This window comes from Gossypium raimondii, chromosome 8 (assembly GCF_025698545.1).
Source record: "Gossypium raimondii isolate GPD5lz chromosome 8, ASM2569854v1, whole genome shotgun sequence".
NCBI lineage: Eukaryota > Viridiplantae > Streptophyta > Magnoliopsida > Malvales > Malvaceae > Gossypium > Gossypium raimondii.
The window spans coordinates 21,206,627-21,278,715 of record NC_068572.1 but is presented as its reverse complement, the minus strand read 5'-3'; the positions used below and the strand labels follow the sequence as shown (position 1 = coordinate 21,278,715).

Here is a 72,089-nt window from a genome sequence, read left to right as displayed (position 1 = left end):
ATCATGGTTTAATTACCATTTAAGTCCCTTTTCCTTTATTCAATTAACCATTTAATCACTCAAATTAAATAGTGATTAAATTTTACATCTTTACAATTTAGTCCTTTTAATTAATTAACTATCGAAACGTTAAACTTTTTCAACAAAACTTTAATACCACCTTAATGACACTCTGTAAATATTTAAAAAATATTTATTGCTCGATTTATAGAAACGAGGTCCCGATACCTTATTTTCTAAAACCACTTAACCTTATGGTCAAACAACTTAAACTTAATAAATTGTTTATATAACATCTATTATCATATCAAAAACCTTTTAAAAACCATATTTTACTCGTAAATATTAAATATAATATTTACAAACTTACTCGTCGAATTTGGTGGCCTCGAAATTATTGTTTCTGACACCACTCAAAAACGGGTTGTTATACATATGAACATGTCTCAAGCCACATATTTACAAAGTACTAAAAGTGACCAAAAGACACAAACATACCAAAACATTACGAGTCCAAACAAACGCATATGCCCAAGAGGGCATAAACATACCAAGTTGACTAAGTAACATAATAAAAAAAAACTCAATTTATAAAGAAGCCCTATACATGTCATCTATAACCTTGAACTTATATACCAAATATCTACCAAAAAAAGGTTTGGATAGTGTGATCATGCTCCGATGTGATTCCAACCAGTCGAGCTTTTCGACTACTTACAGAAACAAAGAAAAACAACTGCGTAAGCAACTAATGCTTAGTAAGCCCATATAATAGAACTTAAACTTACCATATACATTAGATAAAACAAGTAAAGATAGATTCATTTCATTGTGAGCCAAAATGCCTTTCCTATACACAACAACTCATAGAGATTGTTGGTGAAATATAGCACTTATAAACTTCACTAAAACATGATATAAAACATATCAAAGTTTCAACTTCCTCAACCATATTCATCATATACTATGCACTTACATTTATATTAAATTTCACACTTCATCTTCATATATTTCATTTCTATAATAGCATAACTAATAATATATATTTATGTTTCAAACTTAATTATCCGTTGAACCAAATGAAATAACATCGGTTAATTAAAAATACTCATTTCACCATTTAATTCTCTAAACACACTACAACCATAATTAGAAAACATATTTATATACATACGATACATATAATCACATCAAGCTATTAACGTTCATTATTAAACCATACTAATCAAAACGTTCATCTCATATTCAAACTTATAATAAATTTCACACCAAAACATGTTACCTGAAAAGTGGCTAGTTGAAGAATGAAATATCGATCTTTTCATTCCTAACCTTTTCGACCTTTTCATTGATATTTTCTTCAAATATCGTCATTTTCAACCTTTTCATTTGATATCTTTTTTTAATATCGTCCTTTTCAATATTTTCATTTGATATCTTTTTCGGATATCGTCCTTTTCAACCTTTTCATGTGATATATTTTTTGGATATCGTTCTTTTCAACCTTTTCATTTGATATCTTTTTCGAATATCGTCCTTTTCAACCTTTTCATTTGATATCTTTTTCAAATATCGTCCTTTTCAATATTTTCATTTGTTATCCTTTTTGGATAACTTCCTTTTCAACCTTTTCATAGATTTGAGAATACCGACTGTAATGTCATGGTGTCTTTCAACCATGGTCTTTTCCTTTTCGAATATAATAGCATTATGTATTTTAATCACGGTCCTTTCCTTTTCTCAAATCAAAACAATCTTAATTATCAATACATAAATATTAATGTAAAGATATCAATTAATCTTATAAATTCGAATGTAATATTTTAAAATGAAATATGAACTTACCTCGACTAAAACGACTGCAAAAACAAAGCCCATGACTAATTTGATACTTTTGTTTTTCCTCGATTCAAATCTGATTGTTGCATTTCATGATCTAAATAATAATATTTCATTCAGTTAATACAATTCTAGCACTTAAATATTTTGCTTCATACAATTAAGTTCTTCCATCATCATTTTACAAAATTTCCCTAACATTTTATCTTTTATGCAATTTAGTCCCTAAATCTTAAACTTGTAAATTCACTAAATTTAACCCTTATTCATGCTGCCCAAATACTCTTGGACCTACTACAGCCCATATTTGTCATGTTTTACAACAACTTCATGAAGTTTTGTCATGTAGACAATTTAATCCCTAAACATTTAAATTACTAAAAATCATTTAACAAAAAGCTTAAGTTAAACCATCACCTACATGAATACATCAACTAAGAACAAAAACATACTTAAATCATTCATGGAAAGTCCCTACAATTTTAACAGTTTTACAAATTAACCCCCTGACTAGCTAGATTAAACTAATACGATAACAAAAACATAAAAACAGTAAAAATGAACCTCAAAAATGCAAGCATACAAAGGGAGAAGTTTTGCCGAACCTCCTTGACTCAACAACGGTGTCTTTCAGCTTGTGGAAGAAGAACATAAAAATAAAATTCTTCATTTTGTTTTTATAATAATTTAACTTAACTTTTTTTAATTAACTAATAAAAAACATATTTTAACATAATAAAACAGTATCCACCGTACCTCCCTTTTAAATATGGCATATTTGCAACATAAACGCCTTTACCTTTCTTAAATTAATCAATGAACTAATAGAAACTAACTTTTTCAGCTTTTACAATTTAGTCCTTTTTACTTATTTAGCTATTTAAACATTAAAGTTTCTTAACCAAATTTTAATATGACCCTAACACACTCTGTAAATATTTAATAAAATAGTGGGCTTGGTTTATAGAAACGAGGTCCTGATACCTCCTTTTCTAAAACCACTTGACTTTAGAGACAAACCACTTGAACCTAATTATTCGTTCAATTAACAAAAATAATTAAATCAAATTTCAAAATAATTATATATTTGACTCGTAAATATTAAATAATAATATTTACGGACCCACTCGTCAGATTTTTGGTCCCGGAACCACCGTTTCTGACACCATTAAAAAATAGGCTATTACACCCTCATATCATATAACACCCCTAACCCGTATCCGTCGCTAGAATAGGGTTATGGAGCATTACCAAAAATCTGTAACACAAAAACATTCACTTCCAAACATTAGATAAAACTTATCATTATTCGTTCAAATACATTCATATCACCCCTTTTCCGAGCCCTCAAAGAATTAGAAACACTTTATAAATGATTCGGGACTAAATCGAAAATAATCAAAAAGTTTAGGAAAAAATTCAGAAAATTTGAACTGCAAGGGTCACACAGCCATGTGGCCAAGTCGTGTGACTCACGTGGCTGAGACACACGCCTATGTCTCAGGCCGTGTGACCATTTGAAATAGGAACACACGGCTGTGTTCCAGCCCGTGTTTGTGCCCGTGTAACTCTTTGACTTGGGTCACACAACCAAGCCACACGCCAACTTGCCAAGCCATGTAATTATCGAAATGCAACCATTAAAAACCTATAGAGAACACACGGCCGTGTCATAAGGCCGTGTGTCATACACGACTGAGACACACGCCCGTGTCTTAAGCCATGTGGACAAGAAATAGGTCATTTTCAAGCCAATTCTTTTACCCAAAACAAGCTTACACACACAAGCCATTTACACCAATATTCAAGCATTCAAAATGTACTTAAATCATGCATAATAAAACTAGATCATTATGGTATTTGTGCATACAACCAATATGCCCAAAAGACACCTCAAAGAAAGCACTCAGCTTAACAACACATATGCATAATTGATCACAATTGATCACCTTGCTACCATTTTAAAACATGTCATGCTTAACTTATACCTTGTCATTAGAACTTATCATTTGAACTATAGTTTTCATGCATCCCAAATATACATATATCTAACTTATACATATATCTAACTTATACATACTTGACCATAACTTATCCATGTATATATAGTTTAATTTCATATCAAGTTATACCATAATTGACCACATGCCAAAATCAAATTCAAACATACCTATTTGGTTATTCGAAACACAACTTCAAATGACCATTTCCACTCCAACCATCAAGTCCATCTAAATGACACAAATCTAACCATATCTAGATGGTTCCAACAATCAACATGTATACAAACCATATTTCAATCATGCACATCTATTCAAAGCCTTACCAAAGCATACCATATCTTGACCATGTTGAGGTCAATTCATCATATATCACTTTGGCCATTCAAACATGCTTTAACACATTATCAAATTAACACATATCAACGAGCCACCAAATGTACCAAGGCTTTATCACCCAAAATGACCTATACATGACAAACTCATCAACTAACATTCATTTAATCATCAACCATTAGTCCACCTATACATGTCATTATAACCTTAACCAAGACATCAAAATCTACCGATATAATCGATGGATAGTGTGATAGATCTCCGAATAGCTTCCAACCCGATCGAGCTTCCAATAATTTGAAAAGTAAAGGAAAAAGAACTATGTAAGCAATGAAAGCTTAGTAAGCTCGTATAACTTTAGTCATATCAATCCATTTCAAATATGAAATATATACATATCAAGAATAATCCTATACCAATATCGCAAGATTCATGAAACCAAAATCAACAACTCACAAAGTGAATAAAACCACAGCATCACATATACATATCATCCCTAGCATAGTAGGATTTTATAAAACTTTAAACCCTTTCAATTTTTCTTATTTTCATTTGCATTTCATTACTTTTCAATGCATTTACTTTCTTTAGCTTAAACAACATTAATTCAACTCATCATTCCTTTTCAACATTTTACACTTCAAGTATGAACTTACTATTTCATTACCTTTCCACATCTGTTTCATATGCATAACACATAAGAAATAAGCATATCATCAACCATATCCATAAGCTAGTGCATTTAAACATAGTTCTTATGGAATTAACCACATGATAAACCATTTCATAAGAAATTATATAATTTAAACATTACCATTCTTTCATGAACACAAGCATATTTCCATTTGGGCACTTACCATTTCAATGCATAACTTATAAGTAAACATAATACAATCCAACCAATAGCTTGGCACATGCCTAAGCATCAAACAACAACACATGTTAGCATACTTGAACATATTTCACATGAATTTAACATGGATAACCATTATACTTGAATATGATTCAATTTGGATATAAAATCCTTCATAAAATAACATTTTTTCCATGCATCTCATCATTTCAATGTATTTCACGTATACCTATATTTGCTCATATTGAACATTTACCGTTTCCTTTCCAATTCATACCCGTTGAACCGAATAGAATATCGTTGGATACTCAAGATAGCTCACACAAAGTGTGCTAACTCATATAATCGTAATCCTCAATTCATGTACATATATGCTCACACAAGCTGTGAAAAAGTATGCTCACATGAGCTGTGAAGATGGGGCTGCTCACACGAGCTGTGGGTCGAAACGTAGCTATACGATGCTGCTCACACGAGCTGTGGAGTATCCGCAACATATGTCGAACCTCAACCATTGGTAGAACATTCAAGACCAGCACCCGAATCATGTAAACCCTAATGACATGTCATTTGTATCCTATAAATTCCTAAGGTTCAAACGGGGCTCAGTAGTCGTCGTACGTCATTGAATTTCTATCGTTTCATAACATAATAAATTGTATAATAACATTTATATATTAATTCATGTACAATAGAATAGCACATTAAACAGTCAATTTAACTCACATTTAAGTGTTTATATTTCATACGAACTTACCTAGCTAAATTGCATAAATGTCAAAGTACAGGGGCATTTTGGTAACTTTTTCATTCTTCTCAATTTTCCTCCCGATCTTGATCTAAATTAATAATTTCATTCAATATATCAATTTAGACAGTAAAACAATGTATTTTATGCAATTTAGTTATTTTGAATTTTTACAAAATTGCCCCTAAAGTTTTACTTTTATTCAATTTAGTCACTAAGCCTAAAACATGCAAATTAACCATATTTACCCAAAATTGAGCCTATCCGAATACTTGTGGCATCCAAAACAGCCCATTCATGCAACAATTTTGCATCAAATCCTTATACTTTTATTATTTTAACAATTTAGTCCCTAAGCGAAAAATTCATCAAAAATCACTTAATAAAATACTTTTAAATAAAAATAATATTTCAAATTCATCATTTAACATCTAAAATCACAAGGTTCATCAATGGAAATATTCAAAATCTTTAACATTTTCAAAATCAAAGGTACGGGCTAACTGGACCTAGTTGTAACGATCTCAAAAATATAAAAATTAAAAGAAACGAGGCTAAAACGGACTTACATGCACCATCCAATGCAAGGCCAAAGCTTGAAGCTTCTCCCATTCATTTTCCATGGCAACCTTTAGTGGTGAAAAACAAATGGGGAAGAAAACATTTTGTTTTCTTTATTTTATTTTATTAATTAAATAACATATAAAACATTATAATTAAAAGAAATTAAGCATCCAACCGCCCCACTATATTTAGGATGGCTAATTTACTCAATAAGGCCTTCCAATTATAATTCTTTAAGCAATTAACACCTTTAAACTAATAGCGATTGACTTTTTTAACTTTTGCAATTTAGTCCTTTTTGCTTAATTAACTATCGAAACGTTAAATTTTTTCAAAGAAATTTAATATCACCTTAATGACACTTCGTAAATATTTATAAAAATATTTACGGCTCGTTTTATAGAAACGGGGTCCAGGTACCTCTTTTTCTAAAACCATTTGACCTTAGAGTCATACTACTTGAACTTAATAAATCGCTTATATAACATAAGTTATCAAATCAAAAATCTTTTTAACACCATGTTTGACTTGTAAATATTAAATAATATTTTTGAACTTACTCGTTGGATTTGGTGGCCCCGAAACCACTGTTTTCGACACCATTGAAAAACGGGCTGTTACATATCCCTTATGGACTTATCGAGATTGACCACTCATTTTTCTAAGGCCAATAGTATGTCCCTCGATTGGATAAATTTCCTGGCCCTCCCACGGGTCTCCATTGGCTCAATCTGATCGTCTACTCCTTTCGCCATCTCGATTGACACCTTAGAAACCTTAGCTTGGATACCAACTGTCACGGGGCTAGAACTTTAGTCTATCAAACTGCACATCCTTAGGCATTTTCCTTGCTTCAAATCTGCCTAAATCAACCTTACTCTCACAAAATGAGAATTATTGCATAATTTATATAAGGCATCGAAAAAAATAAAAAGCAAACTTGAAACAAAAAAGTAAAAAAAGAATAGAAAAAAAGCCACAGAAAAATAGAACACACCAAGTGTTTGAATAAATGCTCTCAAATGAATTCACAATTATGAATGGAATTATTATAAATGAGGGAAAGTTCTCTATTTATAGTTGAGCTCCCCCAAAACCAATGGTACAAATTGAGCTGCATTGACGATCAAGATTAGAATCTATCTACAATTTAGAGTCCTAATAGATTTAAACTCTATACAATATTATCCTTTTAGGATTGACACTATTTACCCTAGTAACTCTAGTTTTACCGGAGTGTTTCATTGGGCCACCAAGGTTTCAAGTAAATGGGTTTCTCCATATGTTTCACGAGTTGAGTCAGTTCAAGCGGATTAAATAAGGCTCATTTATCAATTGAATTCTATGAGACGCTTTGTGTCCAATTATCACAAACTTTGATCCGCGACCTATGACACATGAATAAAATCTCTATATGCTAACCATATGAAGAAATTAGATGATAAAAACTTCGAAAGTCTTTTATTTATTTTCTGCGAAGCCAAGTTTCTATTGATAAAAATATCTTATACCAATACCCATTTATCCACGAAGTAATTAATTAGATTTTTCTTTATTCATTTGCGAAGGATTTTAACTTTCAACTTGATACGAACCAAGAGCTCAAATCATTTGGTTAACTCAGGGAATAGAAATCATCTGTCCCATATTGGTGCTCCTCTCTACCCCTTTCACGTAATCACTCAAATTTTTTTTTGTTTTTTTATAAATGTCATGTATAGTTTTTTTTTAATTTATTTAATTGTTTTATCTTTTTAAAATTTAATAGTATTATTTGTTGTTATAAATAATTTATTTAATTAATAGTAGAAAAATATTATTATAAAATAGTTTAAATTAAATTTTATTATTTATAATTTATTAATGATTGAAGGAGGAGTATACAACTACTGGTTTTAATTTTCTGTGTTTCAGTTCCTCGACACATCTCTCTATACAATATGGTCAGAATAGTTTACCCCCAACTGAGTTGTTGGCTTCTTTTAGGTTGATTAGTTGTACGAGACACCTTAAATTTACTAGATTTCGAGATTTATCTTGCATTAGAAAACCCCCGATCAACCTCATTATAAATGCTAGAGCGAACTGTTGTCTTTCAACTGCAATAGAAAAATTGTTGAGATATGAAAATTTATCTTCTAACCATTTCATATCTATTTGGTTACCACTAAACTTGTCTGGCATATTACCTAATAGTTGGTGGCAAATTGCCCTTCAATCACCACTGCTCACTACCCCCCGTAACGACTAACCCATCAATCAGTAGACCGAGTCGTAATGTCATATCCTCGAGTGTAACTGTACACTCACCGCATGAAAGATGGAATGTGTGTGTTTCTGGTCTCCATCTTTCCAACAAAGTATTGATAAGTGCGGGCTCCAATTTAATCCTATCAAGCATATGGGACACGTGTAAGAATCTTGCATCTTCCAAGTATTGTTCAATAACATGCGGTGCTCTTGCACTTAAATTGTGTATATATGTTCCGATACACCAATCTTCGTCTTGATTATATAAACATAAAAAAACTAATATTGAGAGCTTAATAATGATATTAATTAAAATAATAATATATAATAATATTTTATTACCATTTATAATTGGACGCTAGAAATGTGTTTGTGATCCAAATGAATTAGAGGCATTGACATTTTTAAAATCTTTAAAATGATGAAAATCAAATAAATTACAAACGATTAAGATAAACTGGAAGTGTTTTCCTCTAGCTTGAAGTGCTTTCTGCTCCAATATCTTTTTTATTTTTTATTTTTTGTGTTACCTCTTGTGAAAATAAAACTCACAAAATAGGTTTTTATATAGACCCCCGAGTCTAATTTTCCTTGTTTTCTTAAACAATATGGACTATCATAGATTCAGAATCCACTTGCAGTTTGTTCCTAGACAATGTGAGACTGCTAACTTTTTTAATTAACAACAAAAAATTAAAGGCTACACTTGATTTTCAAAAATTAAAAACAAAACTTTGTACAACATAAAACTCTAACAAAATCTATTTTGTTTTCTTTAAATGCTATCCTTTTGTTTGAGATTGTTCATATTATAATTTTAGGTTGGTTATTAGGCAACTAATTATTATCTTTAAATTATTATTATATATATATATATATTATTTTGTATCATTTTTTATCATGAAAATTTTATACATTTGTATCGTATTTGTGTTGAGTCTATATAGACTCATAGCCCATATTGCTTAAGAAAACAAGGGAAATAAGACTCGGGGTCTATATAAAGACCTGTTTTGTAAGTTTTATTTTCACAATAGGTGGCACCAAAATTTTTTTAAAAAAAATAGATATTGGGGGTAGAAATTGCTTCCAACTAGAAGCAATTTCTTGCAAATACGTTGAAAATGTTTCCTGCTGGAAGCGTTTTTGTAAAATTGGCCTAGCCCCATAATTTTTCAAAAAAAAATGGGCAAACCTAGAAATTTTTTAAAAATTTGACATTTTTCAAAAATTAGTAATCAATATTTATATTTGTAAACAAAAGACAAAAGTTTTAAAGATTTTAACATATTTGATTCTAAAAATTATATGAATTTTTCGAAAAATGTTTTATTTAAAATTAACTAAATATTTTTACCCATAATTAATTTATAGATCTATTAACAAAATCCAATTAATTAATATTAATTTAAATTAAGAACGCCTATCTATTCCATAAAAATACCTACATATTCCTAAATTTAGTGCAAAACTATGAGTTAGTGTGATCCAATTGTAAAATTATAAAAAATTTATTCTTTTAAAAAGTAACAAATATTCTTTTGAGAGTATTTTGTATAATGAAAATTATGAAATTTAAATTCAAGATATTATAATTCTTACTCTACCGACTTTATCATTTTGACCAAATTTATATTTACTTTTTATATCAATTTTTTTATATAAGCTTTTTACTTACATATGTTGTAACCTAGTATTATTAAAAGAAAATCAACATTAATTTCTTTTTTGACTGAAATTATTGATTTTTAAGTTTACATGTAAATATTAATTCAAATTAATTATATATGAAAATAATTTTATATAATTAATTTTAAAATCATAAAATATTAAATGTGACACGGTGAAATTTAAAAGTACCCATGTGTCAAAAAATATTCTATCCAGGTTTTGAATTTAATATATATTACTGAGTTAAATTAAAAAAATTGATTGAGTTTATAACACCCATCAATTAATTCTAACTTGGTCATTAAGTTACTAAAACCCTTTATTTTAATAAAGTAATAGATTTTTTAAAAACAATTTTATCTTTTCATATAAAAATCTAGAAAATAAAATTCAAACCTAAAACATATCATTAATATCATAATTTTACTATTTCAACCAAAATCATATTTGATTTTTATCTCAATATAAAAAAATTGTTAAATAAAGTTTCGCTCAAGAGTCATAATTTTATATATATATATATATATATATATATATATATATATATAATGCAACATCTAAAAATCATGAATGAAATTGAAGCATTGATAAAACGTTATGGATGATTCATAGATTTTACCCTGCTAAAGAAACTTTATTGAAAAATCAACATCAGCAATCATTTTTAAAGATTTTAAATAAGGATTTTAATGTATTTGACGATCAAAAGGAAAAACAATTGTGATTTTGTGAAAAGATTTTATTCGCAATTAATTAAAATATTTTATACCTATTAAACAAATCAATTAATTGATTATTATTGATTCAATTCCATAAGTTCAAATTTTACACTCAACATCCATACCTTATAACAATTTGGCCTTTATTCATTTTTTCGCTAAATTTTACTTTTAAACTTTTAAAAGAGTTAAATTTGACTATAACCTTTAAAACTATTGATTTGTTATTTTTACCTAAAATGCTAATTAAAACATTAAATTATTAAACATTGCAGCTCATATGATAATTTATGGATACTTCATGCTAATTTTTTGAATTTTAAATATTTTTATAATTTTAAAATTATTCATTAACATGACATAAAAAGTATGAAGTATACGTAGAATCTCACTGGTTTCCATGTCGTTAAAAACTTAATGTTTTAGTTAGCATTTCCTTTAATAAAAAGTAATTTAATTCTTTTTAAAAATTTAATGATAAAATTAAGCTCAAGAAAAGAATAGAGCCAAATTGACAAAAAATTATATATATATATATATATTAAGAATCAAATTCATTCAATTTAAAAATACCTACATATTCCCAAATTTGGTGCAAATATTATTAAATGAAGTTTTTAATGAAGAATATCAATTTTTTCTTTTGAGAAAAACCGGCTTTTATTAAAACAAAACACAAAAGAAAACAACAAAAATGTCCTAAAGCCCAAAGCCAAAGAAAAGAGTCCAAGCCCAAACAGAGTCAAATGAAGTCCAGAAAAGAACAAAACAAACAGGAAACTAAAAAACAAAACAAAAACCAAAATGTGCAGGCAACTCCCAAACGCAACAAAACAAGAACACAAGGAGCTGAAACAAAAACCCTTTGGAACTTGAACCAAAGAGACGTTGCCGAAACCAAACAAACACCGAAGATGGTGGCCAGAGACGATCGTAGAGGCACCACGGAGCTAAACCTAAGGAACCGAAGCACACAAAGATCTGGAAGAAGACCTGAGCGACCAAGAAAGCACCGACGGATATCAAGAAACCACCATGCCCCCGACCCACACCCGAGAAAACCAGATCTTTACCAACGCAAATCAAGCAGCAAATGGTCCGACAAAAGAGCCCGACTCCCTAGCAAATGCGTCGTGACGATCCCTTTCCACGACCTGTAGACCAAAGTCAGGGGCCCCGTTCCTCTCAAAACTACGTCCCCCACCCCTAGAGGCCCTCAGTAGCCAACAGATGGGCCACGAAATTTCCTCCACGGTAACATGCATGAAATGACAATAGCAGAAGCATCTGACCAAAGCCTTGATATCCCGAATGTATGGCCCAATAACCGACGCATCATGGATAGCTAATCTTTCGAATGACAATAAGGGAATCACCTTCAAAGATTGCTTCCTGTAAGCCCAAATCAATCCCCAAACAAATAGCATGGTAGCAGGCCAAAGCTTCAGCGACGAAAGCGGTAGGAATGTGCGAGTTAATTATTGATGCGTAGCCAAGTACAAAACCAAGTTAATATCTAACAACAATTCCAGCACAGGACCGCAACATGGGCGCATGGAAAGCAGCATCAAAGTTTAGTTTAAAACAAGGTCGGTCAGGAGGCTGCCAACGCTCAGAACCAATCGGACGCCCAGGCAACTTCACTTGCACTGCGTCAAGCTCCAGCAGGTAAGATCGCACCCTACAGACAATATCCTGAATCTGAATAATTTTATTTTCATGCACTAGGCGATTTCTAGCATACCATATTAACCACAAAGCACGCACCACAGGTCTAGAAACCGAACTATCATGCACAGTAAAAACATTAAACAGCCAGTCCTAAAAAGACATTGTCTAATGCTCGTGGCCATGTGACATGCAACTCTGCCCAAACACTCGATGTCGAGATGCAGTCTCAGAAAACAAGTTCCAAAGTTTCAGGCGCTGCCAAACAATGAGAACACAGTGGGGATGCGCGAATCTGCTGATTGTAAAGATTGTAATAGTTAGGAATAAAGTTATTGAAAATGCGGCAAGTTGTAATTTTGATTTTTTTCTGGAAGTTGCATTTTCCATAGTCTGCCGTAAATATGTTGGTAAGGGTCTATATTGTAACACCTCAAAATAGGGCGTGGGAGTTTTAGGGTTATTTTAAGAATTTTGGCCTATATGAGCTCAGAATTTCGTAAATTTGGTACTCAATAATGTTTTCGACAATGATTTTCATAAAGATAAGTCAATTTTCGGAAATGAGTATTAAATGTTTTTAATTTTAAAAAATGGATTGATTTGTAAAAGGGTCAAAGTTATGAGTCTTTATGAAGCAATTAAACCAATTTTTCAAAAAAATCAACCTAAAACCCCCTTCCTAGCTTGTTTCACGGAAAAAGCTTTGCTCTATTCTTGCTTGTGTTGTTTTTGCTCTCTCAAGCTCTCTTCATTAATTTTGGTTGCTAATTCTTCTCCCTTTTGATTTCTGTCAACTCTCAAACCATTTAGCTTCAAAATATTTCAAGAAAACACCAAAAAATCTCACCAATTTTATCGTCTTCCTTGAGTGTGGGTTTCTCAAATTTGTGTCAAAAAATTCATTTTTCTTCCATCAGATGTAACCAATTGTTTTTCTATTATTTTTAAATGTTATCTAGTTTTTTAAACTGAATTTTTAGCCATTAAAATACATGTTTTAGGTAAAAGCTAAAAATCAGGTCTTTAATAGTGAATTTCGAGTTTGTGGGTAAAAACTTGGTTTTAAAATGTTTTTCAATTAGTTTTAACCTAATTAGAAGCTTTCTAAAGTAACCTTGAAGTTTCGTCAAGGAATTCTGAAGTTTTAATGAATTTTTGTTGTAATGGCCAAAACTTGTCGAAAAATTTTGATACCTTAAAACGCGTAGTTTTGTGAAGTTTAAAGGTTGGGAATTAGTTGTAAATGAATATGTAGATAAATGGAATTTGTTTCATGTGAAGAGATTAAGCGTAGACTGAGTTATTCGAATTTTAAGTTTGTTGTGCTAAAGGTGTTGGTTAGAGAAGAATGTAGCTTAGGCTTGTGTTTGTGCCTGTTTGAGGTGAGTTACTGACTGAATATGTTGGTTTGTCTTATTGAAATGACGGAGTCAATAGGACCTTTAATGAGTAAAGATAACGGCAAAGTGAAGCTTGTCTAAGCTTTCAGTTTTTCGGCAAAAGCGAATATTTTGGTGAGTGTTTTGGAATAGATGCTTGTAAGCAATTTGTTGTGTATTTGAGAATTTAGAGGTAGTCTAAACCCTTCTCTAAATTCTGATTGTAAGTGTTGTTTTACCTATGCTAAATGTGTGATAAATATGTTTGTGAATTGTGATAAAGAGGATTATAATGTGATGAAATGTGAACATGTTGGGATGACTGTTATGACAGTAAATATGAGGCTATGTTATTCATGCCATGTGACAGTGTGTATAATGTGCTAATGATATGATGATGTGGATAATCAGTACGTAATATTTGATGCCATTATGAATATTTTGGCTTTGTAATTTAATGAAACTATTTAGATATAGTTGGCCTGACATAGGATTGTGAGTACTCACTTATTTGTGATTGTGATATATGGGGTGCTGAAGCCTAGGGATAGTTTTGGAGAGATAAAGGAGTATGAGCCAAGCTTCATTCACTGGGATATGTATGTGTGATGTGTTAGAGATCTATGTATTCGATGTGTGGTGATAGAGTCCACTTTATATTTTATAAACTCAAGAGCCAAATTATCATACTCTATAACTAATGTGACTAAATGTAATCATATGTGCTTATATGTGATTGATGTGTGTCGAAAAATTGATATATGTATGCCTAAACGTTCGTATAAATAAGATGTAAAAGAATGCATGGAATATGACTAAATATATAAATCATGCCACTTAGTTAATGATGTTTTGGGATTAATCTGTATGTTGTTTGATTGTTGCATGACGACTTGTTTGGGTAATGGTTGTTCTAGGTATTCACTGAGCTTGTTAAACTCACCAAATCCATTTTATCCTTTGCAGAGTAGTTGCATTCTTGGTGTGAGAGGTGCGGCCGTCGAGGATTGATCCAAGCCATTCTTTACTCTTTACAGTAGGTGTTTTGCTTATTTTAGTTCTAGAGAATAAAAAGGTAAAGTGGTAGACATTTATATCGGTTTATTAATACGTATTAAGGATTATTTGTATATTGCGTATGTTTGGGAAGCTTGTGAACTTGGACATGGTGTTTGGTTTATTGTTTAGACATTTTTATGCATATGTGACTAGGTAAATGAAGCACGATGTTTAGGGACTAAGTTTGAATGATTTAAATGCTCTTATATGCTGAATTTTTGTAACTAGAAGCAGAGGTATCGATACTAATGCTTTTAGAACGATACCTAGGTCTTTTCAAAAGTGCAGAGAGTCAAAATATCAATTTGGTATCGATACCTTGGCTTGAGTATAGATTCCCGTAGTGTAATTATCGATACCTTGCGAAAGGTACCGATATTTTTCGATATTTTGAAATTTGCCAAAAATCAGAATGCTAGTTTTGAATCGATTTTCTAGGTGGTATTGATACCATAGAGGTAGTATCGATACCTACGTAACATTTTTGGGAAATTTTGCTAAGTGGTCCCAATGCTCGGGATATATACATTCTATGTTTGTTTGTCGTATGTTAGTATGATTAAATGCTAAACTAAGCTTGCATGACTTAATATTCTCATAAATGTTAGAATAATTAAAGTAAAATGAAACTGCATGTATTTCAACTCTGATAATTACAATGAAATTGACATGAGACAGTGGTGTGGCATCTCGGAATTCGATCTGGCATCCGAGCCGGGTATGGGGTGTTATATGTATGCTCAGTAGTGTCTAATGTAGTAAGGAGTCGGTACCCACTACGCACAGAATTGTCCTCCGAAGGCTCAAACCTTCACACCACAGAGTCAGCATGGGCAACCCGAGAAAGTGGTATACACAACACTCGATCTGCCATGTCTGGGCTTAACTTAGAGGTAAGCAGGTGTGTATCCCATTGTCGAGTAGTCGAATTGATGAATTTTAAAACAAATAGGACCGAGGAACTAACTCCCATAAGGTGTAAATGTCGACCAATTAAATTAGGGATCCACACATCATCTCAGACTCGAATACTAGCACCATCTCCCACACGCCAACCAAAACCCAAATGCAACAACCCTTTCGTGGCCCAAATGCTTTTCCAAAGGTAAAAAAGGTAAGTTCCAAGCAGTGCATGTAGAAAATCACAATTGGGATAATATTTTTCCTTTAGAACTTGGCCAACAATGAGGTAGGAAATTTTCCAAAGCACGAAAATGCAATCCACCTTTCAATTTATGTTAGCACAACTTGGACCAAGTACACCAAGATATCCTTTTGCGTCCCCTAGTACGTTTCCACCAAAATCTATTAATAATATTTTTCATATCAGAGCAAAGAGAACTCGATATTAAAAAACAAGACATGGTAAATGTAGGAATAGATTATAGCACACTTTTAATGAAATCTTCCTTCCCACCTTGAGAAATAAGCTGAATACACCAACTCTTAATTTGGGATTGTATACGGTCTTTCAAAACTTGAAAATCCCTCTTCCTATTATGACCCACCATATTAGGGAGCCCCAAATAACACTCTAGTTCTATAGAGATTCGAACCCCTAAACAAGTGGCCACTAATTCCATAGTAGACTCATCAACATTGGAACTGAATAGGATAGATGACTTATCAAAATTGACACACTGCCTTGAACACAGTTCATACTCCACCAAAATCTGTTTTAGAATTTGAGCCCCACTAATCGTGGCCTCTCCAAAGAGGATACAATCATCCACAAAGAATAGATGCGATACTTGAGGTCCACGTCAACTAATTTTTGCCCCATGGACCAAATTATCCCCAATAACCTGGCGTATCAAGGAAGACAATCCCTCACAACAAATAAGAAAGAGATACGAGCTGAGGGGATCACCCTGTCTAAGTTCTCACCTTGGGGGGAAAGTGCGGCCCACCTCACCATTTAAAACAATAGGGAACATAACAGAGTGAACATAATTAAGAAGCATATCCACCCAACGTCTGGAAAACCCCATTCGCACCATCATAAGTTCCAAAAAATCCCACAAGATTCTATTGTAAGCCTTACTCATATGTAACTTAAAAGCAAAGTGCCCCTTTTTGCCTCTCCTCTTACGGCGGAAAGAATTAACAATTTCATAAGCCGGTATAATGTTGTCTGTAATCAAATGACCCAGAACAAAGGCACTATGAGCCTCATCCATACACAGAGATGCAAGACTGCTTGAAACCGGTTAACTAGCACCTTAGAAATGAGCTTAAACAGAACCGCTCATAAGCTGATAGGACGAAACTGTTGCATGCAAGTAGGATTGTTAACCTTAGGAAGAATATCAATATTGGTTTCCATCTTTTTGACCGAAAACATTAATTTCTTAAATATATATGGGAGGGATCCACTTAGACTAGTGTAAAAACTTAAGGAATTTTATATCTTTTCATAAATTTTTGTACAACTAATATTTTAAAAATTCAACTATCATATTTCATGTTCCATTAGTTCCATTCATGTAGATTATGCATGTCAAGTTTGTCATAAATTAAAATTTCAAAACTATTTATTTTATTTAAAAAAACTTTTAATTGTTAAATATATATTAATGTAAACAATATTTTAGATTGATATGATAGAGATGTCGAATCGATTAAAAATTTACATGCATGATAAGTAGAAATATATTGAATAATTCAACAGTTGGATTCTTAAATTATTAATTATATGGTGAAAACTTAAGTGGTTTTACACCATTCCATAACTTTTATACGATTAATTTGTTAACAACCTAATGTCATATTTTCATGTTTCATTCAGATAAATCATGCATGTCAAGTTTGGCATAAATTAAAACTTTTTAACTATTCGTTTTATGTAAAAAAACTTTCAACCGTTAAATATATATTAATATAGACAATATTTTAAAACGATATGATAGAGATATCGATCGATTCAAAATTTTACATGCACGACAAATACAAATATATTGATAAATTCAACAAATAGATTGTTAAAAATTAATCATATAAAAGTTACGAATGGTGTAAAACTTAAGTAGTTTTACACCGGTGTAAGTGAATCCTCCCAGGATGTATATATATTCTAGTTTTAAAAATAATAGTCATGTTTATATTACAGTTTTTTTGACACATGACACTTTCTATTTGAAGCGCTTATTTACAAATTGGGTAAATTACTCTTGTATTCTTTATCTTTTAATTTTTTTAAGTATATTTTATACCTTTGTTAAAATTTTCCTTCATAAATTTTCTATATGTTAAATATAAAGTTGCTTTTAAATAAATCTATCTCTTTATTTAACGATTTCATTTAATTGAATTAACTTTTAATATTATATTAAAATAGTTTAAGGGTGTAAAAATTCCTCAAACTTTTTCAAAAAAAAGCAATTACGTTGTAACACCCCCAACCCGTATCCCTTGCCAAAATCGAGTTACTGAGCATTACCGGAGTTCACAGATTAAACAGACAAAAATTTCAAACATTTCATATCATCAAAACAAGTCATCAAAGCATCATTTTAATCCAAATTATAAACATACCAAATCCAAATCAATTTGCCTAGTTCATGAGCACTTAAACATAGAATTAAATTCACATGCACCTATCTAAATTTAGTTCAATTTACCATGCCATAATATAACTTCAAAAACAAACACATATTTATACGTATAAAACCAACCAAAATTAAACTTATAACCTCATTTACAATCAAACCACAAAATAACTATTATTTAGACACCTTAGGTACATGCCGACACAAAGGATAAACATCACCACATTTGAGTTTGGGATCGTTGTTGGATGCTAAATCGGCGATTAAAAGTTAAGTACCTAACCTGCGCATGAGAAATAAAACCGTACGCTGAGTAAAACTCAGTGGTATTTGTAATAGGCCCAATTTGCCCGGGGCCCATTCAAAATAAGCAGAAAAACAAAAAAATGATAAATATGATAAGAGTCCAATACAGTCCAGTATTACAAGTTCAAATCCAAGCCCAGATTACATTAAGCCTCAAACCCACTAAACGTCAATCCAAAAAAAAAAACCCAAAACCTCAGGCCCAATACACGATGGCCCGATTTGAAGAGAATGCCAGAAACCCTAGGCATTCAAATTTCTAGCACGAAGCGTCGCAATAGCGACCTCAATACCGTTCTCTCCAAATTACCCACAACAAGAGCCTCCATGCATTGCGCCGAGCCGTACACGTCAACGTCTGACCTCACACCGATCTTGTACCTACAACAAACAGAGGCAGACAGAACGCAACAAAGAAGAGCAGAAATCGATAGCAAATACTAGCAAAAAATTAGGAAAAAATGAGAAAATTAGAAATAGCAGAGAGAGAATTTTTTTTTCTTTTTTTCGATTCGGCTATATAAAAAGCCAATACAAACACTGTAACGGGTACGCATATACAGCTTAAGAAATCAAAAACAGAAAATTCAGAGAAATAGAGTTTTAAAGGTGATTATGAATCCTACTTTCGCTGGTTTTATGTTTTCTTTTTAATTTTTCTTCGTTCTTCCCTTTTTTTACAGCATTGTTCATTAATAGTATGAAATAAAAGGCAAAGAGAGAGGGGGGAGAGAAATTTACCTGGTAGTAGAGACGTCGTTCGCTCCGTCGCAATCGAAGTTGGGCGAGGGATCGGGGCTTCCAAGTGTCGGTTTGCTGAGCGGCGTTAGAGGGGAGTTTTTTTTTAGAGTTTGCTTTAAAGTGGTAAAAGTAGCTGCTAACTTAGGGTTTTGTGGCCCTTAGGTAACCCAAAACGGCACCATTTGGAGCCTGATCAGTGGTTTTAAAAACGGTGCCGTATAGGGCAGTATCCGTACCCGATGACCCGACCCAGATGCGGTTAGATCCGCGCGTTCTGGCATGGGGAGGGATATTTGCGCGCTTAGTCCCTCGCATTTAAAGCGCATCCAAATCAAGCTTCTTATTTTTTTAAATTTTACCTGACATGTCGCTGTTGTTTCATTTTGGTCCCATGCATCCTTTCATTATTTATTATTTGCTCCCCTATGTTTTGTTGTAGTTTCAATTCGACCCTTAACCTTTATTTAAATCGTTTTAATATTTTCTGCATTTTAAACTATTTTATTCTACCGTACTTTATTTAGTTATTTTAAACTTTGTATATAGGTTATATTTTAAAATACATATATACGATATTTAGTCTGAATTTTTTCTTTATATATGATATTTTAAATTTATTTATCTTTAAATTAATTTATTTTAAAATTTCTCTTTATGTATTATATTAAACTTATTGTGTGTGTTTTTTTTACCTATTTTGTAAATCATTTATTTTAAATTATTCTATATGTCATTTTATCATTAATTTGTTATATATTAATCATTCTAAAATTATTCTAGATTCTTTGCTTTAAAGTAATTTATATCGATTATCCAAAACCCATGTTCATATAATATTCATATAAGTTTTTATCATTTATTTAAATTATTTTACATGTCTTATTTTAATTTCTATTCCATTATATTTTTGTTCACCGCAACTTTGTGTACATATTACACATAAATTTTTGTATGAAGTTCTCCATTTTATATATATTACATCTTTTATATATACTACTTATATAGATTAATATATAGTATTACTATATTAGTTATTTTGATTTTTGGTATATATTTATTTTAAGATCTTTTTGTATATGATTTATTATTATTATTATTATTATTATTATTATTATTATTATTATTATTATTTTAAAACCCTAGTTTTTATCTATGTCAAACTTCTTATACATGTTATTCTTTTTAGATTTTTATACGAATAATCCATTAATTATAATTTCCTTCGTGCATGTTGTTTGTCTTTTAGTTATTTCAAAATCATCACATTTCATATTTGTTAATTTGTTTAGTTTTAGAAGTACCTTGGAAAGATTAAAATTTGTATTTACATAATATGTGACTATTGCCCTTATGTGTATTGTATCGCTTATTCGTACTTATCGATCATTTGTCACTGTCATGTTTTATCTACTAAAAAATTTAATTACGTTTGACATGGTTTGAGTCTTGGGAATTACTTTAACCGATAGTTTTCAGAATAAGGCAATACCCGGTATCTTAGATTTTCAAAGAGAATTGTACCCTAACTTACTGGGCTTCAATTTTCTTCATTGAATTTAAGTAACCAAATACCTTTTTTTTAAATTCAAACATACAAATTCCAAATAAAAACCCATTCTCGGGAATTCGACACGTTGTGTCCTAACGCATTGGATATGACATGTTATTTTCTCGAGACGAGGATTTTAAAAATAAAGGCAGTATTCGATATTTAGGAATTTTGTGAAATCGAACCCTAACTTACTGGGTTTTGATTTCTCATTTGACCCAGATAATCGAAAATCATTCTCAAAATGCATAGGTTTTAAAAGTCAAGAGATAAATTTAATTTTGAGGATTTAAATGTCGCACTCTAACTTACTGAGTGTGGCGATTTATTTCTTTGAAATAAGTGAATCTCATCGTCCAATTCATTTTACTCAAGTTTTCTTTTCAAAGGATCGTATTTTAAAATCTTTTCAAAATTTCGACGTTAAGACATTAAACAATCGATTCTGTACCAATTTTGGGCATTACGAGGGTGCTAACCCTTCCTCGTGCGTAACCGACTCCTGAACCTGTTTTCTCAAATTTCGCAGACCAAAATCATTTTCAAGGTGAGCCGATCACACCTTAATAAAGAGTCGGTGGCGACTCCAATCCAATTTTCATTTTTTTAAAAGTCGATCCCCATTTTCAAATCAAATAAAAAATGGTTTCGACAATATTTCTATAATCTGAATATTTAAAGATAAAAAAATTACAAATATACAATTGAAATATAAACACATATTAATATTTAAATATTACAACAACCATATCATTTTTCATTTGTTTCACTAACATCTCAATTCTCATACTTGCTATATAAATGGTTTTTCACAATTTAACTCACATTTCATTTATACAATTGCTTTATTCATTCCATACTCAATTCATTATTTCATTTCCTTTTCTCATACCATATCATTTCAATATCAATTATAGAACTTATTTATTCATTTAACCCTATTAACACGACTCGGACTCGGACGGATACACGGATCCAACCAACACACCAGTTTGGCACCCACTGGCTCATCAGATAATTCGAAGTAATAATTTGACACCCAGTGTCTCATCGGCTAAACCGAAGTAAATTGGCACCCAGTGCCTCATCGAATTAATCTGAAGCAGTAAATTGACACCTAGTGTCTCATGAACTCGAAGTCGAAGAAATCTCTGAACTCTTCCAATCCTATGGCATGCCATCTATATCCAACTCAGCCCGATACAGTTAATAGGGTTTAATTTCACTTTCCAAATACAACTAATATTCAATTATCATATTTGCACATATATATTCATTTCAATTCAAATAATCAATTCAATCCATTCAATCAACTTTTAATTCAATTCAATGTCAAAGTGACAAGTATTCACCTCAACCACTTACCATAAGCATTAAATCAAAACACAACAATTAATAACTAGACTCGGATTATAGAAATACAAACCAGGAATTCCGAACTATTCGATGTCGACTTTATCTTTTCCCTTTTTAGTCGAGGATTCCGGTACGATGTTAGCTACGGAATTAAAACAATTAAAATTCATCAATACAACACAATTCAATCTCATATTTAATATTTCAATTTTTACTCAATATTTGCCTAAATTCCAATTTAGTCCCTAAATCGAGACTATCTTTATTTCTTTACATTTAATTCTTTATTTTCATACAAATTTCACTTTAGACTAAATTTAACTCTCTATTTTCACTTAAATCCTTAAATTTTAAATTTTTCACAATTTAGTCCCTATTACTCAAAATTTACAATTTATTCTACAATTCAATCTTTTCTCATTTCTAGCTTAAAATCTATCAATTTAATCTCTAATACTAAAATTATTCAACATTAACAACATCTAAAAACTCAATAATTTCTAAAATTTTGACATGGGTCTTTCTTTCTCTTTTCTTTTTCTTTCTTCCCTTCTTTTCTTTTGGCTTTGGCTTTGGCTTTCTTTTCTTTCTTTCTTTCTTTCTTTTATTTGTTTTATTATAATAATATAATATATATACTTATTAATTAAGTAAACATATTTTATTATAATATATATTAAATTTACAAATATCTTACCTTATGCCGCCTCATTAAAGAACAATGGCATAATTCTTCTTTAGTCCCTTTAAATTTTCTTTAATCTATAATTCAACTTTCACCCTATATGCAATTTAGTCTTTATACCTAATTACTTTTAATTCAAGCAAATTCACTTAACCGAAACCTAATTAACTACACAACTAGCCGAGTCCGATTAATGGGAAAGGAGTCCCGGGAATGCACTTTTTTTAATTTGGTCCTTTTTAATTAATTAACTATTGAAACATTAAAATTTCTGAACAAAACTTTAATACCACCTTAATAACACTCCATAAATATTTATAAAAATATTTACAGCTCAGTTTATAAAAATAAGGTCCCGATACCTCATCTTATAAAACCACTTGAACTTAATAAATCACTTATATAACATAAATTATAAAATCAAAAACTTTTTTTAAAAATTACATTTGACTTGTAAATATTAAATAATAATATTTACGAACTTACTCATTGGATTTGGTGGCCCCAAAACCACTGTTTCCGACACCACTGAAAAACGGGCTGTTACATAAGCCCCTGCTCTTTCTTTTTTTTTGCACTCAATTGGGTACTTAAACTTTCAAAATGCATCAAAAAGGCCTTCAAACGTTTTAAAAAAAAGTAATTAAGCCCCTACTTTTTTTTTTGCACTCAATTGGGTACTTGAATTGCCAAAATGCATAAAAAAAAGGCCTTCAAACTTTTCATAAAAAGCAATTAAGCCCTTTGCTATTTTTTTTCACTCAATTGGGTACTTAAATTGTCAAAATACATCAAAAAGGCCAGAGGTGGGTCCCTGGCAGCCCCCTTAAATGGAAAATTTTCCATTTAGGCCCTTTATAATTTATAAAAATTTAAATTAGTAAAAGTAAATTGCACTTTGCACCCCCGAATGATAAAAATTTGATTTAATCCTCTAAAAATTATAAATATATAGGCTATTAAAATAGAAAATTTGTATTTTTACTATCATAAAATATATAGTTTAATTCTGCTCCCCCCCCCAAAAAAAAAACATTTTTGCTTACTTCACCATTGCTCTCCCTAAGTCGTATTTCTGGATCCGCCACTAAAAAAGGCCATTTGATCGTTAACTTTAACAGCTGACCGTTCAGCCGTTAAAATTACAGAAAAATTATAAAAAGCTTCTTTTGGTACTATAATTTTTATAATTATTTTTATGAATTTTATATTTCTTTACATTTTTTTATAATTTTCTTATAACTTTATAAAATTTTATCATTTTTTTTCTATATTTCTATATATTTTATAATTTTTTACGACTTTTATAAAAGTTTACAATTTTTATAATTTTTTTCTAATTTTAATATTTTTATTAAAATTTAATAACTTTTATAACTTTTTATTTTTTATCCTTTTTTTGCCACTTGTCATGCCATGGTTGTGACACATGGTGGATTTAACTGAAAAAAATTAGGGCGGTAAACTTTAACGGTCAACAGTTAAAGTTAATAGTCAAGGGGCCTTTTTCAGTGGCGGATCTAGAAATTCGACTAAGGGGGTAGGGGCAAATTCAGAAATTTTTTGGGGCAGAATTAAGTTATATATTTTTATGATAGTAAAAAAGCAATTTCGTCATTTTAATAGCCTATATCTTTATAATTTTTAGAGGATTAGATCAAATATGTATCATTTTGGGGGGCCAAAGTGCAATTTTATCATTACTAATTTAAAATTTTATAAATTATAAAGGGCCTAAATGGAAAATTTTTCATTTTAGGGGGGTCGGGGCCCCTGCCAGTGTAACACCCCCATACTCGACCTGATTACCGAGTTAAGGCATCAGGATGTCACATTCGTTGCCGAAGCAACTACTGAAAATTTCAGATCAATTTATCATATTATTTAATTAATGTAGATCATCAACTAATTTTAGTAATAATTAAATTTACGAAAGAACTAATTATGAGTTAAAGGAGTTCATTAAAACATCCACAATTGATCAAAGACCAAATTGTAAAGTTCATAAATTTTTTTAAACCGTCGTCGCGACGTTGGGGTTTCCACGTTGTGACATGGCGAACTTGTCATTGTGACGTCGTCTCCATTTTCTTACAAGTTCCACGCTTTTATTTATTTATTTTATATCATTACCTGAACTGTATCCAGATGTCATAATCTCAACTTCATTTTACATATCATCCACTTACATCTATTTCTAATATCAAGTCCTCATAAAAACATGATATTCAATTAAAGATAATAAAGTTTATAAAATTAACACAAATATTAAAAGTTTACAAATAAGACCATTTGAGGACTTGCACTTGCAAAATTAGTTTACCCACTTTATGTATATTTCATATTTATTTCTAAATTGTGTCAATCAATTTAATTCTTCATAAAATTTTAGCAAAGAATTCAATATCACATCAATTAACAATTATTCACTTATTATTTTATAAATTCGTTTAAACATACTCACATGTATTAATCATTCCATCACGTACAACCATTTTGAAACATTTCAAGTTCATCTACTATATATATATTCATATATTTTCCTCCCCTCCTCTCCATTCCACATCCTTTTGTATATATTTGTTAGAATCTTTAGGTTTTAGTATATAACATGCTTATATGTAACATTATTTATAATTCCACTATTTACTTATGTGTTCATATCAAAGTTGTCCACTTGAGTTATAGTCACTAAATTATTTATATCTTGAGCTACAAAATTTGAAATTAAAATCCGCTTGATGTTTTTAAAACTAGACTCAAACATATTTTTACCATAAAATTTCAGAATTTATAACTTAGCCGATAAGTACAGTAAATTCTTCAAATTTGTCCCTATTCTATTGTTTGACAACTTCGACATTTCTTTACTAAAAATTATTTATCTCTTAGTACGGGGTTTGGATGATTTTTCCATTTGTTTCTCTTGAAAATAGACTCACTAAGAATTTAAAAATATAAATTTGAACCCCTAATCATTTTTTACAATTTTTTTATGATTTTCCAAAGTCAAAACAGGGGAACCCAAAATCAATCTGACCTTATCTCACAAAAATTCATATATCTCATAATATGAAATTTTTTTGCTTAAACCATTTCTTCTATGTAAAACTAGACTCAATAGGCTTTAATTTTAACCTCTAATTCAATTTCTACAATTTTTTTATGAATTTTCAAAGTCAAACTACTGCTGCTGTCCAAAACTGTTTTAGTGCAAAATGTTGATAACCAAGTTTATAACACCCTCCTTTCTTTTCTTTACAATATTTCCCATCACTTCCTCTTATTTCCCTTCACTAATATATCAAGAACATAAAATCTTATATAAGAAAAGTTTACTTTAACATCATTTTCGTACTTTTTCAATAATATCAAACTTGAAAATATATTGGAATCTTGATGTTCTTACCTTGTCCTATTGATCTCAAACTTTAACTTGATTTTCTCTCTCCTCCAACTTCCATTTTCTTGAATCCAAGGTGATTTTGTTATTCTCCATAGTCTCCTTATCACTTTTCTCTCTTGGGGATTATGAAAATTCCTTGAAATTCTAGGTGAAAATGGTGGAGTTTTGGTGGAATGACCAAATTGTAAAGATAACAAAGTTTTCTTCTTCTCTCCCCCTCACTCACGTTGGTAAGATGGGAGGATCTTCTCTTCTTCTTCTTTTTTTCCATCTTCCTCTCCTTTTATACTAGCTATTTATAATAAAATATTAGTAAAATATATCATTAAAATATTAATAAAATAATATTTATCTAATTAAATAATTATAAAATATCATCAAAATATCTCCAACACTATCATTGCCTTCTAGAGTTCTCTCTCTTTTAATTTACTATTTTTCCCTTTATGATCTTTTAAAATTTTATCCTTGAATCATCACTTAATTTGGTAAAATTACAATTTAGTCCATTATACTTTTTTTCGCTTATTCAATTTGGTCATTATTAATCCATTTTCCTTAATTTCTAGATCCTTTTGCCTTTAAGATATTTGCATTGTTGGCCTTTCACTTCAACTTTTCTATATTTATACTTATGCCACAAAACTTTTCACATATTTACAATTTAGTCCACTCCTTAATTTAATACATTATGTCTTGTTTCTTGATTTAACTTTCTTTTGATATCTTGCAACTTTCGTTTTCATTGATCTTGTACTTTTTTTTTTGATAAGATTTTATCTCATATTATTTACTACAAAGGGGTTTTAAGGATGTTATAGCCAGCCCCCTAGATCCGCCCCTAGCCTTTTTGATGCATTTTGGCAGTTCAAGTACCCAATTGAGTGCACAAAAAAATTAGGGGCTTAATTGCATTTTTTGAAAAGTTTTGAGAGTCTTTTTTTATGTATTTTGAAAGTTTAAATATTCAATTGAGTGCAAAAAAAGTAGGATTTAATTACTTTTTTGAAAAAATCTAAGAGCTTTTACACCCTTAAGCCTATTAAAATTAAAGGATATTATATTATTTTTTATAATATTGGGGTTAGGGATGGAGTCACATTATTTATGTCAATGTTAAATGGGTGTCTGGCAATAACTTTAACCATCTCTTCATAAAGTTAAAGACAATGAATATTAAATTGTTAAGCTTGAAATATAATTTAAAGGAAAGACACGTATTAATAACATTTATCAAATTAAATTTATATATTTCAAAAATAATAAGAGTTAATTACATTCATTTATTAAAATTGAGTAAAGATAAATATAAAATTACAAAAAATAGAATATTAACAATTTTGACATTGAAACAAATTAAATTAACAATATATAAAATAAATGACCTGTAAGAAATTATTAATAATATTATTTATATTATAATATATTAATATAATATTGAAATCATAATGCATTTTTGTACTATTTTAATATTAAATATTTTTAAAATTAAATAACATTAATATAATTGATTCTAATTTAAATATTTTGTAATTACATTAATTATCCAATTTATTAATTATTTTTAAGAAATTCATTAAAATTATAACCAAAAACTAATTTTATAAAAAAATATATACAACCATGGTACAGAAATACAAACTAATGATAATATTAATTCAAATTAGTTATTTATGTATAATTTTTTATATATAATCAATATTTTAAAAATCATAAAATATTAAATACAATTAGTTTTTAAAAATACAAATTTGACATGATAAATTTTAAAAGTATCTACATGTTAAAAATTATGCTATCCAGATAAGATTGTTTTTATTTTTGTATAGGCTCTAATTTTAATACATATTATCTATATTATTATTTAAGATTTTTTATTTTTAAAATCTAATAAAAAATTACATGTTATTGGATTTGAACTTGTGTTATCTACATTAATAAAATATTTACCACTAAACCAAAACTTTATTTATTATAATATTTACATTTTAATTTTATTATATATACTCTATGACACTATGATAAACAAGTGTAATGTATTTAGTATTCTTAATATGATGTATTTATATGTTTAAATTTCATTTCGCTCTCAATTTAATCTTTTTTTATTTTAATATTGTATATATTTCATATGTTATTATTAATTAGTTTTAAGTTATACATTTCATTATTTATTATATATTGTTTTAAATTAATATATATTCTAAATAATATTCATATAATAGAATTTCTATATATTAAATTACACTTTAATGGTAAAAAAATTGTGCACAATAGTTTTAACAATAGATTATGTATATTCACAATCTGAGTGAAAGATAAAAAAGAAATCATTATGTTGAAAATATATTTCTCAAAATTTTTTAACAATAAAATTATAGATGATGTGGTAAAGTACTTGTAAATAAATTCTAATATGTTTTGGATTTATTCTTTAAGCATTTGAAATTTAGTTGTTTTATTTAAATACTCCACATAAATATTATATTTTGTTAAAAAATTTAAGTAAATCTTATAATTAAGGGTGTATTTGATAAATTATTGAAAATCTTCATTTTAATAAAACAAAAATTTTCAATATTAAAAGTTTTTAAATGTATTTGATATTCTTATTGGCTTTTAATTACTACAAAATTTTCTCTAAAAAAGTGTTGATTAAGATAAGTATGTAGATAGTTATTTTATCCCTGCTCATAGGAGTAGAACATATTTTATGGCCAGCCGTTCACTTTTTTAGATAGTCCATGGTGAAATGATTAGTCACTGTTACTGACAGTGAATACCCTAATTTCAGAAAAAATAGATAGTTATTTATCACTTAATATTGAAAATGTTAAGTTGATATTATTTAAAAGAGTATATTTGAAATATATTATCTATTCTTTATTTAGTAAAAGTCGATATCCAAATTTTATATATTTTGGTATAACCAAGGTTTCTTTCATATTCGTTTTATGATTAATAAATATTAATCTTTTTAGGGATATGTGGTTGCCCTTTTCAAAAATATTGTCTCTAAAATTTGAAAGTGCAATGTGCCTTACCTATATAAAATAAAACAATATATCTCATATTAACAAGATTAAATTTAAGAGAAATAATTTAAAAAAAAACTAGATTTAATTTTATCAAAAACATAACTACATTTAATACATGATTTTATTAATATACCAAATAATTTTCTAATATATATTCACTTGTAAAGTTTAATAATAAAATTTAAAATTTATTAAAACCTAAAATTCAACATCAATGCGTGGATTTCACCTCAAATCAAACCTAGCAAAGATATTTATTTCGGTAAACTGTACTTAAGAGGTATAGGAACTAATCAAATTAGTCCTCTACTATTAAATAGATCAATTTAATCTATGTATTATTTAAAAGAATCAAATAAGGCCAAATCGAATAGAATTAGCATTTGCTATTTAAAATATCATTTATTGTTTAACATAGTTAATATTTTTAAATTTTTATGGTTTTGTAAATAAAATATGTTGTTTAGAATTGAATTCCAATTGAGAAAAAATAATTTTAACACATATTTTATACATAAAATGTTAACTTTATTACAATTTGGACTTATTTGATTATTTTAAATAGTACAGGGACTAAATTGATCTATTTAAGAATAGAGGAACTAATTTGATGTAGTCCTTATATTACAGTGACGTTCTAGGTATTTTAACCTATTTATTTCAGTATAATCATTTTTTTTGATAACGCGGCGTGCTTTTATTGGTAATGGAACGAACCGGAGAGAAATAACTGGTCACTGTTTTTTAAGGCTATTTTAAAGTCGCCCATCAAAGATCAAAATCTGGTTTCGCTTCTTGCTCGTTCATCGGATCAGTCATGGCAGACGCGGTAACCTTCTTCTTCTTTCTTTATTTTTTTCCCCGCTTCTCCGTCTATTTTCCAAAAAAATTCCAGAAACCAAAATTTGATTAACGATTCCCTTGATCGATCTAAAACTTATTCACTGTTTCCTTGTATATTTAATTTAATATGGGTCACTTCTTTTGATTTTTCAATACTTTCTGTTATAAAATTTCGAGGTTTTATTTGTGAATGTTCTCATTCCTTGTCAATTCTTGAACAAGAAATGGAATACTATGAATTGTAGAAGTCATTTGATATGAAGAATGTGAAAGTTTATTGCTTTAGGCAAAAAACAAAAAAAAAACAAAAAAAAAAAAGATAAGAAAAAAGAAGGTACTTTTAATGCGGTATGTCCCATAAACTTTTAAGCTGAATGCTCTAGAAATTTGGTGGCTTAATGTAAGGGTTGTTTAAATCAAGGACTCAAACCCCATTGATGAGAATTGCGTTAGGTTCCGCATTCCTCGTAAAATTTGTTTATTGAATCAGAATATTGCAGTCTTTCTATGTTTCACATTTTATGTTAGATTGTTGATCATTGTAGTCTAGCCGCTGGAATCTCTTTATCTATCATGAAGAGGGAATAATTTTAGGAAACCGGTGATTCGGCGTGAAGTTTTCTTAAATAACTAATTCACAGCTTAATACGAAACTAGGATATAATTTGAAAGGTGACTTGAATGGTCACTACTTATTTCATACAGAAGCCTGTCTCTTGAAACCTCCATTTTGGCCCTTGTTCAGTGAATGATAAGATATAGAGTAAGTCTAACTTATTATCAAGGTCAAACATCACCTTTTAGCCATTATGAATTACTGTGTTGCAAACGTAAGAATGTAGACACTGGTGATATCCAATTCTTATAATTAGGGCATCATGTGTTAACCGTAAAAGTGTTAACTGTAGTAAGCTTTATTGCATTAGAAACATAAATCCTGAATTAGTCAAAGAACACTGGATGACTGTAGTGGATTTATATCACTGAAAGTATTATCTAAAGGGAAATTAGAAATTAGATATTTAAAAGCAGAAAGTCAATTTCAACATAAGGTGTTTTTAATTATAGTTTATATCTTTTTTTTTCTATGTTGGAATGTATAGAAGGAAAATCAAATACTAGTTTGTCCTCTTTTAACTTAATAAAGTTACTTTCATGTATTTTTTTGGTTTATCTATGATTTAAGGAATTTGTGATGTTGGACAGCTTTCCTTTCAGAGGCTGTTCTGGTATTATGGACCTTTTCTGTGAGGATTAATTGATGGTTTGGTGGGGAAATTCACAATTTTGTTCTGGAAGTGGTAGAGTTTTGGTAAATGGCTGTTCTTGGGTTTAAAGAGGTTAATCTGGGTCTAGTTGTAAATGTAAACAGTGAAACAAAATAACAAGAAAATGTCATATAGGCTTTGGCCTTAGGAATCATTCCAAATGTTGTGTTTATCTGACAATCAACAATATAGTAATGCTGGAAATTTTCCTATAGTAAGTTTACCATTCAATAAAAGAAGATTACGTGTAGGATCCTAGCACTCCTGGTCCTGGTTAAATATGCTAAAATAAGAACTACCACTTCTAGTGCATTTAGGATTTTAACCGATGCTTGAGACTCTAATTAGGAAACTGACCGATTAACAAATTAACAAACTTGATTAAAACAATAATACCTAAACTATAATAAAAACCCAACAACATAAGGGGAATCCCAAAATAAGACTCTAAGATCTCGTCTTCGTACGCTTACCAATTTAAGTCTTGGGTATTAGAAGCAGCCTTGAGACTCCTCATAATCAACTTTGGAGGCTGCTGCCATTATGTTCCGTCAACTTGTGAACCATGAATTAGATGACACTTAGATTCTGCAGTGAGAGTTTTCAGATACCCTTTTGTCGGATTTTGGAACTGCAATTATCTTTTTTGTATGTTTCTCTTGGAAACCTGTTGGCTGTGACTGACTCTTTATACATAGTCATGCCAATTGGCTTCTAATGTTATGAGTCTCTATATTTATTCTACTGTATAATTTCCTTGAAAGATTAATCTATAACCCATGCCAATGGTTTCATGATTCTGGGCTGTCATAATTGGAAAGTATCACTTTGAACTGGTAACTGATTCACATCAAATTATCATCTCTTAACTCTGATATTTCTTCCACACCATCTTTTTCATTGTATATTGTCCCAGATTGAACTGAAAACAGCCCCAGCTGACTTTCGTTTCCCTACAACAAATCAAACTAGACATTGTTTCACCCGCTACATTGAGTTTCATAGGTACACTGCTTGTAAAATTTCAGATTCTGCTTGTTATGGAACTATCAAATGTTTTTTTGCCCACACGTCTTTCTTTTAACAATCTTAGAAGCAATTGCAGGTGCTTGGCTGCAAAGGGTGAAGAGTCTAATCAATGTGAGAAATTTGCCAAATACTACCGTTCTCTTTGTCCTGGTGAATGGGTGAGTATACCTTGTTTTTCTTATCATCATAAGTAAACCAGAGTTTGCCTTCTTGCTTTTAGCTTGTAGTACCAAGCTCTGTCGTTCACAGGAAAATATGCCTTCTATGCATCATGTCTTTGTTGATGAAGCTTGTTACATATTCAGTATTTTCAGATACCAACTGATTCATATACATATATGTTTATATAAGGAAATAGCTTAAGCTCTGACAGTAAGGGCATAAGTAAACTACAGGTGTTTTTATTGCTTACCAGGTGTGCCCTTTATTGTGTTTATGTTGGGAATATAAACTTGTACTTCTGTTATTTTTTCCTTCTCACCATCAGAAGTGATGTAGCATATTAGCATCCTACAAGCTCTTCTATACGTCATATTGATAGGATTATCATTGATTTTGCTGATGATGTTTATTACAAATATGAAAGAAGTGTCTACTTGGACATGTTATTAGTTAAGGAACAGCTTTGTAAATTTTGTCGAGATATTAGACAGATAAGATTACCTTTGAGTTACATAGTATATAAAAAAAATGTTTATGACCTGTTATCTACTATCATATCCTAAAGAGTAAAGCTTCATTGAAGGACTATTGAACTCGTATATATTCCTTGGCAATCGTTGTCCACATGTAGAGACAGGCAATCGATGTATGTGATTTACGTGGACTAGATTGAAGGACTTTTGATCTCATATATATTCCCAGGCACTGGAGTTATTAATGCTGTAATCTGTTACCTCGTGTGCTCTCTCTTATTGGTGGGCTGTAATTACGATCCCAGTCTTCACTATTTACATTCTACACATTTTATATTATTGTGATTCTTCTTTAATAACTCCAGTGCTTGTATCCAGAGTTACTTGTGAAGGAAGTGGAATATAGATAACTTAAGCGGTTGTATTAAACTGATGTTTCCCATTTTAACATCCTGGATGTTGCTGAAATTGATGCAGATTGACAAGTGGAATGAACAGAGGGAGAATGGTACTTTCCCGGGTCCTCTGTGACTGTGATCACGTATTGGAAAGTAGGTGAAGCATTGCTTCTTTGGCATGGAAAACTTGTCTTGTAGCTAGTTTCAATGGTTATTCTTGAAAATTTCGAATTAATAAGCTACAAATGGAAATTTGTGGCCGATGAGTTGTTAAAAAACTGGAATATGCTCTGATGTTTTAATTCATGAACCTGCTTTTATCAGCAGATTGTTTCATCTTCATTTACATTTTAGTGGTGTGGTATTACTTTCATGAATTTTTAGTAAGTTCTTTTTCTTTCTTGGCAAGGTTTGCCCATATACTGCTCACAGGCTAGGGAAATTATTTATATTTGCATTAAGGGTGGCTTTGGAAAGCCATTAAAGTATAATTGCTTTCAATTACATGCAGCATGTCAAGCATGTAAAGGTAATCATTATAATTAGTGTATCTTGATAAATTGAATGTAATCAGAACACTTCAATTTTTATGGGAGTGTTGAGAATTGGGATAATTGTGTTTCATTGAAGCATTTGAATTAAGAATTATGATATCCATGTGATGGTCAAGGGTGTTTATCGTTCTAGATGTAGCCTGGGTTTGAGTCTCGCTAGTTGTGTTTGTTGTTCGGGTTTTGCCATGTTATTACAATTCAAAAAAAAAAAAAAAAAGAGAAGAATTAAAGTACTTGAATAATTATAAACATGTATTTTATATGAGCTTAAGAAATTACTTTTTAATATAATATTTTAATTTTAAGACATTTTTTTAATTTAAAAATGTGGTTCTTATATTTAAATAAATTTATATGAAAAGTATTTAAGTAAACTGCATTATATTTATTTTTAATTTTTTATATATTTAAAATAAATTATCTTTAATTTTTAAGTTCAGTTTTGATTTTCATCTTATTGAGAAGGTAGTCTTTGATTTTTGTATTTTATGAGGTTGAGAAGTTGGCAAGCATGTGAAATTAAATTGTTTTTTGTTAATTTGTTGTATATATGTTGTTGAAATATTTATGTTACTGACTCCTTTCATATAAATTGAACTATGATTCTTAACTCAATATTATAATATTTCATTTGAGAATTTATATTTAGATCTGGATTATTATTTAAATGATAAGAATGGAGTGGACAAATTGGTCAAGATTTAATCACGTATTGGAAAAGTATAAAATATGAATTTATCAAATCTAAAAATATTTGAAGGATTTCAAATTCATTACTAAATAAGATCTAAGAGAATGGTATAGTACTTTATTCAATTAGGTTTTTTTGAAAAATAAAAGATAAAATTCATAATTAGACTAATATTTTTAATATTTGATTAAGGACCGACAATAATGACAAGGAGTACATGTTGAATGATAAGAGGAAAATAACTCAAAAATATATAGTGTTGGATTAATTAGATAAAATCATATATGATATTTTTTGTTATTTTTATTAATAATGGTATTCTCAAATATTTTCTTTGATAAACATATTAATAGGATGATTTGATTTTAAGTTTTGCTTGTAGTTTAGAGATTCTTTTTCAAGCATTGTTGATGGGTTTTTTATAATAATATCTTCTTTTAAAATTTAAAATTATTTAATTGTGTAATTACAATTTGTATTACAAAATGTGCCATTGAAAATTATAATATAATTATAGTTTGTCAATCAAACAAGTTTAAAAATTAAAATTCTTTGTAATTATAAAAAAATATATTTAACTTGTTTGTTTTACAAATTTAAGAAATTGATTTCCTAGATATGACTATGTAAGTATGTTTTAGTGAAAGTACTTAGTTATTTTAAAATAATGCATTATGATTGAAATATAAATTTATTGTATAAATATAAAAATTATTGTGGAGTATGCATTGTATTTTGGTTAAATTAAGACATAAATAGAGAGCGATGCCGTGACGACATGATAGGGGGCGTGGCGACATGTCACACAATTTTTTCGGTTTTTTTCTTTTAGTCAAATTTTGATTATTTGTCCCAGTTAAACTCTGATTAGCGTAAATTATTTTAAGATTATTTGACCTACGAATTTAGCCTATAAATAAGTCTTTTTATACCATAGAAAGATTAAACCATAACACATTTAAGTATTAGTTTTTACAAACTTTTAAGGAATTTTGTGTTTAAGTTTTAAGGGTTCTTATTTTCGGGTTTCGGGGTTTAGTTTTTATTTTCATCTATGTAAGTATCATTTTTTCTGATTTAGTGAAATTATTTTTGCCCGTGGTTTTTTATTCTCTTAAAAGGGAATTTTCCACGTAAAATTTGTGTGCTCGATCTTTTCAATTTCTTCATTATTTTTCCTATTTGTTGCTTACACGGGTTTATCCCCAACAAACTAGTATTAGAGCTTGGTTCGATTTCCGCATTCAACCCATTTAGAGATGGCATCGATAAGGTTCGACATTGATAGGTTCGATGGCAGCACAGATTTCAATCTATGGCAAGTTCGGGTGACGACAATTCTAGTTTAGAACGGTCTGAAAAAGGTCATTACTGGAAAAAAGCCTGATAATCTAGATTAGTTAGAATGGGAAGAGCTTGATGGGAAGGCCCTGTCTGCAATTCAGTTGTGCCTCACGAATAGTGTATTGTAGAAGGTGTTAATGGAGAAAACGACATTCGCCTTGTGGAAAAGGTTGGAAACCCTTTACGTGAGCTACTCGTGTTGGAAATACAACTAATAACCATAGAAATGAAAAGCAAAGAAGCCATTAAAATAAAACTCAAGAAAAATATAAAAGTTGAGATTTTTATGCAATGAAGCTTAAAGAACATGAAACCAAAAACATACAATAAGAAAATCTAAAGTAATAAATATAAAAGGAAAAAACTTTAATAGATTTAAAGTAAAAGAAACTAAAATACATCAAACGAAAGCTAGAATTGTCATTACAACCAAAGTATAGGGACTGAAAGTGCAAATAAACATAGGCTATAGTGATAAGTAACTACAAGAACACTAAGAACAAGAAGAAAGTGCAGTAAAATAAACTCTAAAATGAAGAAAAGAGAAAATAAAATATAAACCCTAGAAAAAGTTGCAAAAAAACTAAGAGAAAACCTAGAGAAACTAAGAGAGCGTTTGGTTCAGTGTATTACCCAATCCATTACACCCCGATTACGCGTGTAATACATTATGCCCCTATTCCGGTGTTTGGTTCGCTGTAATAGGTATTACGCCACAGATTACATTACGCCCCTAATCCCCAAATTGCCATGTTTTCTAATCCTTCCCAATTCATTGTAATAGCTATTGCGTCCGCTTCCCTCCCATCTCTCTGTTTTACCCTCCTCCCTACCCGACCCTCTCTTCTTGTCCTCAAATTTCTTCTCCCATTTCCCACTGCTTGTTGATTATCTGTCCTCATCATTTCTTCTCGTCTCGGTGACTAATTTCTCTTCCCATTTCCTCCCAACCCTATCTGCCAAGACACCAAAACTCCCATTTAGTTCTTGAATTCATTGAATCGACTAGAAATGGAGATTTCTATGTGAAAGGAGCTTTGAGTGGGTGATATTAGATGGAAAATTTAGATATGTTTGGTGGTATGCAAACTTTATTGGCTATTTGGTTCCTTTAATAATGTGATTTAATTTGGAAAGGAGCTGAACGATCTTCTTCGGGAGATGATGTTGCTAGATATTAAACATGGAAATCGGTTTATGGGTTTGCATTGCTTTTATGTTAGCTTAGATGAAATCGACGGATTAGATCTTCTTTGTTAGTCTTGTTCGTCTTGATACTTTATAGTTAATTACCATTACATTGCCACTATGTTACAACGATTATGCTTAAATTTTTCTATGTTTTTTCAAGGACCTATGCCAATACCATATCTGAATATGTGTTGAGTACATTTACTTTTGTAAAAAGTAAAGAATCGGATAACCAAGAATTGCTAGTTTAACTTTGGTAAATTGGTCTTCATGGGCTAGCAATTAAGGTTTCATCATTTTCATTTAGCCTTAAGTGAATATTTTACCGTCTGGTGCAAGAAGCTATCACCATGCCAAAGGGAGAAATGATGGATTTGTTTGTTCATACCTCTAGGAATTATGATTGATGTCTTGGAATGACCTTTTGTGCATGTTTCTTATCCGTTGAAGAAACTTCGGTTTAGCTACTCCTTAAATAAACTAATGGTGTATAGGTTTCTAATAGATTTTCCGTGATATTCTGCACTATGACTATTCGGATACGGACAATCTTACGGAAAGGTATATAAAATAAACATATTGTTTTGAAAGGAAACGAAAATTAAAGTTATCTCTCTGTAAAAGATATGGTTATTATCTCTAAGGTGATAGGATTATATAAAGCTCTTTCTTACTTTTATCTTTTACGACCAAGTGAGCGAGCACATATGCAGATATTGAAGTGCATATAAATGTCTTGAAGAGAGCTATGGTACAAAACAGAAGATATCATCCTCTATGGTTAATCTGTTGGTAGTGGCCCCACTTTGGATCTAGCACTCATTGCCTCGGTTAAGAGTCATTGTTTTGCACGATCCCATACTTTCGGTTTAAGAGTAATGTATCCTGTAAAGCGTACATATTGGTTTGACATTTATAAGGTAATGAAAGTCGTATAAGTTTGCTTCTCCGTTATTCGCTAATAAGGATTTATTTATGTGAATATTGCAAAAATAATGTGTTCTTTTTTGGGCTGTTTGTTTGCGAATATTGATAAAATTCCACTTGTCAATTGTCCGGTTCTTATCATTCATGTAAGTATCTCAGTAATCTGACAGTCTATAAGACTTCATATATTATAAATTTCATAAGCCTACCACATGCAAACATATCTCTTTATGTTTGAGCCATTATGTTACTTATATTGTTCTTATCTTTTTACATTGAATTCTTCATAATTATAATGGAACTTAAAGAATTCTCATTTTCTTTTATTTCTTCAAAGTCCAAAATTACTTTTGAACTTTTTAGGTTGAAACTTGAAAGGATACCCCATTATTGAAAGATGACATACTAAAGCAACACTCAACATTTTCTTCATATGATATCTTGAATTTTAATTTTTCCCTACATTTTCCTTTGATATGTTTGTTGTAATAACTTATTTGTTCTTACCCAAAGTTCCTGGATCCACTTTCATTGGATGATGAATTGATGATTAGAGCTTTTGGCCTCAAATCGAATGAAAATATTGGCGCGGGAGTGCAGGGGCTATCAATGAATTTTGTAGACCTTTCTACGCTTTTGATTCACATAAAGTCATATCGATCATTGATTTTGTCATGTTTAGTGCTACGGTGTTTCTCTTGAAGGTCCAATTCTTTCAGTCAAGTCGACAAAATATAGATCTGCATTGAACTTTGGCCCATGCAAGGTGTCTCAAGTACAAACAAAAGATAGTTGTCTTGGCAATGGGTAAATAATTGCAAGTTTTGGAGGATTGGCATTCGGACAAAGTAAATTAATTGGAGTCCATAGAATTAAGAGTTCTTGCAACTTAAACACCATAGAATTAAGAATCTCTTTCGATCAATTGGAAAAGTCTCGAAGGAGTGTGGATTGCCATGAGAAGTCACGGAAAAACGTTGACCATCAGTTGGAAAGAGCTCGCAAAAGTGTTGATCTGTTGGATAGAATACTAACAGGGGTGATGATACTACTTTCGTGTAAAAAAAAAACTCCATGCAAGTGTTTGACATTTCATGTTGTGATGAACTAAATCTGGTTTTGTTCTTTATTAATTCTTATGGCGTCTGAGGCTTTGTATTTGGTTTTCCCAATATCTTTTGATTATACTATGGCATGAAATATGAGTTTGGTGTTTTGCTTGACCTATGTTTCTAGTTGAGATCTCTCTTGCAAACATAAGCTAGTTTTCCTTGGGCTAAAAACTTGGGAATCAAACTGGTAAAAGCTTTGGTTTTCGATTCAACAAGAAGGTGATTATTATGAAGGCTACATGGCATTAATCATCTTAAGAGAACAAGCGATAGTAAAACCAGATTTGCAACCCTTCGCAAGTGTCAAAAGTCTTTAATTTTAAGAATTTTATTAAATTATATATTTTAATTAAAATATATTTAATAATAATTATGTTTAAATATGATTAAATTATTTATTATTGATAATAATAATCTTATTAAAATTTAAATAACAATAACAATAATCATTTACCAAAACAAATTTCTGCTAAGGGTATTCTAGTCATTTTAGTTTTTTCATTATGCTATTACACCTCTATTACACTCAACCAAACACAGGATTACTATTACGCCTCTATTCCATTACATTCAACCAAACAGTTGATTTGCTATTACACAGCTTTTCCATTACACCTCTATTCCATTACACCTCTAATCCAATACACCTCTAATCCAATACAGCGAACCAAACGTGCTGTAAGACTAAAACTAAGCTAATGTGTATATCCTCTCACCTTAGCCAAAATTGGTTGTTTTAGGCTGATGGCTTGTAACAACCCGATTTTCAGTGGTGTCAAAAATAGTGGTTCGAGGCCATCAAATTCGACGAGTAAGCTCGTAAATTTTATTATTTAGTAATTACGAGTCAAATGTGGTTTTTGAAAGATTTTTGAATAGGAAATTTATGTTTTATAATGATTTATTAGGTCAAGTGGTTTTAGAAAATGAGGTTTCGAGAACTTGTTTCTATAAAACGAGCTGTAAATATTTTTATAAATGTTTATAGAATGTCATTAAAGTAGTATTAAAGTTTAGTTAGAAAATTTTAACGTTTTGATAGTTAATTAATTAAAATGAACTAAATTGAAAAAGGTGCAAAACTTGTTAATTATAAGAAATAAGTGATTAAATGGCTTAAATAATAAATAAGGGAGGACTTAAAGGACAAATATCCCCAAATTGATATAGTGGGACGGCATGTTAATGAAAAATAATAAAATAAAGCAAATGGATGGCAAAATTGTAAATTGTATGAAATTAAACATACAAATTGAAATTAAAAGAGAATTCTAGACATTTACCTTCTTCAACTTCAGTAAACCGACATGGGAGATAACTTTTAAGCTGGTTTTGCTTATTTTTATTGCATGTGAGTCTAATTCTTGCCCTTTTCTTGTAAATTTTATATTTTTGAAATTGTTACAATTAAGTCCAACTAAGTCTTATCTTAGTTTTTGATTCTATTAGAAATTTTGAAAGTTACCATTGATGAATATAAGATGTTTTAGATGAATAACATGGATATAAAGCTTTAATTTTGTTGTATGATGATTTTATAAAGTGATTTTGTTAAATATTGATTTTAGGATCAAATTGTGAAAAGGTTAAAATATTAAGGTTTGGTATTAAATTTCTATTTTATTAAGGGCAGTATGATAGGCTAAAATATTTAGATAAATTATTAATTGATAAAAATTAGTTAATTTGATAGATTAACTAGTTAAGGGCTAAATTGCAAACGTTGTAAAAGTTTAGGCTAATTGTGTAAATTCAAAAATTAATGGGTATTAATTGTGAAGTGAATTGGAATTGAAATATAAACTAATGAATGAGTAATTTTATATTTTAGATCAAGATCCTATAGATACTGTGAAAAGGAAAGTTAGTGGAATAGTCCTTGAACTTACAATTATTGCAAATCAATCCAAGTAAGTTCGTACGGTTATACTTTAATAATTATATTGATTTGATGTATGGTATTAAGTATTTATTCTTTTGTTGAAAATGAATTATTGTTGAAGTTATAATTTTGAATTGAATATTCAGATTAAATGGAATGCGTGATTTGAGTACAATCATTATGTTGCACAAGACAGCATAGGAGGAAAATGACAGAAAATTACCCAAGTAAACCGGGGTTCAGCATTTTTTTGAGCTCCCATGCTTTACTTTCTGTTCAGCACTTATGAGCTTCTGTTTAACTCTTATGAGTTTCCGTTCAGCTCTTTTGAGCTTCTATTCAACTCTTAAGAGTTTCTGTTTAGCTCTTACGAGCTTCTGCTTAACCCTTATAAGTTTTTGTTTAACTTTCATGAGTTTCTGTTTAGCTCTCATGAGCTTCTGTTTAGCTTTCAGGTTTCTGAAAACGATGTACTCTTATCCGTAAGCCATTCTCCGATTTAGGAAGGATTTGGTAAGGTGATTATATATATATTGAAATCAAAAGACATATTATTTATTTTTTATATTGATTTGAAACAAGTGTAATTATCAATTGAAGTTGTGGTTGACAGGGAATTGACATGAATGATTTTATTTATTTGAATTGTTATAGTAGGTTCGGTAAGATTTGTGTTGTTACATGACTGATGGATTTTTGTTACCAAAATTGCCCCTACACGGGCCTTTTGTGATTGGTGCGTCAGGTGGACAAAGACTAACCTTTTTGTCTAATTTTGTCCCTTCATGATATCAATATTGCGATACCCAAGAAGAGGATATCACGATACCCCAGTCAATTTCAAACTTAGGGGTCTTCTTGGAGGGTGGATATTGCAATACCCAAAGTGGATATCATGATACCATTGAAGGGCGGTCTCCAATTTTCAAGTTTGTTGGAGGTATCACGATTCCAAGGTTTGGATATTGCGATACCCTCTCATTTGGTGTCATTTTCGCTCGTTTTCAACTTCCAACACGTCCCTACACCACTCAACTATACGTTAGGGCCCTTAATGACACTATTGGCCAAATTGGGTCTCAAAATAAGTAAAAATGAAACATTTACATTTATTAACTTAAAATCTAAAAATACCAAAAAAAGCTACGAAAAAGATGCAACTTTGCTTGAGAATAAACTCTTTAAGTATACCGAGAAAGCCTAATTTTCCATATCAAATTACAGTAGATCAAACTCCTCCACACTTAACTATTTGTTTTTCATCATGCAAACACACTAAATGTGCAAAAGAAAAGACGACTCTTGAACTAAATTAGGAAATTAAGTCACATAGTGGTAAAACATTGAACTCATATGAGAACTACCTTACATGCAACTTAAAAGTGATATCTAGCTAACTTGTTTATTCCTAATGTAAACATAGTTAGTTCACTAAATTAAAATGTCAATAGATGTAGAGGCAATGGAAATGAACATATGTACAAGTGTTATCTATCAAAATAAATTATGTGGATCGCTCATAGATATTTAAAAAGAATTAGTCATATCCGTTCAAACAAATGCAAGCTATTCACGAATTACTGTGTTGGTGACTTAGTCGGGTCCCAAAGGTCTTTTAGGCTTTTAACAATCTGAGACTTAGGACGGTTCAAAATTCAAACATTGGGCACTAAACACAGTTAAGCACATGACATTGTTCCCTACTCGCCCCCTATTTATTCACCAACTCACCTCCTCATTTCTCCTTCCCTTGCCTACCTTATTTCTCCAAAATGCTAGAAGGCATTACATGAGATTAGTACGTACAAAATTTTGTAATTGTGAATTGAAATATTTTCATTTTCAAGCTTAATTTTGATTTAGCTCTATTTTTTCTTTATTTTTGTGCTATTTCTTTCACCTTTTTTTTTCACATTCTAAATCGCGTAATCTCTTCATTTTCTTTTTCTCACACAAAGCCATCATAATGTCTCTACCTAGCCGTCAATGTCCATGGCCTGACGTCCATTACATCGTACATTTTAAAGAACGAGATAGAGAGGATTGAGTTCTAGACTTGTTTAAGCTTAAAGCTTTGATATTAAGGTTACAAATAAAAGGTACTTGAGGCTCAAAGATATGGGAACTAGAGATACATAGCAAAAGGTATGCTTTTAGGCTCTAGAATATTTCAAACAATGCTTAAGGTCTTTTTTGAATCAATCACCTAACACCAATTCTTTCAAGTGCACATCTATTTAAACGAACAATTAACAATTCAAATTATTTATCTACAAGGATTTATATACTTTATTCATCCTATGGTACACTTTATACATTTTCATTTAGGTTATTGCCTCTACCCTATAATATACATTAACTATTGAGCTAACTTGTCTACAATAAAGAATAAAATATTATCTAATATCATTCAAAATTTACAAGTTTGGTAATTCTATGTACTTATTCAATATTTAAACCTAATAACTTATTACCTAATTGTATCCCAAGCACCATGCAATTACACCAAATAAATGAAGAAAAAAAAAAAAAAATATTTTTGCTATTTTTGAAAATTTTTGAAAAAGACAAAATTTGAAATAAACACACAAAATAACTGATGCGGTCGTTGAAAGTACCAAAAATATCCTATCCCTAATAAATAATAAAAAAAAGAATAGTAAAAGGGAAGTAAGGTCAAATCCTCAGGGACTGGATTTGTACAATATCTTGTTCTGTGAAATCCCAGGCAGAATTTTGCACAAGAAAACCTACGTTCTTGGAAAAAATAAAAAAAATAACAGAATTAAAGATTTGGATCTAGAAACGAAAAATAAAATAAAAACAGAATAAAGAATATTGAATCGAAAATTCGAGAAATTAAAAATAGAGTTGAGAGAAAGGAAATTCTTATGGGAGGTTCCAGCCTCCAGTTGTCTCGTTTCGCCTTGGGTTCAATCCTCGGCTTTAGATGATCCTTCCCAAACCGACTAAGCCAGTTATAGTGGAAGAGGACACCTACGACCACCAGCTCCAAGGATTTAGACTTACGATTTAGTGGAACCCGACTCTAGCCAACATCGCTTCTGTGGGATTGTCTTATGCTAGATCAACACTTCTCAATGGCGAATCTCGCGCCATTTTGTCTCTTGGGCTCGCCAACCTCTGACGCAGTAAGCTAACGAACTGACTGTGCAACATTCCCAAAACATACAAAGCGACCGCCTTTACATACGTTGAAAAGCTTACTTCTTAAGGGACATAGACGGAAGCGTCGGCCCTGTGGTACGGAGAAATGATGAATACTCAGCGAGGAGGCTAAGTACGGACTCTAAGCCTCAAGAACCCTTTTTGGGGAATATCTACAACCTTCATCTAGATGGGTTTAGTGGCTCATGACTGTGGTGGAAAAGAAATAAATAAAATAAAAATGGAGATTTTATTGAAAGGAAATATGAGAAGAACAAAAGCCTAGATTTTTGGGGAGAGAGTGTTTACAGAAAAAGATGATGCCTTTTGAGTCACTTCACCCACTGTTTATAGTGCTAGGGGAGATAGTCTAATCCTACTTAAACTCCCAAAAGATAAATACATTTAATTGAAGATAAATAAAGATAAATAAAATTAAATCCTAAAATTAAATAATCCTTAATAATTACCTTAATATTAATTATCCTTATACAATTAAAATAGAGTCTGATAGAATAAAATCTTTTCTTTTTGCATTTCAACCATTGTTTCCTTCGTGCTTGCACTTTTGGCACCAACTTTTCCTTGTGTTGCACATTATCTCATTTTATCTCTAAATTCACGCTTTTGGCCCTTAATTTTGCTTTTGCCTCAAATTTAGTCCCTATGAGATAAAAGATCGTAAATAGCTCAAATTAGCAGGATCATACTCAGAATAAATACATAATTAATACATAAAAATACGTTATTCTAAAGTGTTATCAAATTCCCCCTACTTAGCCCATGCTTGCCCTCAAGTATGGTTCCTATCTACTGTGAAAGTTAGATTTTGCCATAAAAGAAATACCACTCCAAAGTTTTATAAAAATCAGTCAAAAATGCATATGAAAAATAAAGAGAACCCTAAGCTTGCTTTAAGTAAAACAGAAAAAGTTTTCTAATTAATACACACAAAAATTAGAACCGACTTGAATTATTTAATGAAAATTAGGTAAATTACCAAACCTACCAAACCACCCTATTTGTTTCCTCCTTTAGTCCCCAAATTATATATATTTTTCTTTATTTATTTATTTTTATTTTGATTTATTTATTATTTATATTTTTTATGGTTTAGGAATATACTAAACCTTTTGACGCGAAGAGAGATGACAGCCAAGCACCCCACCCCGGTTACTCAGCCCAACAGACTCCTAATTTATTATAATTTTTTCTTAAGAACACATCGAACCTTTTGACGCGAAGATAGATAACAACCAAGCACCTCACCCCGGTTACTTAGCCCAACATGTTCTTAAAAATTAATTCCGGTTAGTGGAGTTTTACCTAACACGTTACACAACCTTTTGAAGCAAAATAGGATGACAACCCAAGCACCCTACCCCGGTTACTCAGTCAGTCATGTTTTTAAGCTGCACTCATAACCACGAAAACATTAAACGACATTTTAATAATAACTTTTTTTATGAGGACTTTAGAGAAAAAACAATCAAGTGTCAAAAATAAGTTTTAGTAATTACCTTAATAGTCATGAACATATTTTAGCATGCAAACATATTAAGTGTCCACTTTGTATTAAACTTGATTAATTTTACGAAAAGCAAGGTAAAGTTAACTCTATGAATCACAATTATTTTTAGCCTAATAAGAATAAAACAGTGGAGATGTCATCAATTATGAAAAATCCGTAATTTCCTCAGAAAACAAGTATCATGCTTGTAGGTCAAACAATAGGCAATTCTTGGTAAAAATCTTGGGCATGAAAAGAGGCAAGAGATTCTAAAAACAATAAATATGGACAAAATGGAGCCTCAAGTAGTAACACCAGCCAAAAATAATCACAACAACAGTAACAACAAAAACAACCAAAATCACAGCAAAAAATGACAGTAATAACGAAGAGTACATCTCCCCTACTGAAAGCACATTGTCCTCAATGTGGACGAAAAGAAATAAACAGGTAGAAAAGTTTAGAAAAACTCCCCGTGTTGTTACTGTCTATCGCATATGATGGCTGGGGTGCAAAGAAACGACGATGTCGTTAGGTTCATGGTGAAGGAGGGCTCGGCGACGGCACGGCTACGGGTCCGAACCATGGTGGTGGCGATCGATGGTGAGGGAGAATGGTGAGGGAAGAGTGGCGGGATATGATGGTTTTGTGGGAAAATGAAAGAAAAATGTTTTAAAATTTTAGGGTTGGGGGGTTAATTTGTGCTGAGGGGTGGTGCTTGGGTGCAGGGATAAGGGTGGTTGGCTGCAGGAATAGGGTGGTTGGCTGCAGGCATTCTTGGCTGGAATAGTATCTGGAATAGAGGTTGTTTGGTACCATGGATAGGGTTGTTTGGTTCTTTTTTTTAGCTTTTTCCTTTTTTTTCGCATTTTCGCTCTGTTTTATCTAAGCAAAAGAAGAGAAATTTATTAATATCCAAATAAGTAATAAATAATAAAATAAAATAAAGTAATAAATAAAGTAAAGAAAATAAAATAAAATTAAAAATAATAAAAATAATAAAAAACAAAAAAATAAAAAAATTGGGTTGCCTCCCAACAAGCACTTGTTTAACGTCGTTAGCTCGACGCCGTTATTGATTCTATGGTGGTTCCAAATGGATTTTCTCAACCGTGTGGGCCTGAAAATTCTCATAAAATGGCTTCAACCACTGGCCATTGACTACGAATCGCTTTCCAGATTCTTCACTCTCTATTTCAATCGCTCCATGTGTGAACACTTCAGTAACAATAAAAGGTCGTTGCCATCGTGATCGAAGCTTACCTGGGAATAACTTTAACACGGAGTTATAAAGTAAACCTTTTTTTCCTACCGAAAAATGCTCCTATGCTATTCTCTTATCGTGAAACAACTTTGTATTGTCTTTATAAATGCAAGCATTCTCATAGGCATCATTGCGAATTTCTTCTAACTCTTGGATGTCTAATTTCCTTGCCTTTCCTGCAGGTTCTAACTCCATGTTACATTGTCGAACGGTCTAATAGGCTTTATGTTCCAATTCGACCGGAAGGTGGGAAGCTTTGCCAAAAACAAGTCGATATGGGGTCATACCAATCGGTCCCTTATACGTAGTCCGATAGGCCCAAAGTGTGTCATTTAGCCGAAGGCTCCAATCCTTTCGGTTGGGACAAACTGTTTTCTCCAAAATAGTCTTGATTTCCCTGCTCGAGACCTCAGCTTAACCGTTCGTTTGGGGATGGTAAGCCGTAGCTATACGGTGGTGGACTCCGTATTTTTCCAACAGTGCCTCCATGACCTTATTGCAAAAGTGGGTGCCACGATCACTGATTAGGGCTCGAGGTGTGCCAAACCTGGAAAAAATAGTTCGTTTTAGTAACTCCACAGTAGTTTTGGCATTATCATTGTGAGTAGGTTTTGCTTCTATCCACTTAGAAACATAGTCTATTGCAAGAATTATATATGCATTGCTAAATGAAGAAATAAATGGGCCCATGAAATCGATGCCCCATACATCAAAGGTTTCGCATACATAAATCGGGGAAAGGGGAATTTAATTTCGTTTAGTGATGTTACCTATATGTTGGCACCTATCACAAGACTTATAGAAGTTATATGCGTCTCAAAAAATTGTAGGATAATATAGCCCATATTCTAACACCTTATGAATGGCCCGCTTAGGGCCAAAGTGACCTTCGCAAGCTTCATCATGACAAAAATTAAGGATAGAAGTTACCTTGATTTTTGGAACACATCTTCGTGTTATCTGGTCTGAACAGTGTTTCCACAAGTATGGGTCATCCCAAATGTAATATCGAGTGTCGCGTCTAAGCTTGTCCCTCACGGAACGTGCTAACTCAGTGGGTAACGATCCTGTGGCTAGAAACTTTACTATATCTGCATACCATGGGAGACGTGCCTCGATCAAGAATAGGCTCTCATCAGGGATTTCTTCCTTAATAGGAATGTCATCAAAATATACTTTTATTCTACTTAAGTGGTCAGCCACTAAATTCTCGCATCCCCTTTTTTCTCGAATCTCGATGTCAAATTCTTGGAGCAGCAAAATCCACCTAATAAGCCTCGATTTTTCTTCCTTCTTCGCGATCAAGTACTTGAGGGATTTTGGGCCAAACTCAAATTTCTTATCCTTCTGCAACAACTCACATAGTGGTCCAGCTACCTCCGAGAAGTTCTTTATGAAGCGCCTGTAGAACCCTGCATAGCTAAGGAAAGAACAAATTTCCCTCACAGTGGAGGGATAAGGCAAAGAATTTATAATATCAATTTTGGCCTTATCGACCTCAATTCCTTTAGATGAAACAACATGACCCAGAATTAAACCCTTGTCTACCATAAAATGACACTTTTCATAATTCAAGACAAGACTAAATTCTATGCACCTACTCAAAATTATCGTTAGGTTTTTAAGGCATTCATCAAAACAATTCCCATATACAGTAAAATCATCCATAAAAACTTCGATAATTTTTTCCACATATTCAGAAAATATACTCATCATGCATCTCTGGAAGGTGGCCGGCGCATTGCAAAGACCGAATGACATCCTTCTGTACACAAATGTACCGAATGGGCATGTAAAAGTGGTATTTTCCTAGTCCTTCGGTGCGACTGGAATTTGAAAGAAACCTGAGTATCCATCAAGACAACAAAAGTGAGTTTTTTCGGCTAATCTTTCGAGCATTTGATCTATAAAAGAAAGAGGGAAATGATCTTTTCTAGTGTATGAGTTCAACTTCCTGTAATCAATGCAGATGCGCCACCTATTTTGTACTCGGGTAGGTACCAAGTCACCTTCAACATTTTTCTTTATTGTCACGCCCGTTTTCTTGGGCACGACTTGTACTGGACTTACCCACCTACTGTCAGAAATAGGGTAAATTATGTCAGCATCTAGAAGCTTGATTATTTCCTTTTTTACTACCTCTATCATATTCGGATTTAGCCGTCTTTGCGCCTCTCGCCTCGGTTTCGTGTTTTCCTCCAAGTATATCCTGTGTGTGCACATCAAAGGGCTTATCCCTTTTAAGTCTGCAATGGTCTAGCCAATCGCCTCCTTATGACTTTTTAGTACATGAACCAAACTTTCCTCTTCATGTGTGGAGAGTCTATTGGAGACTATTGTAACACCCCAAATCCTGTCTAAACATTATGACCGAATTTGGCGATGTCACATTGTAACACCCCTTACCCGTATTCGATGCTGAAATAGGGTACGAGGTATTACCAGAACACATACACTTAGAAACATGTTAAACCGAGTTATAAAATTTCATTCAAATTTAAACTCTTCAAATTTTTAACATGCTTTTATAAATCTTCACCTTATAACTTCAAAATACTATATTTGTAACAAATAGGGCTTCTGAGACCCAATACATACTCATGCAATTCAATACTTCATTTCCATTTCATTTAATTCACGATTCTCATGTTCACGATTCAAGTCAATTTCTCAATCCAATAAACATTTCAATACCACAATAATTCATTTAATTCAAATCATATCATTTGCAATTTCCATTTAATTCTCGTACAATTCAATTTCATTAAGTTCAACACTAATACATATTTATCGTTTAACTTAACGTCCCCTTTTTGCATCATTTTACACTTCAAGCATGAACCTAGTATTTCATTTCCTTTTCACTCTCGTTTCCTATGCATATCACACAAGATATAAACATTACACTCAACCATAGTTGCAATCTAGTCTTTTTGAAGACTAACCACATGATAAACCATTTTAATAAAGATTTACAAACTTTAAACCTTACCATCCTTTTATGATCACAAGCATATTTCCATCTAGACATTTATCATCTCAATGCATAATTTTATAAATTTAATGTGGCGTAATCCAGCCACAACTTGGCCAAAGCCTAAGCATACACACCAAACATGCTAGCCAAATAAACATATAGTATAAGCATTATAAGCATGGATAAGCACCACATTTATTTATGTATCAAACTTATCAACATGAGTTAATTCATAAACCATTTCTGACATTGCTACATACCAAATCATATACCAAGTATACCACATACACATACTATGAAACTTTATTTTCTCACATGAACTTTAACTATAACTAATAATGCACAATTATAAACATTATTTCTTTTCAATCGTTTATCGATTATAATAGAGCATATGGTCAATTATACACAAATCATTCCTATGTTCTTCCAATTTTCCTCCTCCTCCTCTCCATTCCACATCCTTAATGTGTATAACACACTTAAACAACATTAACTACAGTTTCACTATTCATTCACATGTATATTTAAAGCTGTCTACTCGAGTCAGAGTCACTAAATTATTTTTACTTAGAGCTAAAGAACTCCAAATTAATATCCATAAATTTTCTCCAAAACTAGATTCACATATCTTCTTACCATAAAAATTTCATAATTTTTGGTTTACCCGAATAGTATATTTTATTCTCTAAAGTTTTACCCTATTTCACTGCTTGACAGTTCTGACCTCTCTTCACTAAAAATTAATTATCTCATTGTACAGAATTCGGATATTGTTTTGGTTTTTTCCCCTAAAAATATATTTACTGAGGATTCTAAAAATATAAACTGTATCCCATAATTATTTTTGTACAATTTGTGACAATTTTTCAAAGTCAGAACATGGGATTCCAAACTCATTCTGACTCTATCTAACTAAACTTCAAATATCTCAAAATATATAACTCTTTTGCTTGCTCTGTTTCTTTTATGTGAAAATAGAATCATTCATATTCAATTTCATATATTATTCAGCCTCTAATTCAATCTCCACCATTTTTGGTGATTTTTCAAAGTCGTACAACTGTTGCTGTCTAAACTATTTTATTACTAAATGTACTCTTTCATAATTTCACTTTTTCACTTTCAATCACAATTCAATTCAAAATTCACTTTTCCATTTCTAAGTCGATATTCAATTAAATTCCACACCTATATTCATTATTCAATTACACTTAGTCAATTTCCCGATGAACACTTCAGAATAATAACAGATACTCAGTGGATTCAGCACATAGCAACCACGTTATTAATCAATGATGTCCTGTGGAATAAGCACATAGCAACCACCTTACTAATCAATGATGTTCAGTTCACATAGTAGCCTGCACATAGTACTACACATGTGACCATTACCATCCGATACACGTAATAGCTTGCGCATAGTACTACACACGTGATCAAAACTATCTGGTACGCATAGTAGCCTGCACATAGTACTACACATGCGACCTATCATTTCGATACACGTAGTAGCCTGCACATAGTACTACACACGTGACCATCACTTTCAATTTTACATAGTGGCCTACACACAATCCGTGCCACACATGTGATCATTTCTGTCACTTCATTCGTATCCCTTTTTATTCCAAAGGCTCATTCGGGAATTTTTTACTTTTTCTCACTTTTCTTTTTATCGATCAATTTCAATTTCTCGTCTTTCTTGATTTATAATAATACATTCAACTTATATAACCTTTACACAATTCATTCAAGTCCAAAAATCATACTTTGGAAAAATTACATTTTTGCCCCTAAAGTTTCACAAAATTATGATTTTGCCCCTAGGCTCGTAAAATAATTTTTATTCAATTTCCTTGCATTTTAGACCTAGATGAACCATTTTCATAACTATAGCAGTCCACAATACTCACTTATTCACACACTTGTGACATATTTTATAACTTTTACAAATTAATCCTTTTAGGCATTTTCATCGAAAATTACTTAGTACAAATCGTTTATCACACTCCAAACATTCATATTCTTCCATAAAACATCAAAATACATGCATATAATTCATGGGTAAATTTTTAAACACAAACCCTAGTTCAAAACAATGGTAAAAATATGTAAATCTTGTTACGAGGATTTCAAAAACGTAAAAATCATTAAAAACGGGGATAGAACGGACTTACAATCGAGCTTAGAAGCTTGAAAAACCCTAGACATGGTTTCCCCATGAAATTTTCAGCCTAGAAGTTGAAGATGGACAAAAATCGGCTTTTAATTTTGTTTTTAATTCATTTTAATAACTAAATGACCAAAATGCCTTTAATGAAAAACTTTGGAAACATGCCTAACCATACCCATTTTTGTCCACCAACTTAACCAATGGTCTAATTACCATATAAAGACCTCCAATTTAAAATTTCATAACAATTGGACACCTCTAACATATAGAACTCAACTTTTGCACTTTTTACAATTTAGTCCTTTTGACTAAATTGAGTTCCCAAACGTCAAAATTTTCGAACGAAATTTTCACGAAATTGTTTTGTGAAATCGTAGACCATAAAAATATAATGAAAATAATTTTTTTCGTCGAATTTGTGGTCCCAAAACTACTATTCTGACTATCCCCAAATTTGGGTTGTTACAACTCTCTCCCCCTTTAGGGATTTTCGTCCTCGAAAATCTTACCATATAGTAGATTAATGATTTGCTTCCACACAGTACATTTCAAATTCACTCATGATTTTGGACTTTCATATCTTTTATAGATAATCACATAGATTCATAAGAAAATCAGGATAGCGATATTTCATCATTTGAAGCTACACAAAGTATCAAAAAATTACAATCCATATAGAATGATATCCATTCCGATGATAAAAAAAATGTCTAGAAAGATCAATGTCACTCATAATTAATGGAATCCAAAGTAATGAAGCAATATTTGTTTATTTATATTAATTAATTTGTTTATTTATATTAATTAATTAAAATTCAATTTATTTTTATTGAATATTTGTTAAAATGGATAAATTTAAAATAATGACACGTAGAAATAATTTGAAATAAAAACATAGAAAAATATTTGTTAAAAATAGAAAAATTAAAATACTATTATTTAAAATAATTTTAAAATTTTTGGGTACATGACTGATTGATTTTAATTTATATATTAAATAATTTCATATATAATTGTAAAAGATACGATAGTATTAATTTTAAAATATTTAATTAAGTATCATTATAGTTTAGGGTTTAATATATATGGTTTAGGGTATGTGGTTAATTTATGAATATTTAAGGCCGGTTTAGGAGTTACAATTTTAAGGTTTATAGATTATGGAATTAGGGATTATGGATTAGGAATTCTGGTTTAAGGGTTGTGATTTAGGGGTTAGGGGTTAGAGATTAAGAGTTAGTGATTTAGGGTTTATAGATTCAATGTTAGGTTAGGGTTTAAGGTTTAGATTTATCAGTATTTTTTAATTTATATATTAAATAAAGTTTAGGGGTTAGTAGTTAGGGGTTAAGGGTTAGGGGTTAGAGGTTAAGAGTTAGTGATTGGGGATTTAAAGATTCGGGGTCGGGTTAGGGTTTAAAGTTTAGATTAATTAGTATTTTTTTAATTTATATATTAATTAACTTCTTATATAATTGTAAAAGAGGGGTTAGAGGTTAAGGGTTAGGGGTTTAGGGTTTATGTTTTATAATTTAAGGTTTAGAACATAAGGGTTAAGGGTTTAGGGTTTAAATTAATTGGTGTTTCTTAATTTATATATTAAATAATTTTTACATAATTGTAAAAGAAATAATATTAATGTTAATATATTAAAATTATGATTATAGTTTTAATTATCTAAGAGATAATAGATAAATTTTATATATATTAAATGGTTTAGGATTTAAGATTTACTTGAGATTTTTAAATGATAAAATTTTATACAATCATTTAATGCTTTTATATTTAAAAATATTTAATCTAAACCATTTGATATATTTAAATATTAGATTTTAAAAAAAATATTGATAAATAAAAAAAATCACTTAACTAATAATTTTTAACAGATAAAATAAAGAATGTTTAACAAAACAAAACGACGTCGTTTTGTTCAAAATAAAATGATTTTTTGCGGCGTTTTTATGAAAAACGCCACAAAAGATAAGCAATAACGGCGTTTTTTTCTAAAAACGCCACAAAATTCAGTTTATCTACAAAATTTCACGCTGATTTTTCCCCAAATTTCCCCCCTAAAACCCCGAACTCTGCCCAAATTTCGCGCTGATTATTTGTGTGTGTGTTTCATCTTGTTGTGTACATTACTCAGATCCCTATCCCTTTTATTTCTGTTCCATTTTTCCTCTTTATTTTCTAATTTTGGGTGTTATTTATTCCATATAGATTTTTAATTATAATTTTGATCATCTTCCAAAAGAGGGAACTCGTTTTTGAAAACCCTAAGCAGAAGGAAGAAATCGAAGTGATTTGAGCCACTGCTTCTGCTTCGCCGCCAACCATGAAGGTTCTATCTCTCAACCATGAATGTATCTTGCTTATCTGAGGAACCACATTTCTTCCTCTTTGTAGCACTAAAACCCCAACAATATCTAGGGTTTTAGCCTCCCTCTCCATTGACGCAGACTATAATCTACAACGCACACAAAAATCAAAGAGAAGCAACGATGTTCCCAGGCATGTTTATGCGCAAACCAGACAAGGCGGCAGCCTTGAAGCAGTTGAAGGCACACGTAGCCATGTTTGGGGTGTGGGTAGCTGTTGTTCTCGTCACTCCTTACATTCTTCATTACCTCTCTGATGAAAAAGAAGAGCTCAAGATTGAGTTCTAGAGGCCATATCTCATTCTTTTTCAGTTGATCAACAAGAAGAGAAAGGAATTAGAATGAAAAGAGTTTGCAAGTTTCAGGTTCCTTTTCTGCTTTAGTATGAAGTTGATGCGTAATCATATTAGGTTGTTTATGTGCTTGCTTGTTAGTCCCTTTATTGGAATAAAATTGTCATGTAATTGAATATGCATTCTTCTGGTTATATGTTGGAATTTGGATTTGGAGAGTTATATCACTGGTTCTTTCGGGTTCAAAAAAAAAAAAAGAATGTATCTTGCTTACACAAAAAAATAAGCTTTACAAAGTTTAAAATTTTACCGTGCACCCTTTCTTTTTATTATTGTTTTTTTATGAAAAAAGTTCAATATTGCCAACCCCACTACAGGATGCCAGAAGAAGCTAGAAATCGACGATGACCACAAACTGTAAGTTTTCTTGCTAAAGGACATGATCAAATATTTGTGCTGCTAATGCTATATATTTTCTAGATGGACTGGAATTTTCTGATGAGATGGATTTCCATTTTATGGACCTTTTCTATTTCTTTCCGCCATACTTATAAATATTTGCAGTTTCAGGTCTCTATTCTTGCTGATGAGATCTTAAAGAATGTGGAGTATGATGCGTTAAGGATTGTCTTCAACAAGTTTCACTCAGTAGTTTCATTTGTGCCGATAGTCTCAATTGTATTATCAGCTGAAGTGAGTAAATCTTTCAGATTGATAGTTATTTTAACCCTTGTTAGTTGCTGCTCTGGTTATTCTCTGTTATTCTTTTTAATTTGGTGTTTATTTGTATAGATTGTTGAAAGGGAATCTGAATCTGGGGGAAAGCTTGGTGAACTAGACTCCTATGCAGTCGAGGGTGGTGAGACAAAGGGTGAAATACTTCAAAATCTGGCTGAGTTCCAGTTCTCTTATGTAAGTCCCTGCTATTTGAAAGAAATGTTTTCGGCTGGAGGAGTCTGATCTCCTCACTGTCGGTCGGGTTGAATCATAGTCTCTTATGTTGTCTTCCTATGTTAATCAGATAGGCAATATATATATATATATATATAGAGGTTATATAGAGGTTTTGTATTGATGATGATTTTGCTGAAATGGTAGTCTTAAAAAAAATTTCCAGGTACAGTAATGAACCAATATCGTGGAATACTATTTTTTTCTTTCTTTTTTGATTTGGGTTGTGGAGATTTTGGTTTTGGGTTTCAGAGGGATCTTATTAGGTAACTTGGTTGCCTATTTGTAATAATATAATAACTAAAAAAAATTATGACAGTATTCTTTTTATATAATGTTGGATTAATGAAAAATAAACTGCGGCTATTATTTTTTATTATTTGTTGGGGTTTAAGCTAAGAGTCTACCGGGTTTCGTGGTAGAATGTTATCAATTTTTTCTGGGGGAAAGCTTGGTGAACTAGACTCCTATGAAGTCGAGAGTGGTGAGACAAAGGGTGAAATACTTCAAAATCTGGCTGAGTTCCAGTTCTCTTGTGTAAGTCCCTGCTATTTGAAAGAAATGTCCTTATTTCTTGTTATTCTGCACGAAAGTCATACCATGTAGGCATGAACTATAGGACTAAATAAATGAACCCTATTTTTCAAAATTTTGAATTTAATTGATACCTTAGGTCATTGAAAGTTGTTTTATGGTGACAAGATTAATACAAATGATTCCTATGATTTCAGAGATAAAAATAAAAGCATAATTGGTCATGTTCCTATGGTTTTTATAGAGCTCTATGTTTCCTTGTTGCTAATTCTTCTGGCTAGTGTTGCCGCGGCAAAACCTTTACCATCTCTTTGTCTAAGGAATCTGGATGAACAAGTACTAACAGTTGCATTTTAATCCGTCATCTTGAGTATGCATAAACCACCTTATCTTCTACTGGAATGTGCTATAGTCTCTGTAATTTGCCATCTAAGCATTCTTGTATTTCCCTTAGGTCATGTTCAATGCGGTTTTGGAGAATGCTTGTAGTGAACAAGGAGCAAGGATGTCTGCTATGGATAGCTCAAGCAGAAACGCCAGTGACATGCTTGATCGCCTGACTCTTACATATAACAGGTCTCGTGCCTCCCTCGTTTTCATATACATTAACTTTCATATGAATTGGTTTATACACTTCATTCGTATTCTGTTGTCACTTATGTTGCATGGAACCACATTTGTTGTACCTTTTATTCCTTTTTCGTAGCTAAAGTATATTATTTTTTTGGTCAAATTTGTGTTTCAGAACCCGTCAAGCTTCAATCACCACAGAGTTGATTGAGATTATATCTGGAGCATTGGCACTGGAAGGTTAATTTCAAATATTTTTCACTGCTAGATTTTTCCAGACGGTAATGAAATAAAATGTCAGTGCACTGTTTGTTTCTCTATAGGTTAATCCATCTCCATCAGAAAATTCCAGTCCATCCAATTACTGGATGGTACTGAAGGAATAAATCTCAGAATTTGTGCTGCTAATGCTATATATTTTCTTAATAATATTTCAGGAAATTTTATATTTATTACTTTAAAATATTGATAATCGAGGAAATAAACTCTACTAATTAATTGTGTTCATAATATTTGGAATAAAAAAGTGATCTGCATTGCTACTGCATGCAATGGAATAAAAAATGTTATTTTTTCTCATCTTTTTCTTTTGTGTAATTAGTTGTGTAGGCTTCTTATCTGAAGTGGTAGGTCTGATTTCATTTTTATTCAGGATCCTTGTGAGTACTGGAAGGTTGGACAACATGTTTAGCATTCTTTTGAGTTGCTAAAAATTTGGAGTCCAAATGTATAACATGCTTTGCATTCTATTCTTTTTTTGAATCCAGCTAGATGACACAATAATCAAAACCATCGAGACAGCACCAGATGAAGAACTCCGAGAATCTAGAGATCTGATTCTGCACATTCGTAGGAGAAATTTGTATCAGGTGGAGAGCTTGAATTTTGTGTTTTGATCATGGTAGCATGCAAACAAACATGCTATTATTAATTTTTAAATGTGAAAGACGAAACTTACTGTATACTGTGTTATTTTCTGTGTTAGTTCTGTAACCAAGATTTACTTGATTAAGAAAATGCATTGTATATTTTATTACCTTGCATATATATTATTTATTTTATTTTTGATTCTAAATTTTTATTTTTACTTAAGTGTTTTAACTTTTGGATTTTAATTGTGTTATTAATTTATTATTTTAATTTCTAAATTTAAATTCATTAATTTTTATATTTATATTTAGTTTTAAAGTTAACATTTTGTAGAAAATTTAATTTAAATAATATTTTTTATTTATCCTTAAAACATAATATAATATTTATTATAGAAATAAATATTATTTGTAAAAAATTATTTTTTTAAAATATATAATTTTAGCGGCGTTTGTCTGAAAAGCGCCGCTAAAGGTCTATTCTATAGCGGCGTTTGTGGGAAAAGCCCCACTAAAGATCTTGGTCTATAGCGGCGTTTGTGGGGAAAGCGCCGCTAAAGGTCATGGTCTTTAGCAGCGCTTGTGGGGAAAGCGCCGCTAAAGGTCATGGTCTTTAACGGCGCTTGTGGGTAAAGCGCCGCTAAAGGTCTTGGTCTTTAGCAGAGTTTGTGGTAAGAGCGCCGCTAAAGGTCTTGGTCTTTAGCGGCGCTTGTGGGTAAAGCGCTGCTAAAGGTCTTGGTCTTTAGCGGCGTTTATTTCTAAAAACGCCGCTAAAGTTAGCGACGCTGTCATTAGCGGCATTTTCGGCGGCGTTTCTCAAAGCGCCGCAATTACTTTTCGCGGCGCTAAAAAGCGCCACTAAAGGTCTAAAAAAGCACCGCTAAAAGCTAGTGATAATTCTTTCATTTATTAATATGTTTAGCTAATGTTTTCATACGATAAGAATTCTTTTTGAAACTAAACATTCACATATATCTCTGAGGATAATTGTACACACAGAATGTCTAAAAGGAATCATAGTAATTACCCCTTTATAGCTACTGTACTCAGCTATTAATACAATACAAACATTACTCAATTGCCTAATTCTATCATCATAATTTTCACATTATCTCTTTACTAACAGAAATCGATCCAGAAAAACTTTTGGTTAATTCTTTCTTTAAATAACATACCTGAATAAATCATTAAATCGAATTTAACTTCTTTTGTGACAGTAACTTTGCATAATCTGAGTAGTTTTCAGAACTATCCAATATCTCTCTTTTTATATTGTCTTCATTTGCTAATTCATTCACTTTTCCGACCACATTATTAATCTTCCATACACAAACTTCTGTAACACTACACTCGTAAGCTTATTCAACCAAAATCTTACAAATTTTATTGTAACATTTTACTGATATGGGGGGTGGGTGTAGTAAAGCCTCAAATTTATCTTACACATAAATGCGCATAACACATACTATCACAAATAGCCAATTCATTACTAATTTCACATTCTCAAAGCATTTAATAAAAATTTGCTTTTAATCACTTTTGTTCTCAACACATAATTCATATGCCAACTCAAATCACTAATTCACAATCGAAATTTGTATATAGCATCATAATCCAAATATCATAACTCATGTGCTCATATAATTATAACATTTATCAATAACAAAATGTTATACTCTTTGATCCATACTTTTATGAGTTTCAACTCATAATCAATACATTTTCACTCAAACATTTAAGTGTTTACTTCTATACTATCGAATTAACTCGGTTGAAAAACATATCTGTCTCATCAAGATAATTTTCGTCATAAAACAATACTTGATAAGGGGTGATGGTGAGATCATAAAGCTTCTAACTTGCTCTCATATATATATATATATATATATATATATATATATATATATATATATATATATATATATATATATATATATATGACTTTGCATTCATCATCAATGTAATACCACCATAACCACGTAGTTCATTCCAAGCAAATTAACACATCTATTTATTATGAATATTTTCTGTCACCTACAATTTCACACAATGAATTTACTTACTTGAGCTCAATATTAATATCTAATTAAATTCCAATACTTAGCTTCGATTTTACTTACCGAAATTTATTCAATTAGAGAACGTCTTACAGAATTGAGTACTTCGTTTTCTCTATGCCATAGTCCAACTATGGTCTTACACATATTTACATATTGATGCCATAGACCAGCTATGGTCTTACACAGTATCACATATCACACTGATGCCATATCCCGGATATGGTCTTATACGGAAACCGATTTTGGTATGGCTGGTTATTTCTTGGATTGGCCCCATAACTTAAGTTAGGATGGTTCCTCCACCCTGGGTTGTAGGTATTAGCGTAGAGGTCGTCTCGCCTTTGTGGTGGCCCAGAGAAATTTCCCACAGCATCCAAATGGGCCATGGTATCATCATACAAACTGGGACATGCATCAGTTGCATGATCAGGTGTAGCACATATTCTGAATAACCAGACTGTCTTCACTTTTTCTGCAATAAGAGAGTTCATCATATTAGTAAGTCTATCAACTTTATCCTCTAAGGTTGAATTACTTAGCTGGTGAACCCTTCTAGGGGGTTCAGTATTGGCTCGGAATTGCTAAGAATTTGTAGCCATCGTGGAGATCAAGTCTCTCGCTTGTTGGGGAGTCATATTGACCAATGCTCCTCCACTAGCGGCGTCTACCATATTCATCTCCATGGGCTTCAAACCTTCATAAAAGTATTGGAGGAGAGATTGCTCCGTTATACCATGTTGTGGGTAGCTTGCACACAACTTCTTAAACCGCTCCCAATAATCATAAAGGGACTCAGCTTCTTTTTGCCTTATTCCAACGATCTCTCTTCTTAGCTCAGCTACTCGAGACGCTGGCAAAAACCTGTTTAGAAACAAACGAGATAGATCAACCAAAGTTGTAATAGATTCAGGAGGTAAATAAAATAACCATTCTTTGGCGGAATCTGCTACTGAGAAAGGGAAAGCACGCAATTTAATTTGATCCTCAATTACCCCCTGAGGTTTCATGCTAAGCCAAACCATATGAAACTCTTTCAGATGCTTGTGGGGATTTTCATTTTGCAACCCACGAAAAGTTGGCAGTAATTGTATGAGACCTGACTTCAACTCAAAATCGGTATCCACAATAGGATATGCGATGCACAATGGCGGTTGTTCTGTCGGAGCTTCGGCCAATTGCTGAATCGTTTAAGTCATTGGTTAGTATGCTAGATTCGGGTTTTTGTTAACCCTAGTGTTAAGCACTTCTTCTAGTGAGCCAACTTCTACTTTTTCGCTTTCAAGTGTCCGAGTAGGGTTTTCATTAACCCTGGACTCAGCTTCGTCATCGACTTCGATTTCTGGCGGTGGGTTACTTTGAGTTTCAACCATCGCTAACTATTTTTTTTTTGTAACTTTTTCTCCCTGCGATATGCTCTAGCAGTCTTCTCAATTTCTGAATTGAACGCAAGAGTACCTGGAGTAGATCTGGTCATAAGAAACAAAAAACAAGATTAGTACGTTGCCAGTCCCCGACAACGGCGTCACAATTTGATGCGGTCGTTGAAAGCACCAAAAATATCCTATCCTTAATAAATAATAAAAAAGAATAGTAAAAGGGAAGTAAGGTCAAATCCTCAGGGACAGAATTTGCACAATATCTTGTTCTGTGAAATCTCAAGCAGAATCTTGCCCAAGAAAACCTGCGTTCCTGGAAAAAATAAGAAAATAACAGAATTAAAGGTTTGGATCTTGAAACAAAAAATAAAATAAAAACAGAATTAAGAATATTGAATCAAAAATTCGAGAAATTAAAAATAGAGTTGAGAGAAAGGAAATTCTTATGGGAGGTTCCAGCCTCCAGTTGTCTCGTTCTGCCCTGGGTTCAATCCTCAACTTTAGATGATCCTTCCCAAACCAAATAAGCCAGTTATAGTGGAAGAGGACACCTACGACCACCAACTCCAAGGAATTAGACTTACGATTTAGTGGAACCTGACTCTAGCCAACAATCTCTTCTGTGGGATCGTCTTATGCTAGATCAACACTTCTCAATGGCTGATCCCGCACCATTTTGTCTCTTCGGCACGCCAACCTCTGACGCAGTAAGCTAACGAACCGACTGTGCAACCTTCCCAAAACATACAAAGCGGCCGCCTTCGTATACGTTGAAAAGCTTACTTCTTAAGGGACATAGACGAAAGTGTCAGCCCCGTAGTGCAGAGAAATGATGAATACTCGACGAGGAGGCTAAGTACAGACTCTAAGCCTCAAGAACCCTTTTTGGGGAATATCGACAACCTTCGCAAAAGATAACATTTAATTGAAGATAAATAAAGATAAATAAAATTAAATCCTAAAATTAAATAATCCTTAATAATTATCTTAATATTAATTATCCTAATATAATTAAAATAGAGTCTGATAGAATAAAATCTCTTCTTTTTGCATTTCAACCCTTGTTTCCTCCATGCTTGCACTTTTGGCACCAACTTTTCCTTGTGTCGCACATTGGCCCATTTTATCTCTAAATTCACGCTTTTGGCCCTTAATTTTGCTTTTGCCTTAAATTTAGTCCCTATGAGATAAAAGATCATAAATAGCTCAAATTAGCAGGATCATACTCAGAATAAATACATAATTAATACATAAAAATACATTATTCTAGAGTGTTATCAAGAACATAAAAAAATTTAAAACACATAAAACTATGTGCATTTCCCCCCACGTTTAGACTACACATTGTCTTCAACGTGTTCCAAAAAATTAAGAGGTTACCAGACTTCCCTAGAATGGAGCGTTAGACTAGCTCGGGGTCCACCTCGTTGAAGCTCGAGATTGTTGTGTAGCCTTTTAGATAACTCATTGCACATAAAAAAATAAAAATAAAACATATGCAAATAATAATAAAATAAAAATAAAACATCTAAAACAAATCCAAAAGTAGTTTATAGTTTACTTTCTACATAAATAAATAAAATGTAAATTGCGAAAACATGTAACTAAGCGTTGGACGTGTCGTCCTCTGAGTTAGTTTCCTCAATTATCTACCTATTTCTTCTCTTGGTGCTTATTCAAGTGATGGGTGTGCTCTGCTCTCGAATGACAACACCCTTGAGTTGCTTCACCTTTGTCACTCCCCTCCTCATCGACTTCATTGTCCTAGTCTTCCTCTTCCACGGATGAATCACTTAACCGACTGGGCCATTGTGCCCTCTGATTCCTAACTCGCCACAAACATATTCATAAATGGTTTCATTACCTTCAACATTTGAGTGTTGTAGCGCATGTCTTGGCCTAACCTATGTTACCAATGTGTAGGCTCATCCTTATTCTTCTTCTTGGCACTTGTCTTCTTTGCTACTTGAGGCACGTCCATCTTGATTTTGCGTCGTTGATTCCGCTCCTGAATCTGCTTCTTATGAAGCTCTTGGAATTGGTGGAGCAAGGAATCACTAATGATGTTGTGAATGGGGTAGTGAGTCTGCTTGGTGGACAAGATGTCTACGCAAGCTCTATGGTAGAGATCCATAACCAAATGCGGGAAATAAATATCCACCTTGTCCCCTGTAATGTAATGCTTTAATTTTTTATTTATCCATGTGCTTACACAAATTCTTTTGAGCTGTAAAATAGAATATAATAGGATTGTTCTAAAAACATTAACGTTATTAGTGTTGAATGTTGCGAAAAGACAAGTACATATAAATTGCATCCAATTTTTTGCAATGGGGAACATTACTGATTGTTTAAATGAGAAAGGTTGCCCTAATGAAGCTTCTCACTTCCACTCACATCTACCTTTTGTAAGGTAGCTTAAAATCGCGTTTGTGTCTATGTTAGTAAAGCGAGTTAAATCAAGTGATGATAGATTGTCTTCCTCGTAACACGGGACGGCATAATATTCACAAATGGCCCCGGGAGAAATATCCACGCTAGCATTCGTAACGTACCCGATCTCGTTTAGAAATTTTCAAATTGGAGTAAAACTCCAATACTATTTGAGTAAAACTCCAATACTATTGGAGTAAAACTCAAATTTCATCGTTAAATGAAGATCCCGAATCAAGACCACGTTCAAGGATGAACGTCCATCCCTGACTCGTCTAATAGAATTTTGTGACCTCTTTTTGGGCAAATTTAACACCATCGAAGTCTGACGACAGACCCGATGTGGTTTAGGATCTAGACCATTTTTGTTGTAGATGTGGTGAAAGTAACTTCTAAATATAACCTTGAAGATTCATTTTCTAAGACTCTTGTAACTATGAGTTTTAACAAACACGTCGAAGATTTGGGAATGCGAAACATGACACATTTACTTCACTAGGGCAAGTGAGAGTGTGTTGGGAAATGTGCCCATATTGTAGTAAACATGTAATTATTTTCTATGTATTTGAACAATGAATGAATAAATAAATTTAATTTTACATTTTAATATTATGTCTTTTTGTGTTTCTGTCTTTCATGTTTTGCATACATATAAAAATTGTGACAAGCAAATATTAGCTCATTGATTGTCTAAGTTCAAACTGATGATAAGTGACACTGTGAGAACATTTACATTGCGAGAAAGACAACTTACTTCAATAGATAAGCTAAACAAGTTCGTAATTCCGTAAAAGAATTAAAATGAACATTTGATTCAAATATTAAGAAGGATTATTATGTCGTCTACAATTCCAATTAGAGAGATGACTAATCTTGACTATCGAAGCAGCTGACTTCACGGGTAGAGACATAGATGTACTCATTGGAAGAATGATACATTGGACTGGACCCAAGATGAATTAATTCTAAATCTGTTTTTGAATTAATTCACTTCTGACATTCATGGTGTGATTTACCTAAATAATGTGTTAGTCATTGACCATACGTATGTAACTCATGTGCTTTGATATAAGTGGAGGCTATGCTCTAAAAATGATTGAGCCTATAGTCGGTATGTTGGGTACATGACTTGTGTATGTCATAACTTTACTAGCAATAATGGAATTCATAGCTCGATTAAAGAGTGAACGATATCCTCTAATTGGCATTGTGTGGATTGATAAATATAGAACATGGTCATGGGTTGATTGTTCTTGAACGAGCAATTTCTCACAGTCATTTGTTGAAAGTGATCATATTAATCATTAAGAAGACACAATGGTGATAATGAGATAAAATACGGTCGTATTGAGTGAACGGATTTAACTCAAAAGAATCAATATATCATATGAGGGTAACACACACATGACGAGGTCATTGGACAAAGCAATTGGTTGAATTGCTTTCGTAAAGAGTATACAACAAAGAGTTTTCAATCATAATACTTCTTCTGGACTAACTCCATGATTAAGTAAATTGCGAATTATCAGATTGATGCTTCTAGACATAATTGCAATTACTTGAGCCTAATTGTATATGTCCAATTGGTCCCCCTGCTAGCTCAACAAAAGCTCGATTAGATTGCATTTGAATCAGAAAGAAATTCTACGAATTTAGAAATAATTTAATTGAGTCAATTTGTTCGATGTGGAATTAACTTGGGTGGTCGTGAGAATTGTTTCAACTGGAGAATTTGATTAAAGAATTTTCTTGAAAAATTAATTTGAAAGATTTCAATGATTTTTGGAAAAATTAATTTTGATAAAGTAAAATTAAATTAATAAAATTAATTAATTAAAATTAATATGATATTTTTAGAAATTAACTTCCAAGTCAAACAATTGGCCAAATGGGTAATTGAACTTGAAAATTGAACTTGAGATAGAAAATTGGGCCTGTGAACCCAACTGAGACCGGGACCCAAAATTGGTCGAACCGGATCGATTGGGCCGTCACTATTTTGAACCAAATTGACAATAGTCGAACCAACTCGGGGTGTTGTGAGGGTGTTGCACTTGCGGTGGAACCACCAGACATGATGCCGATAGCGGCGGTGGCGCATTCCGGTGGTCGGCGAATGGTCCTTCGACAATTGAGTAGTAAAGGAATCATACTCCTACTAGGACTTTACCAGATAATTTGATTTCAGATTAACTATTCCACAATTTATTTTAATAATTTTAATATTAATATTAATTTAATACGTATCTTGATAGTATTTTATTAATTTAATATTTATCTTATAGATAAATATTCTATTAATTTAATAGATTTAATATTAAATTTAATATTAAAGTGATTAAATTTAATCATAGTTAAACTCTCTAAACTCTCCTTATGTAAAGAGAGCCCTAGGTCATTATTTTTCACACACTTGAATTCAAGAGAAAGTTGTAGAGAGAAAATTCTTGGAAGAAATTATTTTAGAAATTTTAGAGATATTTTTCATATTTACAACTTGACCCCAAAGTTTAGAGAAATTGTGAAATTACCTTACAGATAATTTTGTGAAAAATTTCCTGATTTGAAGCGAGCCCACACTCGACATACGTGAGCTTGAGGATAACGAAGAAGATTACTCAATTGAAGCTGTCATCCTAAACGAATGGAAAATGTACAATTATGATTAAGTGTTTATTACTTTAGATATCACAACTAAGTTTTAGTTTTAGAAAAAAAATTAAATATGTTTTTTCCTTAAACTTAATTTTCGCTGCATTTTCCAAATCCAATTTTCCAACAATAACATGATAGTATGTAAATATAATTGAAAATTGTAGATCTTGATGTATGAAAATATCATGTTTTTTGAGGATCACAAGTTCATAGATGTTGAGTCATTGAGTTGGTGATAATGTTGCAAATAGTTGGGTTGAATGTTTATAGTGTATATGTTTTGATAATTGTAATGTAAATTTGGTATGAAACTATCTAGAAATTGGTTGGATGAATGGTTTAAGTTGAAATAGGTTAATAAGATGCATATAATTTATAGTAAGTGATTTAGATATGCATTTGGCATGTTTTGTAACACACCCTAACCCCAAACTGTTGCTGGAACAGGGTTACAGGCATTACCAGACCTATCAGACAACTTAGGAATAATTCACAATTAAACTAACATTCATAGTATAATTTAATAACAAAATCCCTATAATGGACTCTCGAAGCCCAAAACATGTATTAAAAAAAATAGAACGGAACTTGTTCGAGTATTCTGAATTTTTTTTTAATTTTTGAAAAATTTCTACAGCATTTCTGCTTATTTTTACATAAAACCCCCTGCAAACTTAAAACCCAAAACAACCAATACCAATGTTTCAATCAAAGATTTTATTCCTTAGAACACTACTAAATCATGCTAAATAAATTGATTTACTACTTTAATTATAAAGGTTTAAGTTAATATGTAAAAAAACTAATTCATATCTTTCATTCCATTTTAAGATTTAATACTAAGTTTACTAATTTATAACTTTAAACTATATTTATCATCAAAAAGATCGTAACCATTTACTTACAACCAAGATCATTTACCATATATATTTATATATATATACGACTCGTGTACAATCACCTAGTATATGCCACTTAAACAAAAGGAATAAATACATCACCAAAATTTTCTTGTTGAACTGGACCTTAAACTCTAATGACCTACGCACGGAAACAACCGTACGCTGAGTATTTCATATATAGTGGTATTACTATAAATTAAACTATTTAATATTAATAAATTACAAACATCAACCTAAGCTTTATAAATCATTTAAACTAATTAAACATAATTTATATATCACTTCATAAATCTTAAATTCATATTTTTTTTTCACATACTAATTCAATTCATAATTTAGCTCATACATTCTTTCTCATACCTTTCAATAGTGCCAAATCAATCAATCTCATTTTCAAATTTTCATTTCAATTATTTACCCAATTAACAAGGCTCGGACTCTGACAGATACGTGGATGCCACCCAAACACACTAGAATATCCAACCTTAACACACCCGGAATAATATAAATCCACCTTAACACACCAATAAGGCATTAGATGCCTCTTCGGATAAACTGAAGTATATAATAACAGAATCATCTTCTCGGCCGAACTACAAATCTCCTCATCACATCACAAATCCTATGGCATGCTATTTGTATCCAATCTAGTCCGATAAGTTAATAGGGTATTATTTTACTTTTCAAATTTCGAATTCATTTCCACAAAAATTTCAAATATTCAATCTATTCAAAACATCTATTATTTCAATTCACATATAATTCAATATTCGCACATATTCTTACTTAATTTGAAATGTTATTACTTACCTTACTCTAATTGTCCCATGATTACAATTTCAATATAGCATTTAGTAAATAGTTTAAGTTATAGTAATACAAACCCGGAATACGCATTTACTCCTCAACGATCTTTTCTTTTCCTTTGGATGTCGATGCCTCATTTTCCTTGTTAGCTATGAAAATAATAATTAATTTCACTATTAATTACAACATTATATTATAAAAATAATAATAATTAAATTTTATTCAATTCTTACTTATTCCCAATTTAATTCTAACTAAGCTCACTTACTTTTCTAGCTTATTTCATACTTCTTTTCTACTTAATTTCTTGCCATATTTAACTCAACTATTCAATATTCATAATTAAACCCTAATTTAAGACTTCTTATAACTTAATCCCAACTATGTAAAACTTATAACTTAGATTATAATTTAATCTTTTTTATCTATTCTAACTAGAAATTCTATCAACTAAACCCCTAATTTAACAATTTATTGAACACGAATCATGTTCAAAAACCTATGAACTTCCATAACCTCCACTTAATTTCAAAAAAAAACTTGTTTTAAAGCTTCTAAAACATCAAAATTAAGAGAAAAGGACTAAATTTAACTTACCAATTAAACTTGAAGCTTTAAAATCCCAATTTTCCCCTTTTCTTTTCTTTCTCTTTTTCTTCCCCTGTTTTTGTTTCATTCTCTGTTTCTTTTCTGTTCTTCTTTTGTTTCTTTTTCTTTTATTTTACTTACTTTACTTTATTTCTTTTATTTTAACTAATAATAATATATTATATAAAAAATCTTTACCATACATTTGTCATCTATTTAGTTTATTTAATATAATATAATATAATATAATATAATATAATATAATATAATATAATATAATATAATATAATATAATATAATACAATATAATACAATACAATATAATATTATATAATATATTATATTAAATAATAAAATAATATATTAATATATTTAAAACATAAAATCTAAGATTTTTATCACTTATGCCACTCATTTCTTGTTAATGGCTTAATTGCCATTTTAATCCTTTTATTTTCTATTAATTTATAATTCAACTTTTACCCCTAATTCAATTTAGTCTTTTCCTAATTTCTCTTAATTAAACTAAATTCACCCAATTAATACCTAATTAAGCAATTAACTAAACTCATAATTACTTCAAATAATTTTTTTATGACTCAGTTAACTAAGAAAGAGGCCCGATAATGTACTTTTCCGATGCTTGTGAATTTTGGGTCATTACATTTCTCCCCCTTAATAAATTTCGTCCGCGAAATTTACTTGAGAAAAGATGCGGATATTGTGTTATCATCGTCTCTTCCGGTTCCCAATTCGCTTTTTCCACACTATGACTTCTCCATAAAACTTTTACTAAAGAAATTCGTTTATTTCTTAATTCTTTCACTTCTCGTGCTAATATCTGAACCGACCCTTCTTCATAAGTCAAATCAGATCGAATTGCAATGTTTTCAATAGGAATAACATGAGAAGGATCTGATCTATATCTTCAAAGCATTGGAACATGAAAAACATCGTGAATCTTTTGTAATTCCGAAGGTAAAGCCAATCGATAGGCAACCGGTCCGATTCTTTCAACTATTTCATACGGCCTAATAAAACGTGGACTCAATTTACCTTTTCAGCCAAATCTCAAAATTTTCTTCCAATGCGATACTTTAAGGAATACTTTATCACCAACTGAATATTCAATGTCTCGTCGTTTCAAATCTGCATAAGATTTATGTTTGTCGAATGCGGCTTTCAGCCTATCTTTAATCTTTTTAACTGTTTCCTCTGTCTCTTGAATCAATTCCAGCCCTATTACTTTTCTTTCATTCAATTCCATCCAACATATCGGTGATCGACACCTTTGACCATATAGTGCTTCATATGGAGGCATCTAAATACTAGATTGAAAACTATTATTATAAACAAATTCTGCCAGTGGCAAATATCGTTCCCAACCTAACTCAAATTCGATGATACAAGCTCTCAACATATCTTCGAAAATCTGAATTACCCGCTCGGATTGTCAGTTAGTTTGTGGATGAAATGCAGTACTAAAATTGAGTCGAGTTCCCAACGAATCATGTAATTGCTTCCAAAATCTCGGTGTAAACCGAGGGTCCTGATCTAAAATTATCGATACTGGAATACCATGTAATCTAATAATTTCCCGTATATAAACCTCAGCAAGCTTCTGTAGTGACCAGTCGGTTCTGACTACTATAAAGTGAGCAGACTTGGTAAGCCTATCAACTATCACCCAAATAGCATTCTTTTTGCTTACTGACAACAGTAATCTCGTAACAAAATCTATGGTAATGCAATCCCATTTCCACTTGGGAATAGTAATAGGCTGTAACAAACCTGTTGGTACCTAATGTTATGTTTTTACTCACTGACAAGTCAGACATTTATCGACATATTCAACTATATTTTTCTTCATTCCTGGCCACCAATACAGTTCTCGTAGATCATGATACATCTTCGTTCCACCAGAGTGCAAAGCAAAAGTACTATCATGTGCTTCTCGGAGAATAAACTCTTTAATCTCAAAAGTAGCTAGGATACAAATCCGATTTCGAAACCTCAAACAATCATGCTCGTCAATACTAAAATTTTCCACCGTACCATACTGTATCATTTCTCTTTTCTTCATTAACTTTTCATCTTCCAACTGTGCTACTCTGATTTGATCAAACATCACTGGCTTAACTTTTAATTCAGCTAACAAACTTCCATCATCATTAATACTAAGCCGAGCAAATAGTGACCATAATTCAATCGCCGCTTTTCTACTCAGTGCATCTGCTACAACATTTGCCTTCCCTGGATGATAATCTATAATACAATCATAATCTTTCAAAAGTTCTATCCATCATTTCTGTCTCAGATTCAACTCCTTTTGTGACAGAAGATATTTAAGACTTTTATAATCAGTGTAAATATAGCATTTCTCACCATACAGGTAATGTCTCCAAATTTTCAATGCAAAGATTATAGCAGCTAACTCTAAATCGTGTGTCGGGTAGTTGTGTTCATGTGGCTACAACTGTTGAGATGCATAAGTATTACCTTTCCGTCTTGCATTAATACACAACCGAAACCATTCAAAGAAGCATCACTGTACACTATGAAATCTTTCCTCGATTCTGGTAAAGTTAGAACTGGTGTCTCTTTCAACATTTGTTTCAATGTCTCAAAACTCCTCTGGCACTGATCATTCCAAATAAAAGAAATATTCTTTTGTAGTAGCTTGGTCATCGATAAAACTATTTTTGAGAATCCGTTAACGAACCTTCGGTAGTACCAAGCTAAACCCAGAAAACTGCAGACCTCAGATACATTCTTTGGTGCCTTCTATTGAACAATTGCCTCGATCTTATTCAGATAAACTCTAATCCCATCAACAGATACAACATGTCCCAAGAATACTACCTCTGATAACCAGAATTCACATTTACTCAGTTTCCCGTACAACTGTTTTTCCCATAAAATCTGTAGCACTGTTCTGAGATGATGATCATATTCTGACTCTAATTTCGAATAAACCAGTATATCA

At 31.3% G+C, this 72,089-nt stretch overlaps 3 protein-coding genes and 1 non-coding gene across 8 annotated transcripts; all 4 read left to right on the top strand.

Annotated features, from left to right (window-relative positions):
- The first annotated feature begins 30,407 nt into the window (after window positions 1–30,407).
- LOC105790998 (cytochrome c oxidase subunit 6b-2) lies at window positions 30,408–34,268 on the top strand. Its single transcript, XM_012618850.2, has 4 exons — window positions 30,408–30,547; window positions 32,746–32,834; window positions 32,935–33,016; window positions 33,971–34,268. The coding sequence occupies exons 1-4, from the start codon at window positions 30,536–30,538 to the stop codon at window positions 34,022–34,024; spliced, it is 237 nt and encodes a 78-aa protein (XP_012474304.1). The 5' UTR covers window positions 30,408–30,535; the 3' UTR covers window positions 34,025–34,268.
- Window positions 34,269–54,771: 20,503 nt separating this feature from the next.
- On the top strand, window positions 54,772–55,580 carry LOC105790997 (mitochondrial import receptor subunit TOM6 homolog). Its single transcript, XM_052634319.1, has 2 exons — window positions 54,772–55,028; window positions 55,118–55,580. Exon 2 carries the CDS (start codon window positions 55,189–55,191, stop codon window positions 55,351–55,353), a length of 165 nt encoding a protein of 54 aa, XP_052490279.1. The 5' UTR covers window positions 54,772–55,028; window positions 55,118–55,188; the 3' UTR covers window positions 55,354–55,580.
- Window positions 55,581–55,771: 191 nt separating this feature from the next.
- LOC105790996 (ATP synthase subunit gamma, mitochondrial) lies at window positions 55,772–58,456 on the top strand. 5 transcript variants are annotated; one of them, XR_008198463.1, is made up of 6 exons: window positions 55,772–56,051; window positions 56,151–56,270; window positions 57,298–57,419; window positions 57,589–57,653; window positions 58,015–58,086; window positions 58,181–58,456. XR_008198463.1 is itself a non-coding variant. In XM_052634318.1 (5 exons), exons 1-5 carry the CDS (start codon window positions 55,839–55,841, stop codon window positions 58,186–58,188), a joined length of 528 nt encoding a protein of 175 aa, XP_052490278.1. In that variant the 5' UTR covers window positions 55,772–55,838; the 3' UTR covers window positions 58,189–58,456. The 5 variants fall into 5 exon arrangements, 2 of the variants coding, with proteins under 2 accessions (XP_052490278.1, XP_052490277.1); XR_008198465.1 differs by having other exon boundaries at window positions 57,589–57,709; XR_008198464.1 differs by having other exon boundaries at window positions 57,589–57,709; window positions 58,015–58,456.
- Window positions 58,457–61,071: 2,615 nt separating this feature from the next.
- LOC128032297 (small nucleolar RNA R71) lies at window positions 61,072–61,178 on the top strand. The gene has a single exon (XR_008188424.1). It is a non-coding gene; the product is annotated as a small nucleolar RNA R71 (small nucleolar RNA).
- The last annotated feature ends 10,911 nt before the right edge of the window (window positions 61,179–72,089 follow it).

What these genes read in the sequence shown, in the direction of transcription:
- LOC105790998 (XM_012618850.2), top strand. An exon ending in CGCTACATTGAGTTTCATAG is followed by an intron (nt 32,835 to 32,934) that starts GTACACTGCTTG and finishes AAGCAATTGCAG; the next exon opens with GTGCTTGGCTGCAAAGGGTG. An exon ending in CTCTTTGTCCTGGTGAATGG is followed by an intron (nt 33,017 to 33,970) that starts GTGAGTATACCT and finishes AAATTGATGCAG; the next exon opens with ATTGACAAGTGGAATGAACA.
- LOC105790997 (XM_052634319.1), top strand. Translation starts at nt 55,189, where the DNA reads ATGTTCCCAGGCATGTTTATGCGCAAACCAGACAAGGCGGCAGCCTTG.
- LOC105790996 (XM_052634318.1), top strand. Translation starts at nt 55,839, where the DNA reads ATGGACTGGAATTTTCTGATGAGATGGATTTCCATTTTATGGACCTTT. An exon ending in CAATTGTATTATCAGCTGAA is followed by an intron (nt 56,052 to 56,150) that starts GTGAGTAAATCT and finishes TTATTTGTATAG; the next exon opens with ATTGTTGAAAGGGAATCTGA. An exon ending in CTGAGTTCCAGTTCTCTTAT is followed by an intron (nt 56,271 to 57,297) that starts GTAAGTCCCTGC and finishes TATTTCCCTTAG; the next exon opens with GTCATGTTCAATGCGGTTTT.